At 38.6% G+C, this 72,089-nt stretch overlaps 1 protein-coding gene across 3 annotated transcripts; it reads right to left on the bottom strand.

Moving 5' to 3' along the window:
• Positions 1–34,308: 34,308 nt before the first annotated feature.
• LYPLAL1 (lysophospholipase like 1) lies at positions 34,309–60,599 on the bottom strand. 3 transcript variants are annotated; one of them, XM_062489310.1, is made up of 5 exons: positions 60,501–60,599; positions 56,316–56,432; positions 45,368–45,514; positions 35,165–35,280; positions 34,309–34,562 (listed from the first exon to the last, which is right to left on the bottom strand). In XM_062489310.1, the coding sequence occupies exons 1-5, from the start codon at positions 60,583–60,585 to the stop codon at positions 34,323–34,325; spliced, it is 705 nt and encodes a 234-aa protein (XP_062345294.1). In that variant the 5' UTR covers positions 60,586–60,599; the 3' UTR covers positions 34,309–34,322. The 3 variants fall into 3 exon arrangements, with proteins under 3 accessions (XP_062345294.1, XP_062345292.1, XP_062345295.1); XM_062489308.1 differs by having other exon boundaries at positions 45,368–45,537; positions 56,333–56,432; XM_062489311.1 differs by having other exon boundaries at positions 45,368–45,489; positions 56,333–56,432.
• Between the last annotated feature and the right edge of the window lie 11,490 nt (positions 60,600–72,089).

The raw sequence follows: 72,089 nt of genomic DNA, 5'->3' as shown, positions 1-72,089 counted from the left end.
TGCCAAAGGTTGGTCACCATGACATATAGAAAATGCTACAATTTGTTACAGAAATCATCCCACACAGGTTTATAAAAGTGATCCTTCCTATCTGGATTTATACAGAGATATATAAATAATTCTATTTTAAATGCTTTCACTTCTGTGGGTTTTTTCCTGTCAATACTAAAGATGTTGCAGTATTCCTTATGAGTCAAAAGTGCCTTGTTTCCTTTATATGGAAAATTCATTAAAAAAAAAGAGCTCTCACTACTGTAAAGATCAAGTGTCTATCTCTGGGAGATTGTTACATTCTTTTTTCAGGAGCCAGGGCTTAACAATGCTGTAGGAAAAAAAAAAAAAGAATCTATATGGCAAATCTTGTAGTACAAGTTTTTGTGGTTAACCAAGGAACATGTCATGAGTCAAGCCTTTGGAAACAGTTTAGTAATTAAAGACAAATGCTATGACATAACCATTTACACGCAGCAGAAAGATTTTTAGATTAAATCTGGCCTGACCCATTGCTCAGCAAGTGTTATCTGGGATATTTGAAAGTCATTCATTTATTTACATATTAATTTCACCCACATGTTTTATTAAAAACAAAAGCCTACATTTCTCAGAGGAGTGATCTCTAGTCCAGCCCTGGTTAATGAATTTGGTCAAGAAAGGTATGGACCTGTTCCAGTGGGAGCTATACGAAGATACTCATGAAGCAGCTGAGAAAGTTTTGTCTTTCCTCCCCTAAAATTTATGCTTTTTAAGTGCATTTATTTGAGGTAGATGCATGAGTCCCGTTTAGTGACGCTACCAATCATGCACTTGTGCTCCAGACATGGTAAATAGGCTGGTCCATAAAGCTAAGTTGTGGAGAAAACAGCTAATTTGGCTAAGGCAGCTGGGCCCTCCCTGAAGGGGAAAAAAGTGTTTGACTATAACCACCTGACACCCTCCTCTGTGCATGTCAAGATATTGCTGGATGCAAATACTGTTCCATGTAATCACTGAGTGTAAATCTACTTCCCTCTTGTTCAGCCAGAATCACCTTGCTACCAGTTCAGCTATCTGAATTCCTTCTGCTGGGGATGTGCTGAAAAGAAGAAAGCAGCTTTATATGGATGGGGTTTCGGAAAGAAATAATGCAACTTGCTGACAGGAAAGCACCAACAAGAGGAGAAGATCAAGGTGCAAAATGCTTCAGAGCTGGCATAGACAGAAGCAGAGAAGTAAAGCTGTAAGATTGATGACTAAAAAAATTTGAATAAAATAGAGAAAGGCTGTTACATTCTGGGCTGCCTTCCTCCCCTGCTCTGTTCTTCTCTTTTGTCAGTGAGATGAGCAGCGTGAGCTAATGGAAAAGAAGGGGCTGGAAAACAACACAACACAGGAGATGAAGGAGGACTAAATTTGATGTTTCTGCAGGGGAATAGGGAATTTTTCCAAACGAAAACAAATTGCCCAAAAAGCTTTTTGCTTTCCTATCCAAAAAGTGATCATGCTCCTCTCATGCAGGGCAGTGAATTCCTGAAGCAGTGCTGTAATCAGCTGTCAGGAAGGAAAGGTGAGGCCTTATTCTAAGTTGGTCCTCACACATAAAAGAAGCTTCTAATGACCTGTGAAGCTCCCTGCCCTCAGCCAGTGCCTACATCCACAGTACATAAGACAGGGCAGCACACTGCTGCTGGGCAGGTGCCTGTGTGCAGGCAGCCGGGGTGATGTCTCAGCAGGCCTTGGGGAGCACCAGCTGTCAGTGCTTGTCTGGGAAGAAAAACACTTTAGGAGACACAATCTGAGTAGGAAAAAAACCCAAAAAAAGCATTGTCTCGTGTACAGGTGAGTGCACAGCAGGACTTGTCCCTGCGATTGGAGCTAGCTGCTCGCTCCAGCTCGTGGAAAGCCTGGAGTGGAAAGCAGTGCCCAATGCTTCTGAGACCTGAGACCTTCTGATGCTGTGGAAGGTCTACATGGTCTAAGGAACATCTACAATGCAGTTGGCAGGGCTGAAGTCCCAGGTGAGGGCAGAGGAATGATTTCCCTTGAAGCCCCAACCCGTTTGGATCTCGTCGCCTTCAGAGCATGGCAATTGTTCCCCCTTAGCCCAGAAACAGGCATACTGGCCTGGCAGCAGCTCTGACTGGGAACACTGGGCTGGGCAGTGCCACAGCTCCAGCACTCCAAGGCTCACTTCAAGTTAAAAGAGGGGACCCACTTCTCAGAGCAGGTGCTTTTGCAGGACCACAGTGACACCGGCACACCTCTTCAAGCAGAAGTGCGCTTGACTCGAGAGTCACAGAATAGTTTGGGCTGGAAGGGACCTTAAAAATCATCTAGTTCCAAAAGTCAGGACATCTCAATGCAGCGTGTACACCCTTAAAGAGCTAGGGGCCCTAGGCCTAAAACTTCAAAAATGGGTATGAAAATGATCGCAGCATAAGACAATATCTTCTAACGTGTTTTCTACCTTTTCATGCATCTGCAGATCAAATAGAGGGGCAGGACAGTGGCTTGCTCTATTAGACGGTGCAAATTTTCTTTAATTTATTTGCTTAGGAGAGGTGAAATCTGATTCAAAGATGCTTTTGCCATTAGTAAGTGCTTGGCAATGGTATTTAAAACAGCTTTTTTCTATCTGTGGAAGCTTTTACCTTTGCTTAAGCCTCACAAATGCAAGATTTACAAGCTAATGAACACTAACTGACAATGCATAGACAATACCCCGTGCACTGGCTCTTTGGTGTAGATAACTAAGGCTTGTGAGTTTACTTTCAAACTCACTGCCTAAGCCTGGATATCTGCTGAGATACTTTATCCTTTTATGAGGGTGAATCCAGAGTGCACTGAGTAATGCATAATAAAATTAGTTTGAGAGGGGAAAAAAGAGAGCAAAAAGATAAGCACAGTAAAATAAGCTCAAATGACTTCACTGTTCAGTAATGACTCCTACCAAATAACTGCATTGTAGTTTTATCTTTCCAACCAAGACTGTGTTAATGCTCTAAAATTAAATCTCTTGTGAAAGTTATCTGGAATTTCTCAAACAAGTTTTAAAGGGGTTTATTTTTTCATCAGAGGTCATGCCTCAAGAATTTGTAGGAATTCCGCCTGGAAAGTAATAATCAGTGGAAACTGGCAGTCAAAGCTAATTTATATTACTCTTCCAGATAAAAATTCCTTCCGTCTTAGACCTGCATTTCAAAAAAGATGATTATCACTCTTGAGAGAATACATCAGTGAAAAAAAGAGAAGGAATGACTTAAGAGATGTCTCTCCTGCATCTGTAGATTTGGGATTTAGGGTGGCATTTTATAATCTTTTTCTCTGAAATGTGTGAAGGACAGACAAAAGGGCAGGAAAGGGAGAAGGAGAGGTGTGTATGAGGAGACACCAAAGCAAGCTTAAGAAATCAGCTGTCAGGAATTTCAGAACAAGTGACTTCAAAGCAGATTTTAAGACACTTCACCAAAATAGAGAAGCCAGTGCCTATTTTATTTTTTTGCTGCTTCTGGTGGCATACCATGTCTGTCATTACTGTACCTGCCTTTCAGGCAATGCTCAGTTTGATAGGTTAACTGCTGCTAGAGGAAACGTAAAACCATCTCTTTTTAACTTAAAAAAAGATTTCAGCTTTGCATGCTGGTGGGACACTTGTCACTCACCAGGTCTTGAACTCCTCCCTACACCACTGGCACAGAGCAGAAGCTGAAATGGAAAAGCTCCTGATGCACTTGGAGAGCGGATCCTGGACCTGTCTGACCCCATGAGTGAAAAAGATTCAAAGGAGTGTGCACTCACAAGGTCAGAAGAGCAGGAGTGGGGATGAAATCAAAATGAGGCCATCTTTGGCAATGACATCTTAGGGGTCTGTCACATGCCTTCTCATGTGCCTTTTCCATATGCTGGCCCTGCTGGCAGACACTGCTGCCTACAAAGTCCCAAATTGTCGTCAAAAGCAGCGTCAGTGCATTCTGCTGTTTGATGTTCATCATCTCCTGCAGGGCAGCACAGAGTGGTGGGCAGAGCAGTTTGTGCTTGGCTTGTCAGCAGCCTTGTAGCTGAAGCACTGATCAGCTGACAGCAGCACCAGCTCACAGGATCTGATTGCAGAAAAGCATTTCAAACAACCTCACACAAAGGCAGCATGAGGGTGTTTGTTAACGGGAACTTAGTCTGAGATGCTGCCAAATGCTACACAGCTCATATGCACATTACAAAACAACAGGGTTTTGCTGTTCTCCTGCACAGTCATGCTAGGTCAGATATATTCCTGTTCAATCTCAAAGCAGAATATTCATGAATATAGGAAGCCATCTATTTATTACAAATTTAATTTTTTTTTCTATTGTAATATTTCAACAAGTTTTTTTTTACTTTAAATCTGTCAGTGTCACACACATGTGCATGTGTGTGTATTTATATTTTCCACAGAATTCCAAATCATAATTTTGGTGTAAGGCCATCAATAACCCCATGAGCTTCAGAGGGTAGGTAATCCTTTAGGAGTGGAAACAGAAGACAGATTTGCTTCCAATGGTGAGCTCATTCCTAGGTCACCATTGAAAGCTGAGAGAGAAACATGCTCCAAAATAAACAATGGTTTGAACTCGAAAGCATTTTTTGTTTTAGGGTGCCCAGCTTTGCATGAAGGAATTCCTGTGAATTCTCCTTGACTGTTTTGAGGGCTGTTTTGATTTCTCAGGTCATCAACGTGCATTTCCAAAAAACACTGTGATGATGCACTGACTCTGTGATACACTTTGAAGAGAGTAATTTAAAAGAAATATGTAAACAGGTCCCTCACAGGCTTACAGTTGCAGCTACTTGGAGGAGTGGGGAACAGGGGCGTGGACACAAAACCAGTTAGGAACAATGCAAAGAAAGACCACTACACAGTGAATGAGACAAACCTCAGTGATAGTTCCAGGAAGTTTAATTTCTTCTAACCTAGAGTTTAGCAGCAGCTATTGGCTACCAGATAACCGTGTAGACTGCATTTGTAGACACCTGGAATCCTTTTCCAATAAATAAAATATTAAATAAGCTGTATTAAATGCAATCTAAGGTACGCACCATAGAACCGACTTATGAATATTCCAAATTGGTTGCCCTTAATAAAGGAAGAAAAAGCACCTGCTTGTGAAGGCCATGTATGCGAGGAGTACCAGGTTGTGCAGTGCCATGTGAGGACTTCTTGGATGGACTCCTTGCCACACCGAGTGATTTCTGTGGCAAAGGACATCCCAGACATTAAAAAATCAGGCAGTTTTCCAGTGACCTGGTTTTCATTCAGAGGGATATGTGCCTTTTGGAATTCCAGGTCAGTGACTGGTAGGATATGGGTTGTCTCTGATTTTAAGGCAGATAGTTGATTGGATATCTGCAGCAGGAAGCAGCAGGAGAAATCCCCACTGACAGAATGAAGTATTTGGTTTATAAAGAAGGGGAATAAACAGTTGGATGATGTCAGATATTCCCAGTGGAGGGGAACTCAAATACAGAAAATGGGTGGACTCATCTGCAGTGACCAAGCAAATCCATCCTTGGTAAGTGAGGTTATGCAGGAACCAGGATTCACCTCTCGACCAGCACACAGACAGTGATTGTGGCGGAATTACGGTCCTTTCTCTGAAGGGACAGGGGATGGGAAGGAGTCAACACACAAGTAACTGAGTTAGAGTTTTTTTATTTTTATTTTGGGTGTTTAAAAATTAGGGCACTTTGATGCTGTTGGGAAATAGGCAGTCTTTAATTTTTCTTTAGAGTTGGATTCCAAGTTATGGGCGAACTCCTTTCAGAAAAAAAACCAGATGTTCAGTATGATGATGTTCCACTAATTTGCCTTGGCTTTATTAAATCGGTCTTGATGATTTTTTTTTTTTCCTGGAGTTGATGTATTTCTTTCCTGCTTTTTTGAATGAAAATGTTTTATTATTTGATAAGCAAAACTGCTTTTCATTTCAAATATCACCTACTTTTAATAAACTAAAAAAAAACCCAATCTGAATTTGAAACAATGGAAAAAGAAGTCAATGAATACGAGAAGTTATTCATACATTTGTTTCAGAGACCTTAATCTCAAATTACCCTCCTGACTCATACTCAGCTTTGTCCTGCTTAGGCAAAAGAATGCTTGTGGGGTTGAAAGCTGGGTCTACTGGGGGCCTCCTTCCTCCCTCCTGAATGGAGGCACAGGAAACTTGTCTTAAATGTATTTCCTCCCATCCATCCATCTGCTTCAGAGACAAAAGGTGGCCTCCATCCAACTCATTCAGTGATCTGCTCTCAAAGGTCTTTTAAAATATGCTGTCAAATAAACAGATTATTTAACTCCTGCTAATCGAATCAAAAAAGCTGTAACTATCTTTAAAAGAAAAAAAAAACACTTTCTCACATAGTTATTTCTTCATTCCCAGCTCTCTAAATACACCTACCATTACTGTCTAGGACTTTGTAGCAATAATCTCCTACTGTCTTTGTAAGAATAATTGCCATGATAAAGATCATTTTAACAAAATAATACAGCTAGGGAGAAGAAGCAAATCATAAATGCATAAGCATTAAATTTAATAGGTAAGTCCTCACTGGAGATATTCAGGAACTGTCTGGACAAAACCCTGTGCAATGTGCTCTGGGATGACTCTGCTTGAACAGGGAGGTTGGACCAGTGACCCACCGTGGTCCATTCCAACCCGATCCATTCTGTGAAAAAATTGTTTAAGAATAACTAAGAATTGTTTACTTGCCCCCCCCCCCCCCCCCCCCCCCATATTAGAGGTCAGACAGTCATCACCCCAGAGAGATTACAGGGGACCTGCTGAGACCAGACAGACACTCCTCCTGCACAGGATGGCTTTCCTGGCCTGTCACTGCCCTGGGAGAGGCACACTGAACTGCTGGGAGGAGAATGGCTTGTCTGTGCAGTCACTGCTGGGAAGGGGAGATGTGTCACTGGTGTCACAGCAGTCTGCTGTTTCCTGGGTGACTTTGCCACCTTGTCCTTGGCCTTTTATTTTTCAGGGCTTCCTATGACACCAAGGATCTGCACATCACTGTTGGTCATGATTAGCTATTTTAAATGCCTCACTTTAGACTGCATTCAGCCTTCTTTGAAACATTCAGATCACAGGAGCAAAAACCTGTCATGGCAGGACTGAGGAGACACACTTTGAATTTCCCAGTATATGATAATTGGTTGGGTTTTGTACCAGTTGCTGTTCTGTGGGATTAAATGGAGACGCCAGACATGACTAATGATCTTTGTAAAGTTTTTTAGAGCTAGTGACTGTGGGCTTGAGACCTGAGCTTCAACCCAAGCTCTCATTTCTCATGCTGCTGTGCAGGTCTGGTCTGCACCCCTGTGGGAGCAGGAAGAGACAAGGCAGCCTCTCCGACTGGCAAATAAAAATGCAGTTTCAGGACATGCTTGAAACAGATTGTTACTGCCACAAGCTCTAGATGATCATAATGAGTATTTAAGAGGCTTGGTAAGTCTAACAAGCAGTACAGAAAACATCATGGTGAACATTCAAAAACCTGTTTCAAGTGTGTTTCTCTGTTTACAGAGAAGACAGCATGTGTGATTTTTTTTTTTTTTTTTTGCTTTCTATATCTTTCTTTCTTCCTTCTCTTCCCTGACTACTGTGAGAATACACTGAACTCTTACCTCTGTCTTCTTGTGCTGGCCTCCCACTCTCCAGAGTATCCAACTTTGACATTTGTACCTGCCTTTCAGCAGAAATCTGGACAGTCAGCTGAACAACCTATGTGCTGTGTTTATTTACCACCAGAGTGCTTTCCACTCAGGATCAGGGGAGAGATGTTCACCCTGGAACCTCTGGCAAATGACTTTATGAGTGATATAATCTAGTTACAGATCCTGATTTATGGAAGGGAACTGGGCTGTTTTAGGGATTCATTTGTACTTTCCTGAAAGTCGTAACATTTTCTTGATGGGGAATTGGAGAGGAAGAGAGGACTTTCTTCTCTTACATTAAGATTTTTTTTTGAAAGAGGGCAGGCAGGGTGAAGAGAAGTCACTACAGTTCAGTTTTGGGGTATTTTTCTGTCCTTTGTAAGTTTCCACCAGTCTGTTATTTTCACTCCTCATTTCTGCCTGATCCTGAATTGTTCCTGTCTGCACCAGAAGATGAATCAGGCTTTTCCTTTGTAATTAAATCTTAATAAAGAGTCATGGGTACATTGTCTCATACTGTCCAACATCACTCTGAATCAACTGGTGAAAACTTCAGTAAAAACACCTGAGACACCTCTAGGAAATTATGAGATGACAACCATAATAAGGTGATGATTATGTTCCAGTTCCATTCTGAATGCTAGTGATACATAGGGGGAGATAGGTCAGATCCTGTTGTAACAATTTCTGCAACCTCAAGTTATTTTCACTATTTGTTTCTGTCCAGGTTCAGGACCAAAGATGCTATTACATAATTTAAAATTAGTTTAAAGGTATTTTAGGCAGGGGAAACTACAAAAATATAGTCTCTTTTTAGCTCAATTATATCTATAGTCTTACAAAACCCATTCCTGGCTTAAGGGCATCTGACTTAAAATGACTTTTAAAGGGATGACAGACATAGTGACTACTTCAGGTTTGGGGTAAGAGATTAAAAGTGAGAATTTTTTTAATATTAAAAGGTCTTGTACATTCACATATTAAAAAAAACACTGTGAGAATTACTCATCACTAGCTCTGAGATCTACAATATCTGAATGAATTAATATTTTCTATATAAATGTAAAAATGTACTTAAAGTTCAACAGTTATTTTCTGAAGGACAGAATTTTTAATGTGCTATTAAAAGCAAAAAAATACAAACCCTCAAACCAAAATAGCAGAACCAAAGAGTTTGTTATTCCCCAACTCATTCTAATTCTATATTTCAAAGCTTCACCTTAGCTATTGTGCCATAGGAAAGTCAATATCTGGATTACAAAAGAGAAGGAAAATAAAGAATACTAAACACGGTATCTTGAATGAAATCTTGCTTCAGATAAGAATTGATTGTGTACTTTTTAAACATTTCTGTGTTGGAAGAAGTAAAATAATTACTGCAGAACTTAAGAATAAGTCATGTGATGTTTATTTTGGAAAAGAATCGTAATTAGATTTGAGCAATTAAATTGTGGTGGTAGCTCTGCCTAAAGGATAGTACATGAAGCTGTAACAAAACTCCTGGTTTAAAAACCTGATTCCTCCTGTGATCCATGGACAAGTTCCTTAATATTTTCATTCTCTAAGGAAATTTTGTAAAATGTCCCTTGATAATAGCAGCACTGGTAGCTGAGTTACTGGTATTTTCCAGGAGAAGATGCATCTGTATCATATTCTCCTTGTCTGCAAATTATTATCATCTACCTCATGCAAATGTTTTGAAACTCAGCAGATTAATGATGGTATAAAAAAATGAACCAAAACTATTTTGAGCAGAGGTCAGATGAAAGCTACCACACGTGAGACAGAAGGTGTTAATCATGGTTTATCATTATTACTTCATGATTCGCATCAAAGTTTTATGTATAGACCCCTCTCACAGCTGAGGACACTATGAAGAGTTCAAACTGAGAAAGTCTTATTAAAAACAGTTCAGGTATTGTCTTTAAATAAATGGAAAGCTCTGCAAGTGAGTGGTTGAAGCGAGACACTCAGCTTGCCTTGCAGACGAGGCAAACGCTCAGGAAATGACTAAAGTGAGACATTCATGCTCACAGCCACTGGCAACAGGGACAGAAGTCAGTGGGCAAAGCTTCTGGGATTTGGATGACTGGCTGTGGTCACTTCACGTTGTTTTCCATTACACTTACCACTTATTTTCAAAATATACCCCATGGCACGCAATAAATAAATAAATAAATGAAAAATTGGGTTCAAAGCCTTTACAATACATTCTAAGGCTTATACCAATCCCATGAAGTTAGGAATTCATTCGTATTAGTTGGGGACTGAATAACTTCAAGTGTCACTCTGTGTTTCTGTAATGTCTTCAGAAAGAACATGAAATTGCAGTTTCTGTAGGATGTGGATTTTTGTTTTTCATTAATTCATTGCTTGTCAATATTGTACTTGTTCACAGTAAGTGTTTCCTTTCACTCACTATCCTTAAAAGGTGCTGCTGAGAAGACAGAACAAACCAAAGAAAATGAATGGTATTTTTTTAACATTTTCCTTTGTAAGGAATTCATAGCTCTTCATTACCCGAACAGTCTCAGCCTTTACCTTTTCAGAGTTCTTGAGAGTACTCCATGAGGTGGTGTTTTACAATCTCTATCACCTAAATGGATTTTTCTTTTACCATGGGCACTTTGGAGTTAAACTCCTGCCAAGGCTGTCAGATTTGCATGAAAAAGATGTTGCTTTCCTTTCTCAATCAGATTTTGCAACAGCTCCAGCATTTATTTGCGGCATTAAATACCTGCTTGCAGCAAATGCACTCCCTTTGGAACAAAACACGTTCTGTGTGGAAGATGGCAATTTTCTGATCCTACAGAAAATGCACGCTACATTTTCAGGGAAATCCATAGTGTCTGTGGGAACTAGATTTTGAACATATTAGAAGAACATATTAGAATTAAATTTCAATGGTTTTTAGGTGCTTTGCTAAGGATGCAGACATGTTGGAGCAGGTTTTTCAAAAGTGTTTAGCCACAGAGGAACATTTCTCTGAAAGAAAAGTTTCATCATAATCACAATGTCTCTGTTAGTGATCAAACATAAAATTTAATCTACAAAATCTGTATCAACTGCTCTCCACATAAAATATCACAAAATATTTTGTAAGATGCGAAATATCCCATTCTCTTCCTCCACCAAAATTTCCTAGCTTCTGTGAACCACAGGGTGCAATTTTGGGCTGAAAAAGATTTCCATGTTTATTTTATATTGACTGGGTAAAAAATCTGTTTTTATGAAAAAAGGACAGTGACACTTAAAAACCTCAGCCTCACAGAAATCTTATGTGATTTCAGCCTCTAGGACCTAAGGGAATCAGAGAAGTGAGATGTGGTGTTTTCACATTTTTTAACTTCCAATCATTGCATTAAACATACGGTTGCCTGTCTTGAGACATCATGGATGCTTTAGAAATATTTAATCAGGGAAAAACGTTTATGGCAATAATCTAACTGGATCTATGACATGCTTTATTGCCTCGTCTTTGTCACTGTCTCACTCCTCCTTGGAGCTTAAGCAACACTTTGTAGTGCTTTGTCAAAATCCTGCCTGCACAAAGGCAGCTATGTCCTATTCACTGAGGGACTGCAGATCTGTTTTGTGTGAAGCTACTAATGAGCTAATGTGCTGTTGCTGCTTTGGAAAGCTGATATATGTGCCCTGACAGAGCCTTCAGCAGAACAGCCATGGGACTGAAGCTGCTTTATTGCCCTGACCAGAGGTTTTCCCAGGAAGGAGGCAGGCACACAATGGGGATGCTAATCTACTCTACTGCCGATCTCCCCTGAAAGACTTTCTTGCTACAGACAAAACTCAGTGCTTATTAATCCTTGCCTATGCCCGAATCATGTTTGGTTGCAGCTAAAACTGCTTTGAAGGGTGTAAATTAGCATTTTGCAGACAACTGAGTTTGTGATCCTGCTATTTATCCAACGAGAAAGCAGATTAGGATCATTAGAACACATCTACAATACTAGATGGAAAAGATCATCATTCACAATGCAAATACAATTTTAGTAATCATAGTGTAGAAAGTTTTCATTTCACACTCTGCAAAAAAAAAAAAGTAAGTCAGAAAAATATCTTTGACTCGTTTTTTTTATTAATATTTTAATTTCACCTTACTAAAAAGTGAGAGCACTTGGCCAAAAACACAGGCTCTTGGCAAGCTAACAAATATGTACAAGGAGCAGAAAAACTTAAGGGAAAAGAAGTACAGCTCTCCTGTCTTTTTTCTTCCTTCTTTCAACTAATAGTTTTGTTAACTGTAACCTTATTCATAGGTTTTGACTGAAAAAATATTTGAAGTGCAGTGATTTTGTTAATTTTATAATTTTTAAATCAAAGAATAAAGATACTTGTGAAAAGCAATGACAGCATTGAAGAATGCAGTAGGCATCACCACCCCTGTTATGACACTGCTGTTGTTATTCTACTCTCTGTAATACAGACCACAGACTGGGGAGGGACTCCTGGGCTTCTGGGCCACTCAATAACTACATTATATGAGCTCCTTTCGTAATTAACCATGCTCCCACTGAAAGTAGGTCAGTGTTTCACCCATTTCTCCTGACCAAAGACTGTTCCAGACCCTGTACTTAGGCTTCTTCCGAAAGCTGCATTTATTCATGAATTGTTCAGGCTCATTTGTTCATGGGCCAAGAATATCCTCTAAGTAATTCTTTCCTTTTCCCTTTATCCCCATGACTGGCTCACACAGATCAGTCATCTTTCTCGATTTTCTGTGCTGGATAAACCAGGGTTTACCCTCCCCTCCCCTCCCAGAACATGCATGCTGCAATTTAATTAATCTTTACAGAGCACAGAACACCAGAGCTCTGGAGTGCAATATTGATGCCAACTCACCAGAAACCTTCACAGTGGTGGTGGTGCTCCTTCTATTTCTGAAATCTTGTGAAGCAAATAAGGTGGGAAGCTTCCCAGAAAAGTTTATCATCAAGGATACAAATATTAACCAGCTCCCTACATTCTAGAGAATTTTAGAATTGTGAATCCCTACTTTCTTGAAAATACTTAGTATAGGATGAAAGGGACAGTCCTAATCAGACCTGTATTTAATTGAATAACTAGTCCCGTTATAGGCAATTTAATGCTTTTTTTTCAGTTTTACCTGTCATTTAGCTAGGGGGTCGGGAGTTGGAAGGCAGGTTTTGCTTCCTGAATCTGCAATTCTCCAACAGCAGCATGGTCTGAAACAAGTTCAGGGATCCATCTGAAGGTAGTTGCACAGAAATAGTCAAAAATCCCTCCTGCATCAGCTGTCCTCTTAGGTCAGCAGGTGAATTTAAGGACAGAAAATAAATTAAAAGGCAAATATATTCCAATAAAACATTAAAAAAAATAAAGGAAGGTATTAAATAAAAAATAAGAATCATAAAAAAATCCAAATTCAACTGAAAATGTTTTCTTTACATAAGAAGCAATGTGTGTTGCTTCATTCTTCAGCTAAGATTTTAAGACATTATTTTCCTCTAAAAGCTGAGATAGAATTTTAACTGAACCTTCTGATGAGTTAATTATGAAACATGGCTAGCAATGTAAAATGAAATGCAAAAATTGATTGTATTTCAAAAAGTGACAGAAATGGGCATTTCTCAAAGGAAATCTTGCATTTTACAATTTCTCATTGTGAAGTACTTGGATATTTTCTAAATCATTCCTACCCTCTTCAGCATCCGAAGTGTGTGTAAAATAACACAGCTGCTCACGTACCAAGAGGGCAGGAAAACGCAACCCATCTTCAAGGTCATGGAATGCACTAGCTGGCTTTGGGCACTGACTTTGCTGCCCTGTGAGGGCCTCTGCAGCTGGAGAAGTTTGAAAATGTGGTTACAAAGCCCCCGAGGCAGCTGCTTCTGCAGGCAGCCTGCACAGCTTGGGGGTTACCAGAGAACCTGGGGAAACCACTCCTGCTCTGATCAGTGAACTGCCTGCTCTGAGTCATGTGGATATGGCTTTTCTTCAAAGCCTTTAATTGAGAGAGCCAATTCTACCCTGTGATGAGAGAGCTAGCCAGCTTTCAATATTTAGTTCATTCTGGGATTTTAAAAATATTTGGAGGGGTCTCTGAATAGAAATTAGGTAGAATCTCATCTAGAAGACAATTTGTTCTCTCATTTCATTCTGAAAAAAAATTTGCATAATGTCTCTCAGTTAAATATTCACCCTCAAGTGCTGTAATAATTTGTTAACCATCTTCTAAAAAATGTGTGATAAAAACACCCCTTACCTGTTACAAGAAAAAAAAATAAACCAAAAAACAGCCCTAAGTTTTCTATTTGGCTCTCTGTTCATGAACACAGGTTTTATGAAAACTGCTTGGTCAGTATATAAGTTAGGTTTGATTAGGTGTCAATGAACAAATGGAAAATGAGCAGAATTTTACACATGTAGAAATAGAAAATGCTCACTGGCAAGACTTGTAGTTGCAGTTGTGACTATGCAAAAGAGGTTTAAATCATCTTTATTTCATTTGGTTTATCTTCATCTTCATTAATCTCCATCTCAGATGAGGCTTAAAAATAAACAGAATTATATTTCTTGATTATTTGTAATTTTTTTTTCTTTGTAAAGCATCTTGGCCTTTGTTGCCCTCTTTCCTGATTTACTGCAACAGAGCCTCAGGAGCCATGGATTTCTATTCTGTTTATACCTCCATTATATTCCAGGAGAGAGGCATTTCAACACAGAAAACTTTTCATAAGTTTCAAAAGTTCACATCTTCAACCAAGGTATTGAATTACCTGCTAAATATCCCTTTGTGGTCCTCAAGGAAAACACAAAGCACAGACTTTCAATCATAAAATGTAACACAAAGAAGGCTACCACAGATTAAAAATGGAAGAGAAATGAAAGTCAAAATCAGACATGGCTTAACTCATGTCTAAGGTTGCCTCTTGATGAAATGAGGTAAAAGTACACATGACAAATTAAAGTTAAGTCTTCCCTCACCGTTTTTAAAACACAGGTCCTGATCACTCCTGGAATGAGGGGAAAACAATGAGATGCAAATTCAGTCTGAGGACCATCACCATTGTACAGTGTATGGTGATGCTTCTGTGGTTGCCAATGCCTTCTTTTAAATGTCTGTGTTGCACCAGATCTTAATGATAGAAGGGAGTGTGACTGCTTTAACCAAACAAAAAAGGATCCTGTTCCACAGACCTTAACATTTTGAAGGGTTGTTATAAGTGGATGAGTGTGTTTTTGTTTTAAAATTTACTGTTCTAAAAAATTTTAAATTTTACTGTTCAACAGTAGTCAATAAATCAAAATTGGTTTTGGTCAAGAAATGAATCATAGAATGGTTTGGTTTTGAAGGGACCTTAAATATCATCTAGTTCCAACCCTCCTGCCATGGGCAGGGACTGCCTTCCACTAGACCAGGTTGCTTAAAACCACATCCAGCCTGGCCTTGAGCACTTGCAGAGATGAAAGAAAACACCCAGGTCTTAGAGTTACCCCACTAATGCTTACTGCTGGTAAAAGATTTCACCTCTGTAGATCTCTTTGGTAAAATGGCTATTGCAATTAATTAGATTTCATCCTAATTTCTTTCTTTGCTATAGAGCTCCTATACTTAAACAATGACTCTGTCTTATATTTCTAAGACCAATGACAAAGATAACAAACAATTGCTTCATGCTGACCCAAAGCAATTTAAAAAAGTGAGATTCCAGCAGTAAGCAAATTATGCAGCTAAAGAGAGCACACAAAATATTCAGTACAGATGGGTGCACTACATGGGAGAAAGGGAAATAATATGGAAAATTGAGGAATTCATAATCCCTGCTTTTCCATAACTCTCAAAAAAAAAAAAAAAAAAACAAAAAAACAAGTAATGTGCTTACTGTGATATTTTCTAGTTCTTATTTCAAATACTTTTTGCTCAACTTATCCTTAACTTGCACTACTTGTGTGTGTTTCAAAATCTTGCAGAATCAATGTGCTGGAAGGTTTATTCTGCATCATACCAAGTAGTTATGGAAGTATGGTAAGGTACAGTAGCAAATCTAATTAATGTTTGTGAACATCTGGCTTTCAAAGATACAAGCTTTCCAGGAGTCAGAAAGCAATGTGTGCAATCAGCTGGTTCCCAGGGCAACACAAGCTTATTTAGTTTAGAGAAAGTATTTCTGATATTTCAGAAAGACAAAATGAAAGTGACTGATTTCTATTACCAGTAGAGAGATCCACAGAGCCTGAAAATTCTCTGAGGTTCCCAGAATTTTCTTCCTTTGGAGAAAGTAATTGAAGCTGCAGGAAACATACAAATCAACAACTGCCTATCACACTCAGGATGAAGTAAAATAGACTGAATATTAACCTAAGAATTGCTCAGAACTTGTCAAAGAGATTAAGGAGCCAATGGACATTTAAGCATCTTCTGAAGCACTTCAGGGTATCCAAGCACCCATCAGAGGGCAGAGCTTATCAGTGCTTACTGCTGAGGATCCACTTCCAGAACTTATTTTCTGTTTTTTCTCTTGCTTTTTCCTCCCTGTTGTCAAGAATGACTACTCAAGCTCAGCTGCCATGGTTCTTCTTCACTGGCCTTTGCAGTAAGTCATCCTCTATTTCTTATTTTTCCACTCTGTCAAAGTTCCCCATTTTTATGTGTTCTCAGACTTCATGCTGTAACTGAGGGCTCCACTGTATGCAACACCTCAGCCTCTACAGCCGTATTATTTCCCTTTCATTCCACTCACTATTTCCATTTCACCTGTCTTCATTGCAAGAAAATTTGAAATCTGTTCCTTTTTTAAACCATAAACTTTGTCTTTCACTCATCGAAATAGCATTTGGCTGTATGCTACCAAAATTCATTCCTTTCTCAGTGACTGGAATACATACCACTAATTACTGGGAATAACCACAGCTAAAATGATTAACTAAAATCCCAGTCAGAGTTTGGGTCACCAGACAGTGAGATAACAAAAAGGCAATTCTTGTCTGGTGGAGCTTGAGTCGAAGAGTTTAGTGAATGACATAAGGTAGCGAAAACTGCAGAAAGTAGGTGGAAGCAGAAAAGTGATTAAGATTGTGATGCTGCATTAGAAACAGTAGTCCCAGAACTAACATTTCTGATGTGGAAGGACAAATCTTGCTCTTATAGCTATACCCTATGCCAAGACTGATGAACCAAGAAAAATTTGTGGGACATTCTATGGAAGAAGGTACTAAAGGGTCCCAGACTAAGCTGGGTGTATCAGTGGAGAAGCTGCAATGGCCACCAGAGCTGAAATGGGAAATGGTGACCTCAAACCACATAAAATAAGGAAGCCTAGACAAAGACCAAGTTTGTTCTGTTTGGTCTGGAATAAATGCAACAAAGGGGATTATTCCAAAGTATCTTGCTGCCATGAGGTAAATTACTTTAAAGCCACAAGGTCATGCTTTGGAGAGCATAAAGGCAATATAAAATAGGGAGAAAACTCTGCCAGCCTGTTCCACTGGTGTCTTAAACTGACAACAAGCAAGCTACAAATACACAGAAATCATAGGAATATCACGTTTTATAGATCACCTTTCGCTCTCTAAGGGAAATGTGAAAACACAATGAGGATCCCCATCATGAATGAAGGGTATTGAAGTGGCCTACATGTGCCCTGGAATTGCCAGATGACATCATAACATAGCTCAAGATGGATTTCACATTGATGTAGAGCACTGTTTAATTTCAAAAGTGTAGGTATCTAACAGCTCTAAGACTTGCTTCATGGACGTTAAAAGAAATGTTTACTTTTGCTAGCAATTACTTGGCTTTCCCAATTATCCAGAAAAAATTACCTCATTGTAGCACATAAATGTGCATTGGAGACTCTGTATGTAAGCTATAAAAAATATGGCTTTTAAAAATAGATATGCAACAGGACTGAGATACTTGAGCCCTAGGCACATGCAGAAGTGAGAATTAAAGGAACTTTTCTAGAGCTGTTACCAACCAAACCACACTGAACATTTACAAAAAAATAATAATATCTCCTAAAATTTTTATGATGCTATCTGGCTTATTTGCAAATAACCAACCAGGAGTAAGGAAAAAGACCAAGCTTTTGTACTGTGTGAAAAACATATCTTTACTTCCAACTTCCTCCTACAGTGCTTAGACAGCTCTCACTGTCTGCTTTGTGCTGGCACTTGGTTCTGCTTCACCTTGCCAGCACACAGATAAGGTCATGGGATGGGACTTCATCGGATAAAAAAAAAAAAATCTGATCTATTGCCTCTCTCAGGCTCTAAACTGAGCATTAATAAATAACCTGGGGCTTTCATTAATTCCATTTACCTTTAAAATTTTCTGCAGGTGACATTTAGTCATTCCTTGTTGCAGGTTTAGTAGGAAGACAGCAGCTGTAATGTTCTCCTGTGGAAAGGTATTTGATGTCTCATACACAGGTTGGAAGGTTGCAGGGCTTCTGTATTTACCATCAAGGCAAGCACTGTTTGAAAGTACTTTTTATTGGACAAGAGCCTTGTGATAGAAACTACTGTGAAACTAAGTAAATGCCTGCCTGAAATAAAATGAACTTACCTGTGTGAGCTGCCATAAAGTGAAGTTAACAGATATTTCCTAAAAATTTCTTTTTCCTTACTTGCAACATTCTATTCTCCTCCATTCAGCCATAGCCTGTCTTGTAAATCCTATGGATTTAATCTTTGCAAATTAGGAAAGTGTAGGCAAAAGGCTGAGAGACAGTCAGTGATGCCAGCTACAAACTACTTTACTACTTTTCATGGTCTTCAGCAGCCTGAAAGAGCCATGTAGGCAATAGGTGCATGCATGTGCAATACGTGTTTGTGAAAAAAAATGGGTTATGAATCAGCCTACTAAATATTTATAGGGTTCAGATCAGTCCTGTAGGTATTCGTTCTTGCATGAGACATTGCATATATTTTCCCAAATAAAATAATACAGTGGAGACTGAAGGGATAAACTCATGGGTGGCACTGAAAAGTATGATGCAAACATAAGCTTTCACTACTGTCACCTTCTAATGCTTCTCTGTAAAATATTAAAAGGAAAAATTATCATCAGAAGAGTTTTGCATCCAAGGTTTTGACAGAGCTGGTTAATATGCACAGTTGTCCCAATAAATCATTAAACATGTTTGCAGCAAATTCGTAAATCACTATGTGAGGCATTGAAATAACTGGCACTACTGTTTTGGCTCTGTTGCCAGTTTTACATAAGGGACTTATTTGCCAGTTTTTTTCCTCTAAGTCACTGTAATCACGTGCTGCAGTTGAATCTAAACTGAATGGCATGCACAATAAATGTGCTCCCTCACTGAGATCATGCAAGCGCTGTAAAATGTAAAAGAAAACAGTGGAAAGCACTGAAGTGGTTCACACTGTGACCTTTCATAAATCAAGAAGAGAAAAACAGCAGAGGAGCAAAATTTGTCAGATTTATCTCCTCCTTTTGGCTCAGTAACAGAGACTGTTTGCTTGTCTTGTGAGGACATCTATGGTACAGGAAGAAGCCTTACCTGAGCAGAAAAGAAATCCCAGCTCGAAGTCTTCTTTCATTGCCTCGCAGATGTAACCCTGCCGTGTACTTTGTTACAGAATCTTCCATCCAAAGTGATGACCCTTTATGCAAAAGGAGTCACTGGAGAGAGCTGACGCTGACTTGCAAAGTAAGCAACTTTCTTGGAGCCTAAAGGCTCATTCTGTACCTCAACAGCAATCCTGCCTGTCACAGCTCTGTTATTGCTTGATCTTATACCATCTAAAACCCACAAATCTTCAGAAAACGAAATAGCTACAAATGCCAGAAGGGACATTAGCATCTCTCAGTCTCTTCCAAATGTAAACAGCTGCAAATCAAAAGCTGAACTTACAAAGTGCCCTTATCAGTGTTTAAAAACAATCAGGATCCTATAGCATGAGGTTATCTGCTTTCGGTTGATTTTGATTCTTGTATTAACAGCAAGTACACAGAACAGGCCAGAGGAAAGTGAGTTGTATCAGCCCAGAGAAGACCTGGTTTCTGCTCCCAAATGTGTCTCCTGGCTTCCTGTATAAGATAGGCTCCCCCATGAGCACCATGGAACAACTATTACTGTAACCCTGGGTGTTCATTCATCTGGTCAAGTCTGACTTTTTCATAGGATGGGTGATCTCTTCGGGAAGTTTTAGAGTAAAACCAATGCAAAGTGACAAGGCTGATTGCTGTAGTGAGGAGGTATTAGAAAAAGCCCAGATCTCCACATTTCTTGCCCTCCACAACTGTCCTTCAGCTGAAGCAAACAAAAAAGTCACTATTAAGTGTAAACCACCTTAGTTTTTCATAATGCTATATAACCTTTTGAGAGTTCTATTTTCCAAAACATCCTATTTGACATCTCCATGCTCACAATTTTTAAAATCCAACATTATGTTGATGCATACATGAGTTAATATATATTTAATATACACACAGTTACACAAAAGCTTGCAGAATGCAGACTTTGTACTTTTCACTCCGTATTAAAAAACATTACAATCATTCCCTGCTTTCCAATGGAAATACACTCTTCTAAAATAAGGGTTTATTTCTGAAAAACAGGAGCTAAAAATATTAAGCTCTTCTGATTTAACTGTATTTCTCTATTTCAGACTATTCCTGATTTTATTTTCCAAAGGAAAACTAAACCACTAAAAGTAAATAGTTGGAAACCTGTTTTTCTCGTTTGGTCATATACATAAGTGCCTGTTTCTCATATCCTCAGTTCTGCTACTTCTTTTTCTTCCATACTGATGCTACCTTTGGTAAAATGAATTCAGATTCACAGAAAAAAAAATAGGCTGGAAGGGACCTTGGGAGGTCACCTGCTCCAACTTCCTTGGAGCAACATCTGCTACAAAGTGGGGTCTGGTCTGGTTGAGGTTCAAAAACCCCGAAGGAGGGACTGATTCTTCATGGTGCTTTGCCACTCTCATCATGAAGAATACATTCCTTGCAGCCAAACACAATTTCCTTTGTTAAAAATCGTGATCACTGCCTCTTGTCTGTCTGCTAAGGTGTTTTTCAGAGGGTCTGAAAAAGTCTCCAAAAACTCCCTTGGATAATGGAGGATGGTAACTCTTAACTAAGCAAACTCTGTTCCATCCGGAATTCCTAGAGTCTCTCATGCTCTAGCCCTCTAACCATTGTAGCAGCTCTCCTCTGGACTTGCTCCAGTTTCTCGCTTTTCTTACTGGGGTCTCAACACTACACAGTTTTTCAAATGCAGCTACTGAAATTCACCTACAAAGTCAGCTGGAATAGCTCAGCTCCTTAGTGAAGGCTAAAGAACTTTTCCTTCAGTAGATTATGGACCTGTCACACACTTCCATCCAGTAAAGACCTACAGGTACTGTAATTTCTGGCAAAACTTTTAGCCACATCTAGACAGGAGTGTTCATCTCCTGACCTGGATCCTTTTTAAAGGGTCTTTATCTATGACCTTAACACTAATTTTGAGGCACCTGTCACTTGTAGCTTGATTTAAATTCATCCCCATTACAGTCCAAGGAAGTTTACCTGCTGCCTAAGGAGAACTCCAGAAGTCCCAACTGCCCCAACAGCATGGGGAGTTGTTACATGGCTGAAGGCAAAAATGCCCATATAAAGAGGCTAAATACAAACCAGATAGGAATATATCATGTCCCTGAGATGTTCAAGCCAGAAAGCACCACAAATACATTAGGATGAAGTAAAAGCAATAATAATAAACAAAACTTTTCATCTTCAAGGAGGAACCCAAAAAAGAAAAGCAAGGCTACCTTATTTGCTTATGCCCTGGCTCAATAATTTGTAACAGGAATACCATGGGCCAAATGAGTGCTGTTGCAAATCTTGCCCTAAGGACTGAAGTAGCTAAACAGATCATTTGCAAATGGCTATAAATAACCCATATGTTGATCTTCAGCTTCCTGCAGCCTGCGCCAGTATGAGAAATGACTCCAGGAATAATTCCAGAAAATAGCCCTGTCCACTTGCTGACTTCCATTCTGCCTTTTGCTTTCATATCCACTTTCAGATAAAATTGCTCCTGTTGGAATACTCTAGCATATTGCAATGCTATGAAAAAATCACACTGCTGCTCTGTTTCTCCTGCCTTGGGAAAGAAAAACAATCCTGATATTCCAATCTTGAAGTGCTTTTTCATCCACTTGGTCAATGGGTTTGGATGGAGTCTGAAAGAACGCTTCTATTCTGCAGAACACTATTGTAAGAACCCTTATCACTTCACGTTTTGTGAATCCCATAATGCTCATTCCAACCCCATTTACTGCAAATTTCTTCCATAAATCTTCAGTGTAACTTTCCTCAATCCAGCATTACATTCCCCAACACCCTCTGCCCCACAAAACAACACTTTGAGCATCCCCATTGGTAAATCTACCGATTGAATGAAACCAATAGCAGTCAATAGGAAAAAGTCCAATGGCAACATAGGAAGTCAGGAAACACTGGGCAGATCCAGCACAAATTACTGGGGGGAAAAATCAAATGCCTGTATGGAAAGTGTTGTAATTTAGTTTTATTCCAGGTCTAAAAGTGGAAAAACTTAAAGCTTCATACTACTTTACAGCAGCACCGTTCAGTGTCTGCCAATGTTTCCATTATGAACTGCAATTTTCAGGGGTTTATAACTCAGACATAAAAATTTGCTTTGGTATGAAGCTAGAAATAAAAGCTCTCCACCCTAAAAAATAATTCTCCTCCCTGCCCCCCCCCCCCCCCACCTCAACCCCCCCCTTCTTTTTTTCTTTTAAGCAGAGAGTTACATTGAATTTGGTTATTTTTAAGGCAACTCACTTTAAAAAAAGGTAATTTTTTTGTTACTTTTTGTACTATCACAAACTATAGATAAGCATGGAGGATTTGGAGTTACACTATATGAGAAACCACATACAATTCACTATCATTATGCTGCAAGAGGGCAAAGCTCTTTCTGGTTTGCATTAAAAATGTGAACAGCATTCCTAAGAGGTGGGCAGTAGTTATTCTGTGTAACTTTGCTATTGCAAGATATCATCCAGAGGACTCTAACCAAGTTCAACATTGAACAATAAAAATTATATAGACCTACAAAACATGACATAAGGCAAGGCTGAAGAACTTAGATTTCATCTAATAACTGAATATCAAGGAATAAGTGACAAGCATTTCCCTAATATGAAAAAAAGAAAAAAAATATAAGGAGGATGGTGATCAGATGTTTTCTAGATTCACTTCAAAAAGTGTAGGGGAAAAAAAGGTTTATCTGCAAGAATGAATTTTTAAGTTACATGTTGGTAAATTCACATGGCAGTGAAGTCATGCAGTGGAATCACCCTCATATTGATCTGGTCATATTCCTTAGCAAATATTCCTCTTGAGGCTGGATAATCACTTTGAAGTTGGTAGTGAAATGTAGCACTCAAATACAGCACTCAGATATACACCCCAAAGCTGGTTTTATGACCAGCTTAAAAAATCCCCAAATTATCTTTTTTTACTAAAGATAATTTGTGTTTGGTTTTTTTTTTTTTTGTTTGTTTGTTTGGTTGGTTTTTTTTGGTTTTTTTCCTCTGCTTTGGATTTCTACAGTTTTTAGAGCATATTTTCAATTTTCATGCAATTCAGACTAAACACTTGAAATGCCAATAAGTAAAAATCCTCACTGAGTCAGGACTTTAAATGAGCTACAGCTATATGAAATACATCACAAAATCATGACATTTGCGATAATGACACAAGTTTTTAGCTCTGCATTTAGTCCATTACGCAGTTGGTTTACTTTCCACATTTTATTCGGGACAGAGCATCCAGACTGAACAGCTTCTTTTTTTTTACAGTGGGTCTTTTGTTTCACTTTGCTAAACTAGAATGCTTTCAAGTGACTTTTAACCAGCAGCTTTCCAACCTTTACCCAAAGAATAATACTCCATATATCCAAAGCAGCAGTTATCCACACCAATTTGAACTGAATTTGGGCATTGATTTTTTCAGTCTTTTGGGAAGGAATGAAGAGCTTCTTCTAAAATTATTAGCAAGAAATATTTGTGGGCTTCTAGTTTTTATCTGGTGTCTTATCACAAAAGCTGGGACTTTATGGTGATTTTACTACAGGGTAAAAACACTGATTTATAATTTAAAAGATTACAAAGCTTTGAAAAGCTTCTGACCATGTTTAAAATTTGGCTGAGGGATCAGCTGACAATGCACTTTATTTAATGTACATCACATAAATTTTAAATATTTCTGATTCTTTCCTAAAGAGAAGCTTATCTCCAAGTGGCGGCTGGGGAACAGATCATAACCTTCTGGCCCTCTCAAAAGCTTCTGTCATTTTCTACTGCCCCTCTTGCCCCTTAAGTATTACATCTTCTCTGAAATGTGGTTATGTCCTCCAGAGTCTTTCTCTGAAGGTTATTCACCATCTCTGCTGCCCTCCCTCACCCCCTCCAAGCATGTCTCATTGGATTGCATCATGCCTGGTATCTCTGATATCGGATTCCCAAATACTGACTGCCAACTTCAAACACTATTTTGGCTCCCCACATTTTTCATTGCCTTTGATCCTATTAAAAACAGAACAAAACAAAGCAAAACCAAACCAAACCAAACCAAACTAAACCAAACCAAACCAAACCAAACCAAACCAACAAAAACCCAAAACAGCCCACAAAACAAAACAGTAGTAGTAAATGTCATTTGTCTTCCAAGAAGGTCAAATCGATCAAATCCTCTGGGATCCTTTTTCTCATCCACACACATTGCTGTGACTGCTCATCTCTCAGTGCACCTGAGGTCTCAGGTTGCAACACCAGATCCAAACACACTCAAGACCTAGAGGTTTTGTGTCTGCATCTGGGCTGTGCAAGGAAAGCCCAGCTTATCTCTGACTGAACAGGCATGATCACAACCTACTTGCAGCCACCCAACTTCAAAGCATGTTGACAGGCTCACGTTAGTCTGATGCTGACCCCACATGTGATACCCTGGTCATCCATGTGCCAATCATGCCCCTGTAGACAGGAGAAACTTCTTGAACATTTGTCTCCTGCCTTTCCACTCTCAGTTCTACTCTGAGTCCAAAACACTGCTCACACAAAGCAGCCATGGAGACAACTGGGCTCCAAGCTAAAAACACTTTGGGAAGGGACTAGATAACTCTTCCCAGAGAAAACCAAAGGGAACCTAAAGGTGACCAAAGGGTGAGTATCTGAGTAATTCAGCTTAAGTGATTTTTGACAGTAGAGACTACACTGAAAAGTTTGGGTTTGCCTTGAAACATTTCAGTCAGCTGGTCCAAGACACAAGCCAAAGTTCTCTTGCAAAAATATGGGTTTAAGGTGCCAGACTTGGTACACTTGCCTGGGAAAAAAATGCACAAAGTCCATGTGCCAACAAACACGTGATGACTGAGTTTGGATTTACACAGTGAAGTCACAGAGCTGCACAGATTCCTGTTGTGGGTCCAGCTCTGGACAGTGCCCCACAGAGCACAGTGCTGCAGTACAGACACTGTTCCATGCTTCACACAGGACTCAATGCCCCCAGGCTGCCCCCACTCCTCATTATCCCCTTCCCACCAAGATTTTGACAAAACAAACAGCAGGCTGTAATAGCTGCACAAAACTCTAATTTTTCAGTCTAACACTTGAGGTTCCCTAGACCACATTGCACCTTCAGCTAAAGAATTTTCAAGAGAAGCAACAAAATGAAGCAATACTATTATAAGCAGACTTTGAGTGGGTTAAAAGTCATGCTGCTGACTGAGTAACTTTAATTATCTTCAGAGTCCTGCGACTTTCCTGAAATAATGCAAAATGTTATTATGAAATGGAATTTGTAGGCAGAAAGCAAGAAAAACAGACTTTCTAATTTACCAGACTTACAACTATGATTAGGACTATAATGGTGGGTCAGAATGTTCTCATTACATCAGTGGATCTATAATTGGCCCCTAACTCTGTTTTTGAGGGAGTAAGAACATTTTTCAGCTTGCCAGCAGTGGCTGTATGAATTTGAACACAAGTGCCCCCTCTTCAGCTGTCAGCATTATGCCACCATTTGACTGACCTTTTTTTGAGGTTTCTAAGAAAACAATAATAAAAAGCATACTACTGAACTTTTTGACATCATCTGTACTATTCAGGAGAAGCAGATTCTCAGATGACAAGCCCCCAGTAATTCCACTCATGTAAGGACATTGCCTGATGTATTTTGGCACCGTTCAACTGGTCCTAAATGAACTCCACCAATTTACAGAAGGAACTGGCACAGACAACTCTGCTCTACTCTGTATAGCATTAACAGGTCCTCTTAATTATTTATTGAAAGAACATTTTATTTTCCTGCTGCTCTCCAAAAACCAAGTCCCTCCAAGGTGGTCTCCATCCAGTACCTGGAGATGGATGTTAAGCTGTTTTTGAAAGCCTGAAAGTTCTGCACACCAACATCAGATAACCTGACCAGGTCTGGCCACCCAGCCAGAAGCTAAATGTGTTCAAAGCTCTGAGATTAAGTTGGGCACAAATCTAGGAACACAATTTGTGCCATTTAGTTGTCTCAGTAAGCCAAAACACAATTTTGACTACAAGAGACATCAGCATACACAGATGTACAAGGAAATCATTATAACACACTCACTTGTGGTTGTAGCACTGGAGAGAATTTGACAAAGTAAACCAAAGTCCATCCTTTCTAGCACCACTTCAGCATTTGATTAAGTACAAAGGGAAGGTTTTAAAGAAACTGCAGTGAGTTAATTTAAATGACTTGAGGTAATTGCAGTAATTTTTAAAATCTACTTCAATAGTGACTGCTATGGAGGAACACTGTATTAAGTTCTGACACGAGTTTCACTACAAGAAGGGATTGACACTGATTTCAAATACGACTACATCCAGCAAGCAAAGCAAGTATGCACAACAGCAAGATCATAGATGAGGATCTATGCTATTACTTCTGCTGAAAGCGCAATGTATCCTGTTGTGGCAGTCCATTAAAATCCTGTGGTTAACAATATGATGGCTGAAGTGGCTTTGTCAATACTGCTTCCTGTTAAAGAACACAGATTATCACAACTAAAAATAAAAGGCAATATTTTCTGAAAAAATATTTTTTCCAAAATACATATATTCCTAAAGTAATAATTTTGTTATTGTAAAGTGCCAAAGACCAGAATATTTTCCTGTATTACCTTGTCTTCCATTTATCTGCCCTTATATAAATTTTCCCTGGTAAAAGGAAAGAACTAGAAGAGAAATGAAGACAAGAATCCCCAAAGGAACCAAGGACCTTTGTGGCTTTTGAAGATAAAATAAAGCACTTTTCCAGGGTGAAAGGAAGGCTCTTGAGGGCACAGGAGGGGAGTAAGAGAAGAAAAACTTGAGTGAAGCAAATTTTAAGAAATCCCCAAAACTAACAAAACACAGATTGTTGCACAATTAATTGCATTTCAAACCTCATACAATAAGGGCAGCCAGCTTGCAAATCTGGAAGGGAATTCAGCCCATGTTATTGGTGGATGATTTCAACATAGCCCCAAGGGGAATGCATTTAAAGTTCCATATGTTTGCTTGGCACCAAACCCAATTCCGTGAAGCAACACTGCATTCAGCAACACAACAAATTTACTTACCATACATTTCATATGAGAACTAATTTGTTTGATAGCAATATTGCTGATGTTTATATTGGTTTACTGTAATGAAAACAGTATTTTCCAAACTATGAACAAATGCATACCAGTAGTTTTATAGTGGCTTAACCAAAGTACTGGTACTACTTCAAGAAGGGAATTTATACAATATGTATGTTTCTCAGTACTGCTCATGCTAAACATAGTAATGGGGTTCCACTGTGAAGATGGAACTTGCTTTTGTCACCAGGAGAGCAGATATAAGTCCCTTCATGGGCCATGGGGAGAGCTGCTGAGGCCAGCATGACTACAGGCAATTTCAGGCTTGACAGCATGCTAGGTCCAAAAATTACTTTAGGAAAACCAAATATTCAGAGCTGGTGGAGTGGAGCATGACACAAGGTTCTCCCTTGTCATGATATTACAGAAATTATGAAGGTAATCACTTAATTGCTGTTCCAACTGAATATTAAACCCCTAATTGCAGATATGAAACCAAGAGCCTTTATATAAAAATGAAATTCACACACCATCACTTATCTGGTCAAGAAAGCTGCCAAATATTTTCATATACACAAGAACATTGACAACCGAGCTGTGCTATAAAAACACTAAAACATCTTGAGGATTTCACTCAGCGATTCCATGCAGTCTGGCATTAATCAATTGGACATCTTTAGAAGAAAAATATATTCCTTAGTGAGGAAAAAATCCAGTTCTTCTAAGAAAGTCACCTTCAGTGCTTTACATGTTTATATTTTTTCTTAGAGAAGCATTGCTTAAAAAAAACCAAAAAAAACAACTGAGGAGCCAAGGATGATTTAATGATGCACTTACTGAAACCTCAGCAAATTGTCTTTTTTGTCAGCTTTCGAGATACAAAATCTGTCCTGGCACTTCTAATATTAATATCCATTCTTTTCACCAGCACAGTTCTGACTTCTGGTTATGATTCATGCTAAATTATAAATACAAACAGAAGCAAGGGCCACATTGTTTCCAAAAAAGCATATTAATATATTATTATAAATACAGGCAGCACTATCCTTCATTTGCCACCCTGTTCTTTTCCCAGGAAATTATGCTAAATTAGCATGTGGCACTCCAGACCACCTCTGTACATGCAGGAGGTAGCCATAGTATAAAAATCTCTGTGGTTCCAAGTGTAAATCTGATGTGATGTGTCATGAAATGAAATGTTTCTCCACAGGCTGACTGCCCAAAAGAAGAAGGAACCTACTTCTAAGCAAGCTTCCTCCCACTTCCCAAACCAGTGGGGAAGGGGGAAGTCACAGTCACCTGTAAGTCCTAACTGAAAAATACTCTGTTGCAAACCAAAGGAAGGTTTAATTCCATTTCTGAACCCTGAGTTCCTTGCTGAGCATTTATTTAGTCAATTCAGAGTGCAACCTGTTCAGTGGAAACATCGAAAAACCATTAATTTCTCTGAAAAAAGCAGGATTGAGACTTAAGTCAAAATGGGTCTATAGGTAAACCTGACTTAAATTATCGTGTATTTCAAAAAATCCTAGTGATGAAAAGGCCATAGCTCTTCCCCAGGTCATCAGTCAGCCATTACTGTTTCTGCAGTGCAAAGATAATGAAGGGAAGCTCTGTTTTAAGTGTAGATGATGTTTGTTGTCCAAATCATGCATCACATTAACCTAGAAATTATTCCAACTTCATAAAAAGGCAAACACAAAAGAGACACTCACCTCTGATATATAAACATACCTTATGTGGACTAGAGATTAGCAATGGAAGCTATGGAAGGGGGGCATGGTTGAGCACTCAACCATTCTGATTATTCTGGATGTATAACATCACTGCATTTATAATTTTGGCGTACTAGTGTGACTAAGATTCATAATTATTTAGGCTGCCCTTCACAACACCTTGGCTGCATTAAGAACTTCACCCCAAACCCTCCAAACTCAAACAAAACAAACTCCATCTTTGAATCCAGGCTTTCTACATAGATCCATCAGTGGGAACCATAGGCTCTAAGGCAGCAGAGGTTATTCACATGCTTGAGTATCAGTATTTGGCTGAAATGTGCCCCTAAGATCAACTATGACAGCAGGTAATGCTTGCAGTCTGATTAATTTCTGCATATTTTAAAGGTCAAGAAGTAGCAGAAGTCATATTTTTATAAATTTTCTACACTATACATGACATATTATCTTGATTACTTTCTTGATTCAAACTATGATCTGACATATTTGATGTTTATCCCTGTACATTCTTTGTGGTGACAAGCACCTTTAACCAACCAAGAGAGCACAAGCAAGCAATTAATTTTTCTATGTTTTTATTAGGAGTTGCAGACAATTAGATTATACTGCTTCATGTTGCAAAGTACTAGCCCTATGAAGTGGTGGAAAAGTTCTAAGTACACTTTCTGGTCTATTTTGACAATCTCCACAGTGTATTAAGACACAGGTTACAGAGCCTCATTGGCTTTGTTCTCTGGAATCATGACAAATGACAAATTCCTTGTCATTAGCAATTAATGGCCTAAGAGTAATGTTTAACGCTCACTACATAATTGTTTTTTAGCATTAAATCATGAGATACCAACTTTTCCTTGCATTTCTAAAGGATCCTGCATATTCACACACTGAACCCACAGAAGATTTCAGGTGCCTCCTCACCAAAGCAGTGCCTACAGCCCTCACACGCTTAACAGAAGAGTGCAATTTCTGTCCTTCAAGCTCACAAAACTTATCTTGATGACAGCAGGTTTGCTACAGTACTCAGGCTCAATGCTGTGCCATGGGGAATAAGAGGCCTTTCTGTATTCATGCCACTGGCTCTTCTAAATTATAATTTTTTAATCTAACTGTTCAGAAAACAGAACTCACCCAAGACACAGCTGAGTGCTAAGTCCCAGTGCAGTGGGCTGAGAAACATCTGAACAGACACGATATTGAAAATAGAACTGCTAGTTTCTCTTCTGAGTAGAGATATCAGGTTCACACAGTGGAAGAGGATTTGGAAAAGAAACCGAAGTAGGAAACGGAATTGGTAATTGTTATTTCCTTGCTCTAGAGCACCCTTAACCAGCTGCATCTCAAATGAAGGTTGAGTCAAGCTGGAAAACTTAAAAGAACAGGCTTCTCTTCTATGATCTCACAAATAATCTTCACAGCTGTTCTAGAACATGTATAAACTGCAAAGTAAGCTCATATCCACTTTCCTCCATCTATGTCTTAACAAATTTTGTTCTAACATTGTCCACTAGGTTCCCATTTCCTTGTTTCGCCATCTGGATCCCATCTTTATAAATACAAGTTACTTTCACCCACTTGGCTCATTTCATCTGCAGAGACTTGTTAAATAGCTTTAAAGATGATTTACTAAAAAAGCAGTGAAAGATCTAACATGAGAAGAGATTAACTTAAGTAGAGAATTTCTTGCTTTAATGTCAAAATTATGTTACCAATGACTTCTGGCTTCCCATATTGTTCAGCCAATTTCTGCCTTATTCATATTTTTTCTCCGGCTTCATATATCTGTACAATTACATGAATTACTCAGAGGGCACCCACATTCACAGCAATGATCTACTCACAAATTTCAAACATCTGAAATACAAATGTGTAGTGTCAGAAAAGTAGAAAGAAAAAAGGTCCAACACTAGGGCTTTGCTTCCGAAGCACTATGGAATACACTAACTGAGCCCAAGAGTTAAAGATTTTAAAGATTTTATTAAAAATAAAGATTATTAAAATTTTATTATTTTATTAAAAGTCTTCTTTTGCCTAGTGAATTTTGCATTTCACCAAAAGAGTACCAAGCCCCATGAAAACAGTATCAGTTATTCCAGTTAGACTTTAAAATGGTATTAAAAGTTTATACTTTAAAGCCAAACTCTTACCTAACTTTGAAAGAAAAAAGTACCCCAAAAGAGTTACAGTAAGAACACAAACCAGCATTGCCAACCAGCTCAAGTGGTACAGATCCAGGCTTGGCACTTAAACTTTGCAATCTCTTCCTCAAAATGCTACTCAGGACTGTATCTTTAAACAGGACAGAAACAGGACAAAGCTCATACACAAAAGGGGGGAAAAAAAAAAAAAAAAAAAGGAAAGCACCTCAAGTTGATTCCTCCCAAAAGCGAAGGGCATCTTTTGCCTTAACATTTTTGTATGATCAGTAGTGAAACATTAGGGATGAACCAGAAAGGTTGCATTCTGTATCAATCTCTTAAGTTGAATCTAAATTCAGATTAAGACATACCAGTTCAGGGCTCTGTATGCCCTGGCACCTGGTACAGGAAGTCTGTCCCAACCTCAGGCAACCATTTAGTCACAAGGGAAGTCTTTTTGATTCTTAAAGAGTCTAAGAAGCACTTTAAACTCTACCCAGAAATCAACAGGCAAGTCCTGGAGCTGTAGTGCCATAAGCATTGAAGAGATGCCCTTTTGTCAAAGAAACCCTTACCCTATTTCCAGTATCAAATTAAAAATTAAGTTTTTTAAGTGTAGTAAGAAAGGGCCAGGTTAAAAAAAGAGGCCAGTCGGTCAAAAAGCTGTCTGAATCATTTCTGAAACATACTGTCAAGCATTTGGCCTAATTTTTACTATTAAAGTTTTCATTTGACCAGAGATCTAAGAGCAGGCTCACTGTCTTCGAGGACTAATATTGCCTCTGGCTGCTTCTCAATACCAACCAGCAACCCAAAATTTTCTGGGCTAAACTTTAATCTGTTTGTCCAGTATGAGCTTGGCACCATGTGGGACATAAAGCCATACCACCCTCAGCCTAAAAGGACAGGCAAGTCCCACTGTCCTCACTTCCTGCAGACTGAATGAAAACTATTGAGTTCTCCAATATCCCAAGAGCAACCTCAAAACCTCAGATTTGGGACTCTGTTACAGCATATACCTAATGGATTTCCAGTCTTATGTCACAGTGCATCTCCTAATTAGTTGGCATTTCACTCACAAGCCAAAATGTAAGAAAATAGATGCAAACTGGGGACTTACTGTTTTCTAAGGATGTCATGACATTTGTAATTGCTTCTCAACCTATATCAAGGGAACTAAGCCAAACCCTGTATCCACTGTATTTGCAACTACTGACACTGCTAAAACAATCAAAAGAGCTGGGTTTGGCTTGGTGATATTTTCTATTCCCTTTATGATACTGCTTCAACTGTTTTGTGCTATTTTCTGACCCTGTAAAAAGCCACCTTGCCAGAAACCTGCCACTTTCCCATGTGAATGCACTTGTCACCAAAATGAATTGCCACCTTGCATTAGTGGTTCAAAGAGCCTCCTGATAGGAGCTCAGGAAGAACATAAATTGGGGCAAAAGTGATGCATTATCCCTAAAATGCTGCTACTTCACTTGTCAAGGATTGCAATTAGAGTTGGGCCAAGGCAATGTTAGCTCAGCTGCCTCTGAGCACACCTGTTTCAATTTAATTTGCAGTAATTAGGAAGCCTAGGGCACCAGGAAAAACTGCTGTTCACTCTGTTTCAAACAGCTGAGTTTTCATGTGCCATTTAAAATGCTGTTTTTCAGAACAGACTGCTGACTTGCTAATGCTAGGAAAATGAAATACAGCAAAGTATTTTTAGCAGCAGGAAGTTGTTACTTGCTACTGCCAATTACATGCCTTGTACTTGAACAGTGACATTCTTTTCCTCTTGCTTACTCTTCAAGATAGGTAAAAGCTGGCTGAGGTCTCAGGGCATGAAGATTTGAACAAAACTTAGTCCCTGGGAGCTGGCTGATATTTCTGGAGTCATAGTCAGTACTGGCAGCAATCTGCTGTGACAGAGCAGAAACAACAGTGTCCCAGATCCACTCCTCAAAAATGGGAAAAGGAGAGGATTAAGCAAGAGACTTGGATCTATTGGCTTTGGCAAAAGGCTGAAGAGCGTGTCATGCTAAAAAAATTACTAAAATTGGGGAGTAGAAAATGGGGCAGAGGGGGGAGAAATAAAAAAAAAAACATTTATGTAAGGATAGATATTTATACTCTGAGTTAATTTATCAAACTGACAGAGAGACAAATCATCCACCATTAAAATAATGGGATACAAGTTTTCTTTATATCACAATCCTTATTTACAACTTTTAAATATTCACAGAGGAGTCAAGTATCCTCATCTTTTAATTTAAAATGTGGTCTTGCAGGCCAAAAGAAAACTCTTGGCAAAAATAAGTTTCTACAGGAACAGGGCCCAAAGAATGACTTCTTTAAAAACAGGATAGATCTTAGCAATCATGATGGTACTCCATTTTTTTTTTTGTATAATCTACATTGCAAACCACAGAGGGCTCAATAAACTCACACAAAGCTAGATCTCTGAGTAACAAAACAATGAGAAAGGGCAATAACAAGTGTCTCTAGTATAGTTAGACACAGCTACTTAGGACTTTCTAAAATGTAACACAAATCTGATTTTTTTTTTCAGGTGACATACAGCTCTGCTTTGAGAGTTGCATGCAAATTTGCATTTTCAATTGCATTTTTGATTGCTTTTGCAATTTCGTTTCCACATGCTGAGAATCCAACTAAAGCCAATACAGTTCCTCTCACTAAACTAACTTGAACAGATGGATGCATTTCTACAAGTAAAACTGCATTATTTTAATAACTGGACGTTTTTTTCTGTAATGCCATTAGGAACAACCATGACACTGTATACTTTTCCATCTTAGAAAAACTCCCTGCCCTAATCCCCCACCCCCCAAAAATAAATTACCTAGGAGATTTACAGCAATGCTCCCTGAATATTGATTATTTAGGAATCGTTTTAATATGATCAGTCACTATTTTTTGTAGACTGATGCATGCTTTAAAACTGGACAAGAAAGAAGAAAAAGAAACCCATATAATAAACTGAGGTTTAATGGTCAGCACCATTCTTTCACCACTTACGTGAACTTTATGGAAAATAAAGGTGTCTGCCTGAAGCTGTGCTTAGATAAGGGATATGGGACACCCATATATATTCCACACATGATTTTAAAATTATGAAAAATCAGAAAGTATGAGGCTGGATCTTTGTTTATTCATTTGCCTTTGGTGCTTCAACAGGCAATTTCTTTACAATCCAGGATTTTAATTTTTCTATTTCAGTTCTGTTCAGCTCATGATTGAGGTTTGGAAAAGTATGAAGTGATGCTGATACTCCCAGAGACTTTAACATCTTGTTGGTCTCTTCTCCCCATGAGTACAGAACTAGTTCATCAGCAGTTCCATGGCACTGAAATAATTCTGGAAGAGCACTTTCATTTCTTTTCAAAGCCTAGATGTAAAGGAGACACTGTCAGACATACTGCCAAAAATTTTTAAAGAATATTTACAATTACATGGTGACAACTTTCTGCACTTACTGATCTACATTTTAAGGGTCATATTGGACTATCTTCATAGAAGTAAACAAGGAAATACTGGAAAAAACTGCCCTTCGAATTCCAGTACAATAACTCTTGACAAATGATAGGGTTTCCTGTAACATCCATACCCCTCTCCAAATAACATAAACAGAAAACATTCATGACAGCAAATGGATCTCATGAGTATTATAACGAATCACACATTTTCAAAGAATAGTTATACTTACACAGTCTTTAATAATTAAGGACAATTACTAAAGCATTTCATTTGTTAATCTCCTTCTACACTTCAATATTGCACTGTCTGTGCAAGAAAGCATAATAAAACATTATTTAAAGCCAGCTTTAAAGCCTTGCTTTCCTAATATTCTGATTATCTATTTCCCAGAAATGGCATAAGTTTAGACTATTAATCAAGTGCCTTGGATGTATAAACACGTATATTGAATTTGAATCACCATGTTTTCCATGTATCTAAGCAGGTTTTCTATAATATCTACTACACACTCACCTGGTAAACAGCAGAGTCTTTATTGAGAAAACTAGACAAGGCAAAGACTCCTGCCAGATCCTGATGAAACCTATATGCCAAATGCATTGCCATTCCACCTCCCATCGAAAAGCCTCCTAGGATGCAACAAAAGAAACAAAGATTAGATTTTTGTCCTTGTAAGCCAATGTAAAATTTATTATCTTCAGACTAGTTTCTTTTACACACAACACAACAAAAATCCCATCTTGAGTATCATAAAGGTTACAGTTATTTTAGAATCACAGAATCACTTGGGTTGGAAAAGATCTCTAAGACCATCAAGCCCAACCCATGACTTAACACCACCTTGTCAAGTAGACCACTGCACCAAGTTCCACATTCAGTCATTTCTCAAATGCCTGCAGGGACAGTGACTCCAGCACCTCCCTGGACAGCCTATTCCAGCCTTTAACAACCTTTCTGTGAAGAAATTCCTTCTGACGTCCAACCTGAACCTTATGTAGCATAGCTTGAGGTTTAAATCAAAGCATGACACAATTAAGACACTGGATAGCTAAAGCAGTGCTGAAGATTCATTACTGACAGAGGACAAAAAGGAAAGGCCAAAATGCCACTGCTTCAGAAGCCATTTGTGTATGGTCCCTACCAGGTGGCTGAGTACTGTGGCCATGCATAATCTGACATTAGTGAAGTAAAACTCTGTGAACAGGTAATTGTCACTGCTTTCATTACTTTTCAAGTAATTTCTCCCCTAGGCTAGCATTATTCACACATGAAAGCTCTCTATTGTACTCTCTCAATCTATTCATTGATTATATGAACATTCACATTAAACTACCATTGAGGATATTTTTGTTGTTATACCTTGGAATATACAATAAATAGGGAAAAAATGCAATGTACTCCCCCTGAGCTCCAACAGGATCTCTGAATCGCCTTCTGTGATCCATGTTTCTTCAACTACACTAATTCCTTACCCTCAGGGTAAGATAATTCCTCAGGGATGATTTTTATATGACAAACGCTTATTCATTAGGAAAGAAATCCAGACTGCCACATTACTTCACAAGGACACAGTACACAAGCCTTTATATTGACTGTATCCAGATAATGACTACAGTGAAGTTTCCTTTATTTTCTTTTGCACAATATGGTCACTTATTTAATCTCCTTTTGATCATTCTGAAGAATGCTGTCATCTCTAAACCCCAAAAGAAGCATTTGTACTCTAAGAGACCATTTTGCATTTGCTTACAAATAAACACAGACAATGCTCTGTCAACATATAAAATGAAGTCCATTTTAAGTATTTCAGATTACAGGAAGAAAAGCTGCATTGAAAAGTCATTACTAGTTTGTAAATGATTTAATCTTAAAATTTTGTACCCAGTTAGTCACAGTCTGGCACACTGTCTGCAATTACTCACCAGCAGTCTTTGACAATGCAGTCACCTTCTGTTTAGAAGAATATTAGGTAATGGTTCTTTCATGTGGCTCATACTACTACAAGAAAATGCAATACAAAGGACTAGCTCTTTGAATTTGATTCGCATTTGCACCTGAAGTTTGCCACCTGATACCACAACAATCTCCGAGTAAATGCTATATGGCAAATGCTTCATAAACAACAATTTGAATAAGCATTTATAAATGCAGACCGTTTTGTCAATTACAAGAACCATTTCAGTATATGTTTGACGTAACACATAAAAGACATTCTCAGTCAAGAACTTCTACAAGAATTCAAATTTTGGATGAAGGAAAAATAAGAGGCAGATACCACACAAAACAAACATATGTTTGTTGAAATGACAGAACATAAACAAAACACAAAAGTACAAGTACACAGATGATCTCAGCATGAAGAATACATAAACTGTACAGCATTGCTAAGCAGTTTGTATCAGGAGTGTTAGACAAAATCAAAATGACACAGCAACATTTCATCCTGAGATGGGCAGAACACTGCAAGGACTCCACCAATCTACTTCTCTACTTGAGACCAATCTACTTCCAAGACACAAAGACTGTGCACAGAAGTTCAGAGTTTGCAAGTAGCTTTTTAAATTTAAAAGTTCACTCCCTTTCAGTTTTCCCCTCATACCTATTTTAGTGAGAGCTGTGATTAATGCTTCACAACAGTTAAACAGGCTTAGCTGACAATGCTCAGGATGCCAGTTCAGGAAAGCACCTAACTCTTTGTGTTAACTTGACTGACTCACAAAGGAGATTTATGTGTAGACTAATAGGGGAGCACATGCAAAAGGCTCAATTACGTAAAATACTTCCAGTTGCAGAGAAAGTTCACTCAAGGATGCATTTATGACCTCAAATCTGCTTCCACGTAGTGCTGATTTTTAGGTAACCCCCCTCTGCAATAAGGAGAAAGCTGCTTGTGACTCACCTTGATAGCTGAGCAAAATCTGCTGAAATCACACAATTGTCACACTTCCAAATTAAGGAATTTGAATCAGAAGGAAACTCCCATGCAATACTTTATTAAAACTAAAACATTATTTTCTGGAATATAATCTGTAACTAAATTCAGGTAATCTCAGGGACAGGATGATGTAAAACAATGTGAACAGAAACTGAATTTCGCATATGGAATTTATTCCTGATTGAATAACACAGAAACCTTCACCACAGTTGCCATTTTTCAGTGATAAAACATCCCTTTCAGAGCTTGTAAATGGCCTTAAGGAGCCTTTTAAACAAGACTCCAGCTCACTTTTGCAAAACATCTTGATTTGTATTAATTTGCTTCCCATTTGTATTTGTCTGAAACAATAGTCTGGTCCATGATGATAGTTGAACATTATATGGGATTCAGGAAATGAAGTATCTACTTACTGTCGAACTTTAGCTTTATTTGTTTCTTTCTACTTTGTCTAACAATGTCTGTGTTTGCACCTCAGAAAAGACTAACTTTATTATCCAGCACAAAGGTTTATTTTGTATCTCCTGTCCTATACACGTAAAATAATGCTAAAACCTGCCTTCTCCCCCATGCATCACTTTAGTGGCTGCAATGAGCTATTCCTGAATTCAAAAAGTTCTTTAGGTGTCCAACATTCTTTACAGAAAAACCAGCTCTCTAGCACACACGTTTGACATTGCCAAGTGCATCCTAAATCATATAGATCTGACTGTAAAATGCCTCAGTCCATTTGTCATAATGATTATGGAATCAGGAAACAACAAATATCAATTTTTCACTCATTTCAGTAAAACTTTAAATATGTGCTCAAAGCTGCTTGCCATACTAGAAATCACTGCCATGGGGAAAAAATAGTTATGAATCATATCTAGAGCACAAATTTTGAAGGAAAAAAAAGCATCAGGAGAAGCTAAACCCCAGACTTTGATGATATTAGGATTTGGACTTGGGTGTAGGGGTGCAGTTTGGGGTGTTTGTTTCAAGCAGTATTTCTTCATTAGTTTCTCTGTAGTAGTTGTTCTTCATCTTTCCTGTATTTCTTCACACTTGTCAGTACAGTAACAAAGTGGCAAGAAATTAATCCTCCAGCACACAGTGCCTGTGCCAGCACAGCACAAGACAAACAATCTTCTGTTGTATAAGGCTACACCAGCACAGTTAGAAATTGTCCTGGCCTATTCTGTTGTTATTACAATACATTACATACTCTTGCCTCCTTTTCATTCCATTCTCACAGCATTTTTTATTCTGAATTTCTCCTTTTTTAGTATTTCAACTTAAGAGTTGCCTTAATCAGTTTGTTATCAGGAATTTCTCCCTAAAGCTACATTCCAGTTTACTTTCCCCTCTCCCTATAGACTTTTTGATTTACCTTCTATTAACAGTAACAGCACAACCTTGTTCTACACATCATCTGCAAAGAAGCTGACTTTCTGTTTTGACCTTCCATTTTCATCAATGAATGGAAGTATTATATACATTTAACAGTGGTCACAAATGAATATCAGTAAAGAGTACAAATGCCAGTAGCAAATTCCCTTCTCCACAGAACCCCCTGAACACTGCTCCTGTGTTAAGTGCTCAAACATGTACTTTGTCTCAAGTGACTTTCCTCACAGCAGTGATTTTCTCCTTTTAATCTCTTCATGAAACTTCATGAAACAAAATGCTTGCACACCAGCAGAACTGCAATGAATGGTTTCCACCTTTGATAGCCTTGTTATTCTGGCTGTTACTTAGTCTTTACAAGAGCAGCAAACTTGAGAGTCTTTACAAGAACAAAGGCATCTTCCATTGAGTGGCTCAGCCACTTGCTCTTGTTAGAAACATGAACCAATTTGCTCCCCAACTTTATCACCAGTCAAAAGATATTTTGAAAGCTCATTTAAGTGGTATGAATTTTACCATTTTCTTGTAAAAACAAGTGTACAGTTGTTTCTAACATATCAATTCACAGGAAAACCAGAACCAGCTATACTTTTATTTTCAACAGGCAATAGAGAAGAACCCAACATGTGTACCTAAGGGGTTGTAATTTTTAGCACTGGAAGTAAAATAAAATCCAGGAAAAGTCTCAAATCAATTTTTATTAAGATGTCACTCTGCCAATTAATGGCTTGCCTTATTTACCCAGTGTGTTTTCTTGGTTGTTTCTAGAGAGGATGACAGCACTGCCCTGCTGCAACACTTACCTCTCGTTTTAACAGTCAGCATAACTGCATAACATGGGAAAAAGGATGAGAACAACCTATCCTTTATGCTCACAGTACCTGTGACTCTAAAATGAATCACGGAAAGTGGAAAACAGCTCTCTAAAGCAAAGAGTAGTGAAGCACAGAAACAGGTTGCTGCTCTGCAGAGCTGTGAACCTTCTGTTAACCGAGATCTTTCAGAAGAAGTACCCTGTGGCATGTCCGCACAACTCTCAAGCAAAAAAAGCCCATCCATCCATTTAATTTTGCACTGAATTCAGGCATTTATTAAAGATGACTAAGGACATGCTTTTAACAGAGTTCCTAGTAAGTCTGAAAAGATCAGAACTTGATTCACTGTATAACTGTTTTCTTACTGAAGTGATGACAATATCATGATTTAATTATTTTTGAGTTCAGTGCTGCGAGTCTTATTTACTCCTAATCTACACTACCATTTGCCTGTCATTCACCCTACAGATAATGTGTCACCTTTCAGAGTCTTTAGATACATTAATATTGACACTATCAAATGCTGGGAAACTAAGTAACAAGTAATGGACTACTCTTGGTTAAAATTAGCATTGTAGCTCCTACTGAAAGACTTACAAAGGAAACAGAAAGATTAATTTGTTAATGTCTCTTTTTACTTCCTGATGCATGAGCTAGAATAGTAGGGATCCAAAAGAGAAACATGGTCAGTTCAGATACAAACAAAACCCCAAAACCAAGAGGAACATTTACCCCAAAGTATAAAAGCAAGGCAAATTTACACTGAAGCACTGAAAATTAATAAAATATTGCAGGTATTGTGGGGCAGATGGACTAACAGTAGTGCTCTGAGCCCAGCATCTCAGGTGCAACTTAGATAGACCACAAAGCCATGTAATGGGAGGTACAGAAAGAGAAATCTCATTTGAATTGCAGAGACAGACAGTATAAAGATCCATGAATTTACACCATAAGAACAAGGCAGTAAGTACCTCTTAATGAAAGACACTGTCCTCCTAATAAATACAGGAGACAGAAGATAGGATGAGTGACAGCAAAAGGCTTAGAAGCCAAAATCAGAAAATGCTAAGTTTCTTGGTGCAAAAGTTTGCTCAACGCTTTAACGATTTATTGTTGGAAGTTTTTATCTTCACATATTTATAGGATCCGCTCTCTGGGGTGTCAAAGCCAAGATATTCCACCCCCCCACCCCCCCCATCCCATTCTCACACACACTGAGAAAGAAGGAAATGCTAATATTTACAAGAAGCACAGAGCTTTCATGGTACTTCCAGCGTGGTTCAGTAGCTATGTAAGAAGTCTTAGCAATAAACAAAAAGTGGTTGTATGTGTCGTGTTATTGTTACAGCACAAGGGGTCAGGAATCATGCATGTGTTTTTTGGCATTTAGTCAAATCTACAGGACTGTTATGGAAAGTTTATTTTCACTGGCTGCTTACATGACTGATTACAGGTGGCAGAAACCAACGTGCTTGGATCAGCAGTTTTGCACTACACAAAAAGTGACCTGTGAAAGCAGGAAAGCAGTGCTAAATTAAGAACAAAAGAACAAAAAGACTGCCTTTCACCAAAGTGTACTTGACTACAGTGAGCCCTGTCAAAATGCACAAAAAAACAAGAGTGCCTTTTCTTTTGAGAACTTCTAACATATTCTTGAATAAGATTGTTGAAGTCTTAAACAGTTTTCACTGAGATGACTTATTTTACAGTGCATGATGGCTATGGAAGCAGTTAAAAAAACCCCAAAACAACAGAACAACCAACACAAGGAAACAAAAAAAACCCCACCGCCACCTGAAAAAGCAACTTCGCTCTAGACAGAAAAAGCAATATTGTCTCACATTTTAAACTGTGGCTTGTTTGGCCCATTTAACACTGAATTCAGGCTTTTCTAAAGAAGAAATACATCCTGTTTTTTAAGAAAGGATACTATCAAAGCTCCAAGTGCCAAAATTTGACTAAATTTATACCACTCTTTTATCTCCAAAGTCAATACAAACCTACCTACAGGACTATTTACAAGGCATGCTTTAGCCAGGAAGACCAGTAAGAGTAACTCAACAAGAATGTCTGGCTAAAAACTAAGTACCATTATCAAATTCTGGGGGTTATATAATTATTTTTTTGAATAATTACATGTTGCTGCTAGTCTCCCTTCCTTCCTCTTCCAAGGTCAGGGGAAATAAAGATTAATCAGAATTCTTTCAAAAGACTTGAGTTAAAAGGAAAACAACTCATGAAACTGTTAGGAGATAGGAATGGGTAGATGAGCCATGTCACACAATTATTAGGGGTGTTTTCAAAATAAGATTTCCTTTAGATTCAGTAAACTAAGTAATTTCTTTCTTTAGAAGTAGGTTCATAGAGCAGCTGCTAAAAGCCAGGCTGCACCAGCATTTTTCTTGAGAAAGAAAAGAGGAGTGATACTGTATAACCTGGACTCCATCCTCATCTTTAGAGTTATGACCTGCAAGCAGCCATTTGTGAATTTCAGAGGTATCGAAGCAAACAACACAGGCTATAATTTCTTTCAGAGAAAATGCTCTAACTGTCCCACTGTCCTGAGCCTTGTGGGAAGTCTGAATGGCTCAACAAGGGTAATCATCCCCCGGAACACCAGGGCTTCCAATTTTCCAAGTTTGAGAGCTCATTGCTGCTCCCTGTCTCTTCCCACTCGCTCACCTTTGCACAGTGCTCCCTGAGAGCTTGCCTTCTTCTCCCACACCTCTGAGCTGTCAGCAGCTGCCCACCTTCCTTCTTGCCTAACACCTTGCTCACCCTCATCCAACAATATCTGACACTCACCCTCAGCCTCAGTAATTTCTAGTCCTCTATTCCATATAAAACCATAACCTTCAATCTTGTTAAGTTCCTCATAGTAATTTTGTTTTCTTTCCAGTCATTAAAACTCCCACTTACTACGAAATGGTCACTCAACCCAATTCTCCTTCAACCCTTTAAGAAGGACTTTATTTCCTCTAAGTATCCTCATATGACTGCTCTGCTCTTTGGTTTCTATGGCCCTCCCCAGAAAGGCCCCCACTGTTCTTCAGAGACTCCCAAGTCCTCCAGTTGCTTCTGTCAACTATTTTGTCTGTTTCTCATAATAAGATATGTACCAGTATTCCCGTTATGGATCTCCAACATGACTCAACAGCACTGAAGGCACTATGAATTCATAGCAAAATTTCACCCTGGTTTCCCCTGCTATAAATGTCTTATTTCCCCCTTTACCTCACAAAGGCTACCTCCTCCAACTCCATGGTACCAGCAGTGACAAAACCACTATCTGCACACCACCTGTTACCTTAGGCCTCATCTTCTTGTACCAGATGGATATTCCTGACATTTTCAAAGAGAAATCTAAAAGGATCTGATAGAACTTAATTATCTGACATTCTAAGCAAGTAACCAAACCTTCCATTATCTCCTGTACACCAATCTCCTAAACTAAAAAAAAAACACTCAGGTCACACATTTCTCCTTTTTGAGTACACATTACAGCTTGGTATAGACATATAGAATTGGCCTTATATTTTCTTTTGATCACAAAATCTCAGAATGGTTTGGGTTGGAAAAGACTCTAAAGATCATTTGGTTCCAATCCCCTGCCATGGGCAGGAAGTCCTTCCACTAGACTAGGATCCTCAGGGCCCCATCCAACCTAGCCTTGAACATTTCCAGGGATGGATATCCCCAGCCTCTCTGGGCAATCTGTTCCAGTGTGTCACCACCCTCTAAGTAATGAATTTCTATCTAATATCTAATATCTAATATCTAATCTAAATCTACACTCTTTCAGTCTAATGCCATTTCCCCCTGTCCTATCATTACATGTCCTCCCCAGCTCTCTTGTGACCCCCCTTTAGGTATTGGAAGGTGCTGCAAGACCCCCCAGAGCCTTCTGCTCTCCAGGCTGAATGGTATAAATCTGCAGAGTGCCTTTACAAAAATCCTAATTTCCTGTAAGAAAGAATGCCAGAATATGGGCAATTATTTGCACAAAGTGCTATCTAAGATGATTAATGCCACTTTTCTGCATAGACACCTTAGAGGATCTCTAAGCTTCATTCTTCACTGCATCACACACTGGTTAATCATCAAAAACAGCACAGAAAAGGCACAAAGTTCCTGTGGAAGAACACTTAATCTTGTACAGCCACAAGTGATACAATTTTCCACTACCAAGTTTCTTATGCATCTGCATGACTCCCTTTCTGTACTTTGGACGAAATAACTCAGGGCTGTCTTATTTTGCTTCTTGCATAAATATTGGACTCAACCACAAGGATGTATGCTTGTAGTCTCTGTCAGGTGGGGAAACAGAGCTCTCAAGAGTGACAAAACAAGTACAGTTATTTCTGGTTTATATGTGAGGAATGCAAACACATGGAGATGGGGACTTCCAAAGAATCTACGGGATGAAACGCTCAGTGCATGCCAACTTCCTTACTCTGCTTATGACTTGGAAAACAACCTACATACTTTGCAGTCTGGATAGTTCTAATTTTGAAGGCTACAGAGGAAAGGAAAACAGCCTAGTAGCACACTGCATCCGTACACAGAGCATCTCCCAGCTCACTCAACAGCAAAGCACCTGCAGTTCTCCAGCTGCTCCCAAGCCAGCAGGTGTAACAACACAGGAAAGACAGATCAAAGGGAATTTGTTGACACCCATCCAAAACAATGCACTCTGCAGCCAGGGCAATGAGCCAGAAAGGGAAAGCAAGCAAAGGTCTTCACAGAGCAACATGGGGCTGGACCAGGAAAACACACCCCGCTGAATGGTAGTGGCTTGACCATGCAAGATTTTGACGGCATGACTCAGTTGGACATAAATTTATAAGATCCCACTTTAGGAGTTTTTTCCCCAACCTGAAATAGTTTGTGGTCTAGAGATAGGACAGGGAGCCAAGGACTTTAGAATGCTCATTCCCTGTCTGTCATAGGCTATTCAATCACCTTTAACTCCCATACCTCAATATCCCACCATCTATTTCACTGAAGTACGCTGGGCGTTATTGGAAATTTGTGGAAAGAGAAATAACGATAGACACATATGAACTATTACAGCTAATACTTCATTTGTTATCAAGCATTAACATTTAGTGCTATGTAACATGCACATTTTTCCTGCATGAATTAATTTAACCCAAAATGATTAGAGCAGTAAGGAAAAGTTCAGGATTATTTATATACTACATCTCCATTCTCCAAAATGCACGTCATTTCTGGAAAGTGTACTTTTTCCATCCTTGAAAAGGGCTTAAAGGAAATAGTAAAGCTATGTACTTCTCAAAGTAAATCACTGCCTGCTCTATTTTAAATAATGATTACAAATGACTGTTGACAATAAAAACAGTTTTACATTTTGAGGATGCTTACAGTTAGCCACATTCCCCACCTGATATGGGTTTAAATAAGGATTCAATATTGCTGAACACTGGCTACCAAAAAGGCTGTTCAGCAGTTTCAAGCCATGCTCATGATCCTTCAGGACAGAGTAAATTCAAAGAAGATGATCTCCAAACCATTAAGACCCCATTAGAATAAACACATTATAAGTAAATCTCTTACCTATGAGTATCCTGTTCTTGGCAATGCCGTTCTTAACCTCATCATTGATCAGGTCTGTAAGGCCCTGGCACATGGAATCAATGCTTTCAATGTGTTCAGGACAGTCATTACAGATCTTATACCTGTCAAACCACACATTGGAAAAGGCTCCTTTCATAGGGGTATATGGCCTGGAGTGGTAGAAGGAAAGAGAACAAATGATTAACCAAGCACAGGCTCAAAAGCTTTGAGTATATGTAATAAATTTAAAAAAAATTCATTATATCTCCAGCACAGGAGAGAATAAACCTCTCTGAGGTCTAACTCCATTTACATCCAGTCACATTACATTTCGTTGCATTGAAGTCATGGTCCTTCAAGAATGAAGCCAACATTTGGAAGTTATGCAAAACACAATTTTCAGCCAGTTCAATATTAAGGTTGGTTAGGTCAGCTAAGCATTTTAAATCTTAAACCTGTCAAGAGGTTCTTAATCCTAAACAAAGTTAGGGTTGAAATCCATGCTGGAACACGACAAACTGAAGTAACTTCTCAACAAGACAGCTTTGCAGGAATTCAATTGCCTAATTCTTGACAAAACTGGCAGGGGATGGGTGTTATGAACCTCTAGGTATTAAAAAATCCTGCCAATTTTTCTTTTTGTCAAATAAATACAGCCATCCTCATCTTATCAGGGCAGGTATCTCATAAACATAGCTGAAAGAAATGCCATGTGCTTACTGGACTGGTGCACAAATAAGACATTATACTCCCTACCATAATACAGTGGTGTTGCAATGTTATTTTAAGTGCATCAACAGGCTGTCCAAACCTTAAATAATCATGAAACCTTCAATTCAAAGAAGCCTTTTCTTTGGTTTTAAATAAAGATGATTAACAGAGCCCAGAAATCCCAAGAAAGGTGATCTAATTGCCTTGCAGTGGCTCTACAAAATATTACAGAACATACTGCTATAAGATCGATCATCTCAAACAAAACCCCTTGAAACCCTTATTTACTATGTTCATCCATGGCAAATTCTTAATTTTTACTTAAGTTTAGATTAGATTACTATCATCGTCCACAAAACAAACAGCTTTTGATACATTTCTGGATGGGGACACACTGAAAATGCTAAGTTGACTTCTGTTCTGTCTCTGGAATTTTTTCAATACTAGGACAAAACAAAACCACAACTAACCTGAGAAAGCCATTAATTCAGTTATTCTTAATGAAGGAGCAAATTCTGTCTTTGTTAACACCAGAGAGGCTTCACACATGTAAACAGATATTTCTAAACCAGTACTGCCACTAGGATGAGTGTTCAAGATAATACTATTTGCACTATTCGGTCATAAAAGTAAAAAATGAGAGAACATAAGTTTTCTTCTGCCTGCTGTCATGAACACCAAAAAAAAAGAGTCAATGGCTTTAAAATTTGGTAAGAAAAATATACTGAAACAGCAATAGACAGGTACAAACAGAAACACTACAGGTTCATCTTTTTCAGCAGAGCTTCATGGTACCTAAAATGTACTATTATTGAAAGTGCCATACAATACATGGTCAAGTGCCTTAAGTAACCCCTCATTTCCTCAATTCAAAACAAACTGTATACTTAAGCACCAGAATTTTAAAAATTGAGCTATTAGTTTTCAAGGTAGCCCTTGTCTATTAAAAAGTTTACTCCAAAATATAAGGAACTTCTGTGGAAATGTCTTGTATACCCAGCAAACTAAAACTATGTTTAAAAATGGTAATAAAAAGCTTTTTATTTTTTTACTGTCTTAAGAATTCGATCTCCAGGATTCTTCCCAAATGAACTGATCAACACCTAAGAAATTAAGATTACAAATACCTAATTCATGAAAGTTAGTTTCTAAGAGAAGACATTCCAGTCAAATCTAGCAAGAGCAGAATCAACTTCCAGTTTCTGGAAGTCACTTGGACATCACTTGTGTGATGTACAACAGACAGAATGCCTGGGCAAAGAGCATTTAATCCATGATTTCAGTTTCTCTCAAACACTTTTACATCAATCCTGGTTAAAATGCTTAGCAGCCAGAGTGCTTCATTTTCTAGTAATATCAGAGTACCTAATATTTGTGTAAGAAAAGATGTGAAAGGTTTTAGAATTACTACAGAAGATTGACCTGGATTTAGTATTACAGCAGTTTGATGTCCAGGATCTATATACGGAAAAAAGATACATAAATATACTGCATTACAGCAATTTACTTTTACATTCCATAAATATTAAAACATGTTTCCCCACAACCAAATGACAAGATTATAACATTTAAAACAGGTCCAAATTAATCATGAGATTATAATACTTGATCAGATGTTGAAACTCAGGACTTCTACCTGCTGTCTTTGCAAATCCTTCATAAGACAGATGAAAGACCAATGTCTTTCTAGCCCACAGGAAAAGACCCCCAGCAAACAGATACGTGGCTTTCAGATACCTCAAAAACATCCCTGCAAGCACTTTTGATTTCTCAGAAATGCATTAAAAATAACCCGTACATAAAGCTGAGAACTAAGATTCTTTTAATGGTTCACCCAACTGGTACATCTGTTTTAGTCATTCACCTTTTTCTTTAAATAATCCCTTTATTAGCTGGCACACTACAACTCAGACATTACCACGGTAAACAAATATGTTTGGCATGGAACCATATGTACAGCTCCAAGAATACAGCACCAAATTTTTCATACAATTAAACCACAAAAAAAAAAAATCCCTATGTTACAGTGACATGAGAAGCTGGACTGAAATATGCAAAAGCAAAAAAAATAGAGTGGAGTTGAAACTCCATCCAACAAGATCAGCATGGTCAGTTAAGGACAATGTCAGACCAAGCAATCAGCTTTAAGTTTGGAATTATTTTTTTTCTATCTTAAGTTTAATTAAAACTCATGCCATCTATGCATCACTTGCTTTATTCTCTTTTAAAAATGATACTAGAAATAAAGCTCTGTGTCTCTAATACTGAGTGCTGTTGAAAGTGGGAATGAAAATATAGAGTCTTTGAAGTTGTGTGGGCATTTTTTCTTACTTGGTTTTAGGGGGTGAGCATGAATATGTTTTGCTTGTTCTGCAGCACAAAAAAGATTCAAATCCATATAAGAAAACAAGAATCAAGAATCTTCTCTCTGGGTAGATCCAGTTTCCAAATTTGTACCCATTTTTAAGAGACAGTCGAAAGAAAGTTCAGTTTGTATGAATTTCTCTCATAACATTTAAAAGTTAGGAGAATGGACAGCAAAGGAGACATGGCTAATATCAAACATAATTTACAAAAGTGCAGGAATTGGGAGGATTAGAATCTTTAAAATGCTTCCCAACATCACCAAATCACTCTAAATCATGTTTTCTGATTATTTTATAGCTCCTATTTTAAGGGTGTCGTAGATCAATACACCTCTTGCATGAGAGCGCAGTCTCAAGATCTTACACAATACTTCAATATCTTAAAAGGGAAATATATCCTGTAATATCTTTGTAGGTAGTTATCATCCTTTCCATCTCAAAAGTAATTTTCACTGTTGATTTCACTGCAGTTTCAAAGCAATACATATCATTACAGATTTTACAAAATCAAGATAGATTAGCCTCTGCTGACCTGAATTCTGTAGTAATTAAGAAAACATAATGAAAGTAGGTAGCAGCAACACTATCTATTTTCACCTTTCTGAAGCATGAATATATCTTCTAGACCTTCTTACTCATGTTTAGAATTGTGCCAGCTAGTCTGAAATTATCTTAACAGAAGTGGAGAGCAACCCAATGATGCTACACAAGGTTCAAATTCAGTTCTCAAACCACGGCAAATTCCATCTCCAAAATGATGCTATTAGCATAGTGATTCACATAAAACTACAGGTGGTTTTGTTCATTACCCAATAAATCACTGTCCCGATCCAACATTTTAAGTTAGAAGACAAGCCAGCAGTTCTAGCTGCTATAAATAAGAGTAGAAGACAGCACACTGATAAATGGCAAATATTCTTCCCCCAACTCTTTCTCCTGATGCACAGTTGTATCACTGCCTTCGTGCTCAGCACTATGACCAGCCTGCACTAGCAAACACATAAACCCAGACCACTGGTGCAGTCTTACAGGCTTCCAGACAGAACTTCCCAAAATCTCAGACAGGACTGGAAATTTATAGTGAAGTTGGGCTTCAAGATTGAAATAAAGACAAAGAAAGATAAAAAAATTACTGAAATCCTCAATTTTTTTGTTTCTCAAACCCATCTCCTCTCAGTTAGGAGGTAGGGCCTCTCAAACTGTAATGTTATCTTTCAGAAGACTGTGCATCCCTCTGAAAAAATCTACGGGGCACACTATCACAGTAGTTCTGCATTGCTCTGGTGTGACTCCAGCTGAAGAACTACATCCAGCCCTGGAATCCTCAGAATAGGAAAGACATGGACCTATTGGAGCAGGTCCAGAGGAGGTCCACAAAAATGATCACATCACCTCTCCCCACAAAGAAAGGCTGAGAGAGTTGGCTTTGTTCAGCCTGGAGAAGATAAGGCTGCAGGGAGACCTTACTCAAGCCTTAAAGGGCCTATAAGAGAGATGGGAACACTTTTTAGTGGGACGTGTTGCAACAGGACAAGGGGGAATCATTTTCAATTTAAAGTCGTTTAATTTAGACAAGATGTAACACTGAACCCCTTACAATAAAGGGTGCTGAAACACCAAGATGGGTTGCACAGATGTGGTAGATGCCCCACCCCTGGAAACATTCAAGGACAGGTTGGATGGCATTCCAAGGACCATGATGTCCCTGCTCACTGTTGGGGCTTTAAACTAGATGACCTTGAAAGGTCCCTTCCAATCCAAAATATTGAGAGGTTCTAAAAGCAAGTTTTGACTCTCTTGAAGCTGATGGCAGGTTTTTTGAATGAAAGCAAGTTACTCCCTAATCTCAAATTCTCTCATAGCATAACATCTGCTTAATTTCAGTACTATATTTCAATAGAGAATTTAGGTCCAAAATATGCTTTTTCCCCATTGTCTGCTTGAAGCAGAAAGCAAAATTTAAAAGAAATGGGGAGGAAAGCAGAAAATCCAGCTAGTCAAATAAGAAGTATAAATTGGAAACTCTAGTCCAAGGTACATCTTGTGTTAAAACTGAGGGTCAACATATCTTAACAATGAACTTCGATGTATGGTAACAGAGCATATGATGTGTCCAAAATTCAAGCACCTTTAACTTATAACTATACTTTTAAAAAAATTACCAAAAGGAAGGTAAGAGTCGTCTCCATAAGGAGCAATTTTGGCCGTTCTCCAGAAAAGGCTGTGCCTGTTCACTCAACCACATGCAAATGGTTTTGATAGAGTTGTTCTGGATGCTCATTGTCTGAAATGAGAGCTGACTGAGCTGGTACAGAATGGTTACCTGAAGAAATACTATGCTGACAGCTTTTGTTACTTGAGACAAATCCTATTCATTCAAGACAAAGGGAGCTGCAATAGAGTCTGGCATAAAACTCAGTGGGAGAAATTAAGTTTGCGTCTGTTTCCTTGTTTCTGTTGGTTTGCTGGGTTGGTTTTGTTGTTTGGGGGATGTTTTTTTGGAGAGGGTGGTGTAAATTCTGGGGATTGGTACTAATCAGAGAACAGCAATTATTTTATGGTTGAAAAGACCATAAAAGACCTTTAATACACATTGCCAGTTCCTCAGCAACCAATAGTGGCTGCCTTATAAATTCACTGAAAGAAAGCAGCAAGAGGCAAACCAGGTTGCAATCTGCATCAGTTCTCCATTATGGGGTCTGAAAGGCACTCTGGGATTCAAAGTGGCATCTTTCACAATCTGGTGGCAAACAACACTGAGGATGGATGAATGACACTAGCTAAGCACAGAAACCCTTGAAAAGACAGTAAAGCAAGAGCACAGAATGGCACATAACTTAAAAATACACAACTGCTTGCTGGAAGGGTGATATAAAAACTGCTGTTTCCAATTCTTCTGTACTGGAAAAGGGTTGAGAGAAGAAAAAACAAGAGGAAGGATGCCTAAGAGCACAATGTAGTAAAAGGGATTAGAAGTCCAAGAGTATTTCCATCGTGTTATAATTTGTTTTCCCCAAGCATGACTACACTTATCTCTGACAAGTGTTTAGTGCATCCCATGTGCTATTTAGCATCTGATGTAAGCATTAGACATATGCAGTTTTCTTCACCTAAATCCAGAGTAGAAATAAAAGGAAAATACAAAGTTTATCCAAGCATACTTCAAGCATTATTATGCAGAACATGTTGAATTTCTGTTTAAAGGAGATGAAAGAACCACCCCATGATACCAACCCAAACGTTTCCCATTTCTCCCTCAAGCTCCCACCTTTAAAAAAGACTCCTTTGTGTTAAATTTATGAATGAGGTTAGGGCTTACAAAAGTCAAGGATTAATAACATTTGCTTGAGCCAAAAACAGTATGATAGGCACTGTGCATGCTCCCCTCCAATCCATCTCAAGTCCGAGCTGTAGTACCCCTGCTGCTTTTCCAATCCGAGGCCTCTCACAGGCAGAGGCTGCCAGTGGAGCTGAGTGGTGCCAAACTGTCTGGTGGTTTTGTGATAGAGCCAGATGGAGACTATGGTGAGATGAAACTCATTTCCACCCATGAGCTGAGCAAAGATGTGAATTTAGGTGAAAAGATGGAGTAGTGGGCCTTTTAGCCCTTACCAGAAAGATAAAGATAATGGAAATTAGAATAAAATGGGGCCCCCCATCCCAGACAACAAGTTCTGCAGAGACTTACATCCCACAGAAAGGTTTGTTGAGTGAAAGTCAAAAAAGGCCATAAAATAGCCGAAGTAGTATTTATAGTTGGTTTTCTGACTTGCAAAAGAGGACTGTCAGAATGGAATGCAAGACAATGCAAAGAATCTTTGGCCTAGATTTTTTTCAGGAATTATAGAAGGCAAGGTATATGTATTAAAACAAGCAGAGCCTAAATGGTTTTAAATTCACCACGTTAGCTCCTGCAATGCCAATTTAAACTATCGCTTTCTATTAAAAAAATAAAAGTTTAAATTGGGTGGTATTCAGTTCTGATTTAGAAACTCAATAGAAACCTAATGTTTAAGTCACAGTTGTAGCAGCTGAAACAGTATTTAAAGTTGTAGGCATCCTGACCCAAATAAAAAGGGAAAAGGAAACCCTTTCCTTCAAAACTATTAGTGTAGACGTGGCTTTAGGGATTGCATCAGCTACTAGGGCTCCAATTTGAGCTTGTTTTTTTTTTTTTTAAAGATATATATTAGCATTACAATGGAGAGAAAATAGAATTCTGTTGTGTTTAACAAGTTTAATCCATGTGCAGAAGCACCAATCTTGACAGAAAGCTAGACACAGTTAAAATGAGTTCTCTAGCTGTTTTTAAGTATTCTAGTGGACTATATTACAGAAAAAGAAACCCAAACCTCCAAGCAATGTGTAAAATTTTTAATTTGTAAAGCAAAATTTGCATACCCCAGGAAAATGCACTTAATGTCCAAACATATTCCAAATTCAGGTGTCAGTACTCCCACTATATCACATCAAGCCGTCAAATCCACATGTTTTTCCCATTTTATCTTAGCATGCTTTTTACCATATGCCGTTTACTTAGTATTTTTGCAAGTTTTTCTTTTTTTAACTGTAAAATTTCACTATCCACATTCTGTTATTTTTGCTCAGGAACAACCAAACATGAGACTGTGACATTGCACTTTCCACTGTGATGGGGGTAAGTGGGAGAAAATGCTGTAAACACTGCCTATCCAGGCGGCATCAGGTGATTGCTCTCTGTACAAACCCTGAATATCACAAAAATTATTAAAGAAAAGTAAATCTCTTTTATAAAAAGAAGTGACTTTTTACAGAGATCTATAGAGAAGAGTAAAAAACAGTTTTATAAAATGCAGTTGAGTAACATTCCATTGCTTTTACCCATAATCTTTTCTAGTGTTTGCCGAAATCAATGATAGTGAAGCCAAAGAACATATTTCAGAATTCTTCCTGATTATATGCTGGACTGTTTTTCCAAAATAATTTTCAAATATACTGACTCTTGAATCAAACCATGTCTGAACTCTGACACTGTACAAATTAAAATTATGCATGTTTCAGCACCTAGGATAAAATCTAAACAAAACATAAGTATAACCAAAATCCTTTTTTCACAAAAAAAAAAAAATAAATTCGAAGTTGTGTTTAAAAATGTGAATTCCATTGCTTTTCAAAACTCTTGAACAGAAAGAGTTGAGTTGTCATGTTGAACAGACATGAAGAATGTATAAGACCATATCTGTGGATCTATCACCAGAATAATTTCCATCAAAAATGTGAGGAGGTATTCCCCACCTGCAGTGTATCCTGCCAGAGCCCCCAGCTTTGCAGTTATATCATCAAACCTGCTTTTACTGGCATAATTACTTTGACAGAGAACATTCAATATGCATGTGCAATGTTATTCTGGAAAAGATAGGAGCTCAGAGCATGAAGTACATCCACATTAACAGTACTTTGCCAGAAGAGCACTTTAGCCAATCCTAGGAGGGTGCTGCCAAACTTCAAGCTTTTCTTTGATTTCATCATCAGCACAAGAACCTGCAGGCAAGTTTTGCACTGCTAGTGCAGTGGCAGGTTAGAGACCCACAGAGGCTCTCTCTCAGCAGCCTGACTTTCAGCCAGCACATTCCTCAGCCTCTACGTGGGCAAAGAACCTGGTTTCAGAATCTTCTCTGACCACCCAGCTATAGGTGTCATTAACAAGGACACTGAATTCCTCCCCTGCTGCCAAAAACATTTTGAATTCTTATCAAAGCATATATGTATATAAATAAACATATACATAAAATTGACATATATATTCAAGTTTAATTACTTTAATGTCTTGCCATTCAAGTTTGGAAGTTCTAGGCCTTGCTTTTATTTTCTGTGAAAGAAAGGAAGGCAACTGTTACAAAACCATTTAAAAAAAAAACATAGTGTGGCTTGTTTTTCAATACCAAAACAATATGAAATAGGTCTGTAAATGCTTCGTTATTTTGGTTTCAACCAATGACATGTATCACAAACTTCAGCATTGCTGCAAACAGTGGCAAACAGTGCTTAGGAGCATGTGTTTTATTTTACAGCGTCAGCTAGGGCTGTTTATCAGCAACAGAGCGCTGTACACAAGAGTGCTTTGCCAGTTAAAGACAAACAGTGTTGGTATTTTATATTCTTTGAATATGCAACTTTTCTGTTTTGCCAAAAGCCATTTCTGAATCAGCTCATGCATGACTCTACCTGCTCTAGATAAGAACAAGACTTAAAAAAGAATAAAAGAGAGTGAAATAAACTGTGTATTCACATATCTTAATAACAGCAGTATCTTCCCATCTGTTTACCAAAGTACTAAAATTCAAAGTCATAAGATAAAAACAAGTTCCTTCATTTAAGTTAGGAGCTCTTGCTGCTTAATAATTCATACATCGTATACATCTGTAGTTACCCAAAGAAACCAGAATAAATAAGGAAAGGACTGGCCCTCAGAAGTGCAGTGGGATGGAAAAGTGAAACACTGGCCCAGCAGATGTGGTCTGAGGTGCTCTGGCTGAATATAACACAGGGAGAAAAATAATTTCCCAGGGAAGCAACTCCTCCTGGATTTCCCCAGTATCTGCTGTGCTGATAGGGAAGCAGTGGAGCCCCTCAGCATGGTGTGTGCCAGTGATAACTCTAGCATCACTTTAGCCTGTCCTCAGTAAGTAACAAGTACATTATTTACAGAAAATAGGATCCACTCCCTGCTAACCCAGAACACACTGCTTTCAAAGGCCCCACTCAGGGGCTTGATTTTTCTGCAACACAGTGAGTACATTCACACTGCAATCTCTCAGCTGCTTTTCCTGCCTAAGTAGACCATACAAAACATGGCCAAGGAAAAGGGTGGGTTTTTTCATGTACTAGTGAGTGCCACGCAAAATTATACTTGTTTATACCCTTCAGGAATTTGTTTTCTGACTTTGAAACTTCTACACCTCAGAAGTCTGTGTCAAAATTTCCTTTTCTTTGCAGCATTCATCCGCACTTACGCACAAATTCAGAAAGAAACTCAATCCCATTACCTTCCAAGGAAACACTTTCCTAACTTAGAGCAACTGGCACCTTAAAAATTGCATTAAGAAAAATTAAACACCTCTGAAATTTAGTGCTATATATTTAATATATATTACATATATATGTAAATAACTATATATTCTATATTTAATATTATCTTTGCTAATCTTAGCTAAGTATGGGGGTAGGTGTCCAACTTTTAGCATCTAGGTTTGACCACATAAACTTTCAAACTCTTACAGGAAAAAAAAATTATCTATATTTTCATCTACCACTGGACACACAGTGTCATTTAATGTCATTAAAGTCATTTAAGACTTGAGCTTACAGCAAATGTTTAACTCAATTCTCTTTGAAATAGCTGGGACAGAATTCAAACAAGAAGTAATGTGAATTCTTGAATTCCCAGTCCTTTCTCCAGGAGCTGAGGATCTTTGACATTCTACTTGCCAAAAAGACCAACCACCCTCAGTACTGAAACCTGGCATTAAATACAACATAGTATTTTAATAGTTGGTATATGGGAGTTATTATAGGTAGGATTGTGATCTGAATCATGACTCTCTAATGCCACTACAACACACACTGCAGGATCATCTGCTATTTATGTGAAGGAAATGGAAAGTTACTATGAGGACAATACCCAAATTTTAACTAGAGGCTGTGACTTCTGGGAACCATTTAATCTTAACCACTTAAAATCACAGTTCCTGGACAACAATGCATGGTTGAGCTTTAGTTTTGTCAAAAAGCATATATATAAGAAAGGAAAAGGAATTGTTAAGACAATCTGTACCAACATCCAGAACCGTATTTTACAGCACTGGAAAAGAAGAATTTAATCCTACAGTTACAATATATTAAATGGTACCTGGCAGGAGCCGTTGGGTAAATTACTTTTATGTGCTGGAATGCCATGTCCTGATTCAAAATTAGTTTTATCCATGCTCTTGCTCCTTGGCCAGTATCACCTGTATCACACAGAAGAGTAAAAGAATTAGTTTGTGCACTTAGCAAGAAAATTACACAATGCCAAATATACTTCAGATTGACTTAATTTCAAATTATGACATTAATACACTAAAATGACACAAAAAAGAACTTCAGTCCCCTTTCCAATGGACTCAAAACTTCTTAGAAAAAGACTATTTAAGAGATCCCACAACTTAAGTTTAATTAATACTTTACTACATTCAATGACTTAAGTATCTCCTGAGCAGACACAAGGCCTTATCTCTTACTTATAGTTTACCATATTTGCTCTTAAGTGATAAACAAAAATCTTGATGAACATCTTAAAAAGTGAGGCAAAATAACTTTTGCTCCCTTTAGAAAATGAATAACTTTTACTAGAGCATTTTATGTTAACCCTTTTCAGAATCCAGTATAGAAGATCTTCACATAATTATGCTAACATTGCACATAGGCTTCAAGGGAAAAAGACAATTCGTAAAGAGACAGGTTCAGTTAAAATATCTAGCAGATATTTTAGACTCTTAAAAAAACCTTAATCACACAGTTCTGTTTGAAAACTAGTTGAGATCCACTCCCAATCTGCTTTTTTCCTAGTTTACCAATGCAGCCTATGGCCAGAATCCCTGCAGACTGAAGTGCTACGAACAGGATGAATTCTTCTGCAGTCAGCATTTGCTCCTTTTAAAGAAATATACATATATACACCAGACAGTGTCTCCAGCTTGTCTTTGTACCACTGGTATCTTCAGCCACAGCTTCACTGCCACCCCTCTGAAAAGCAGGGTCCTCGGTGCAAGACAATACTTCAAGCTAAAGGAAACCTTCCTACAGTTTACAGTAGGAAGGATGTTCAACCTAAAATATTGAGTGAGGGCTCAGCAAACTGGAATTTCACTACTGCCACTCACACCACAGGACTTCAGTCTTGCTTGAAGTTGATGTTCCCACATATTATCAACTCAAATTGCTAATATTCTCTATTATTTTCGCTCAAGTTGTTGGTTTGGCTTTAGAACTCACCCCATTCTTTTCAATGAAGTGGCCAATCCAAAAGAAAAAAATATCACTGTCTTTAGCCAGGCACATTACATGGGCTCATCTGAACAATGCCACATGAATACACCAATTCATTGTTAAAATTACTGTAATACTCCAATGGAGAAAATCTGCTCTTAAGCACTCTAGCAAAATTCAGTGGTTAATTAAGGTATCTTCAAAATTAAAACAGAAGCCAAGGACTCAAACCCAGCGATTTTTTTCCTGTTAAGCACAATTAGCATAACTAGAACTAACTGTTCTCTGACCTATACACTCCACGAGACAAATAAAAAGCAGGGTTGCAAAACACAAATCTTACCCTGTGCTAAGTTAAACAGTAAAATCAAAGTTACCTCCTTAACTGGATGCTTCAGAACACACTCCCACAGGCACTTTGCTTATGCAAGTACTGTGGTCTGAAGTCCAAACACACCTCTGATTCTTCACAGACACTCTTGCCATACAAGGGCTTCCTCAAGGCTGTTGTCAGCTCACTTATAAACAACTTATCTTAAGGAAGCTTGAACTAACTTTTTTTTTTCTCCTGTACATTGCTTTTTGTTTTCAGTTAGAAAGCCAAGGTCTAGGTGTTGCAAATACTTACTCAGAATGAATTCTCAGGTTAGTCAACTAGATCCCTTAGTGATTACACAATTGGGACTTAGGTCTTTACAAATTCCTCAATGATGTAGGATAAATCAGTATTCTATTATTTATTCTCACCTCTTACACCTTGCAAAGATCTGCAGAAACATTTACTGTTATTGAAGACAGTTTGTCCATGAAAAGGTCACAGAAATCTCAGTAAGAGAAAATTTAACTGTGACCTTCTGTAGGTCAAGAACCATCATAGTCCAAATGCTATTCCAACATGTGAGCACTTGTATGCTCAGATAATGTATTTTGATTTGCTAAGAACTGAACTTGGAGGAGAGGGAGGAAAAATGGAGACTGTGACATCAAACAAAATCCAACAAACTTCCTGAAATGCTAATCTTTCAGCATTATGTGTTTTGAACACTAAAAAAAAATAGAAAATATGGGTGATTCTGCTTTGAGTTAGTTTACAAACTGCAAAAGACTAATGACAGCTATATTATCTTCTTCTCCCTCCTCAAGTAAAATATTTCTTTCCTCCCAAATACAGTTTGCATTTCCAAGTTTTCTTTCTGAGCAAAGTTTAAATTTAACATATAACATGTAGACTGGACATTAGGAAAAATCTGTTCACCAAAAAGGCTTTCTAGCACTGGAACAGGCTGCTCAGGAAAGTCACTGAGTCACCATCCCTGGAGGTATTTAAAAGATGTGTAGATGTGGCACTTAAGGACAAGGTTTAGTGGTGGATTTGGCAGCGTTCCGTTAATGGTTGGACTCAATGTTCTAAAAGGCCTTTCCCAGCCTATGATTCTGTGCTTGTTACAACATGCAAAGTTGTAATCCCCAGCCTAAAAACCTATTACATGCTTGCTATGCCCATTTGCCTTCCCTGCCAAGCTACCAAATGGAACCTCTACCTAAATCTGTTGTTCAGTACCCGGACTGTTCTAATATTTTTCTATACCATTTTGTACTTACATTCTGCACTTGCAATAGTTTGCCTAGAGCAAGCATTATTAACAAAATGGAATCATGCCACTTGACTGCCACTTGCCATCACATGCACTGTACAAAGGTTTACAACTCAGGTTTACAGGCCCACAGCAACAGCACTGTGGCGACTTCTGTTTTAAATTCTATTCTGTGAAGCTGCTAGAAACCAAATAAAACCGCCCCATTACAAACACTAGGAACAAAATCATATTAAAAAAAAGAAAAATTGTACAGTACTTTAACCACATGTGGAATCAACCTCTAACCATAATCTTCCCTTACTCCTCCAACATTAGAGAAAATTATTTCCTCGGGCATTACAGCATTAGCATTAACAAGAGAGCTGAACACATAAACACTTTCACTTTGATTCTTTTGCTCACAGAATTTTTAAAAGCAAAATTAAACTAGATTATAAAAATGAAACTAATTCAGTATGGACACACATCTTCGTTAAACTAAACAGAAGCTAAAAGCAAAAGTAAGCAAAAGACAGGGAAAGTATTGAGCGTGCTGCCATATGCACGTGGGCAGCTCAGTAGCATTGATTCTCAAGACCTTGATCTAGTAACGACCTATTATTTTTTTTTTATGTCATGTGGACCTTGGCGTTGTTATTTAGCTCATCAGAAATAACTTTTAAGGAATTAAACCCAATAGAACAGACGCTCCCCTCCTGCCCTCAGACTAGTCACTGATGTAGGTAACTCTCAGCTGCAGAGGGTGCTCATGGTGCCAGTCTGGACATGGACAGGGCCCTTCTGAACAATAAGAAGCCAGTAAATGAACACTGGCTTTTAAAGGGTGCCAATATTACTCTAATGCCGATCCTAAACCAGCAAGAACCACTTTAACTGTGAAAGTCATCCTCTGAAAGTGGCTACCCTCTGAGAGGCGCAATCTGGGGAGTAAAAGGACTCGAGGAAACAGCATGAAGTGTAAGGTCGGGTAGCACAAAATGGCTTTTCACTCCGAGGGCGGCTGGGCACAGCAACAGGCTCCCGAGGGAAGTGGTCACAGCACCAGGCAGCCTGACATAGCCCAAGAAGCCTTTGGACGGTGCTCTCGGGCACACGGAGTGACTCTCGGGGTGTCTGGTCTGTGAAGATCCTGACGTGCCCCTTCCACCCGAGCACGTTCTGCGATCTCCTGGAAGGCGTGCGCTCTCACGGAAGCCGATCTGCTGCGAGCCGTCCCTGTGGGACCCTGTCCGGGTACGCGGCTTTGCCTCCCACCGCCTCCACCTGCCGGGCCCGAGCAGGGCCGAGCCGCGGGGACGGGGCCACCCCAAAGCCCTGCCCCAGGCCTGGCGGCCGCCTCGTCCCGCCCCTCCATTCCCGCAGCACCGGGGGACGACGGTGCCCGCTTCACCCGCTCCCCGGAGCGCCCCGTCCCCGCGGGCAGCGGGGAGAGAAGGGAGGGAAGGCAGGCACCTGAGCCGTGCAGGAAGATGAGGGAGGCGGTGTGCCTGCCCGCGGGGGACACCACGCTCCGCTGCAGCGCTCCGGGCGCCGCCATGGCCGGCGCTCTCCTCCTCCGGGACAGCCCCGCCGGTTCCGGGCCTGCAGTCGCCCTGTCTCCGCCCCCCGCGCCTGTGCCGAGGCACCCTCCGCTCTCCTGGCGCCGAGCTGGGTTAGCTCTGTGTCTGGAGGCTGCGCTCGGCTAGCAAGGCTTGTTTACAGGCAGCGCGGGGTCGCTGCGGACGCCGCCTTTAGCGGTGCCGAGCGACAGCGACCGGCCCGCCCCGTGGGTGTCACACGTGAGCGAGAGAAAAAAACCCCCGCGGGCGTGTGCCCCGGTGGACTCTCTCCTTTTACTCGAATGAAGCCGCTGGACTCTTCTGTCGCCTTTTTGGCCGTAGAGCTCTGGCGTTTGTGGTTTTTCCTGCCACCCGTGTGCGGGGAGGTGTCAGGCTGCGGCTCGGCAGGAGCAGGCTGCCGGGGCAAGGCCTGGCTGCAGCAGAGCCGAGGGGAGGTTCTGCTGGCACCGCTGGCTCCTTCGAGCCGCTTCGGAGAGTGAAGGACCTGCAAGGACCGCCATGGGAAAGCTCCCGCAGACATTTGTCGTGAATTCACGAGAAATTATGATCCCTCCAATGGTTATTTATTAACAGAAAAAGCAGCAAGCAAACAGGGCTGGGTGCTCCGGGGAGTCACCGCTCCGCCAGCGACGCGCGCCACATAGCATTAGTTCGGCTTTTTTTATACAGTCTGAGTTTTCGTTTTCCCGGTAACCCCCGCCTTCTTTCGTTCCCTTGATTTCACGTCGATGGTGTGATAATTGATAAAAGATTCGTGTTAATCATAAAAGTATTGGGGTTTGTACAGACCAGAATACTAAGTGAAGCATGGGCATTAGATAGAGGAAAATATATGATTGAATCATTCTGTTTAAATCCCCCTGTTATGAATATTATGTTTTCTAAATAAGTTTCATCTACTACCAGTTTGCAAAATCAGACTTTCCGATAGTCCGATAGATTTTGCAAAATCAGACTTCCTGCCTTCGTTTGATCAATTGCTGCCGATCTACAAAGACCAGACTTCCCAACTTTTGCCAGTTTTTATCTACCAAGACCAGGAGGTTACCTATGAGACTGACTATCGCCCAGAGACTTTATGGGTGTTTATTCGACCACCACTGCTTACCTGGTGAAGTTAAAAATTATGAAAGACCGTAGTATAAGAAGAGGCTGGAAACCCAGGTTTGACGGAGCGCGGCGTGGGCAGTGACCCTTGAGGTTCCCCAGCGCTGCTTGCTCTGTCTATATCAAATAAAGCAATCTCAATTTTGCTAAATATTGAGACCTTTAGTTCCTCATTTATAACAATGGTCATCTTCTGTGCAGGCATTGGCTGTTGCTACGGGGTCGTTTGCCCTATTTTGTTGGTCTCTTGGATGAAGGCTCATCTTCTTCTGCATTGTCCTTTTCATGACCCCTTTTTCTGCCTGGGTAGCTATTAGCCATTTATATAACTATAGTTATTTGCTTAATACAATTTCCACAACTTCCTTATTTTTTTGTTAGATGCAAGCAAATATGACCGCAAGTTCCTCATTTTCATGCAAACAGACAAAACCACAAAGCTTCTTTAAGCCTAAACAGAGATACAATTTCTCTTAGGTAAGCATAGTTGCAATACAATCTTTTTTTGTTTCATGTTTTATTTGACTTTCTTAAAATTAATTATTATAATCATCCCAGGCACTATTTCCTATTTACTTAATATACAGCATTCGCATGGTTTTACTTCTGATATCGCCTCATAACACGAATCACACATACATTTTCCACACATCTGAGACCTTGTCCCACCTTAATCCATGTCTAAGCACACCTATCCCAATGCTCTTGCTAGTCTCTACTGAACTGCCATAAGGGTATAAGGAGTAGGAGCTTACTTTTGCATTTTTAGGTAACCTATACTCATTCAAGGTCATAATTTTTTTATTTTTTTCCCCACTAGACCTGTGCAGATTAGCCACCTGCTTTAGCACTTTGAGGTCTGTGACAGTGGGACAAGGATGGCTGGCCATAAACTGCGCTGTTGCCATTTCAGTGGCCAGGTGCAGCATGACCCGGGCTGAGCAGCGAGCACACGGATTAGTTTTGCAGTTCATCACAACGCGTTTTGGCAAGCCATAGGGCAGCACCTGCTAGTTCTTAAAATTGTAATGAAACCCTAGCCTCTTGAGGTAGCACGTTATTACCTTCAGAATGGCCCTTGGGTTAAGTAGATGAAACATCAGTGTGTGTAGTATGAGGAGCATGCTGTGCTTGTATTTCTGTTCAAATTACTGTCATGACTACTCTATTCCTGTTTATTTAGGCCGTGAAATCTTAGGGCATTGGTTAAATGTAGACTAATGAACAGCATGTTATTTTGCCCCTCCAGAATGTGTGCAGCTGTATTTTTAATAAATCTGAAAGTGTTCTGCAGTGAGGTCCAGAAGTAAAGAGAAGGGAAAAAAATCTGAGAGTTGGGGAAATGAATAAATTGCATGGTGGGAAGGGATGAAAGGTGTATCTAAAATTTTCTATGGTGTCAGTTGTCCAGTTGTAGAATACAAAATCTCAGCAATGTAGTGTCAAAATGAAAAAGTCAGTATTGATGATGTTTAGTAACTAAGACACACCTTTCTTTTCCTTTGACTTCCACTATACAAAACCAATTGTGGTACTTGAGCCATTAAGGTTCATTTATTTTATTAGCTTAGAAGGAAAATTTAGTAGTTATTATTATATTATTACTATTATTATTATTATCATTTAATTATGCTTATTGCAATATTTTAATCACTCTTACCATCCTTCATGAGCAATGTCATTTTTGAGGGTTATTATATGTGAAGAGTTACTAAACAAAGGTACCTGAGTGATGTGTGGCTTTGGACACAATCTTCTGCACAGTTATGGCAATGAACCATGATCAAGTTTTTTTGAAGCTTATAAATTGTCATTCCCTGCCTCTGAGTTATAAGTTTGGAGGTACAAGATTTCTTTCTGCCAACAAATAAAGCTTGATGCCAGGAACAAAACAAAGAATAAAATACCACACCATGCTAAAACAGTACTCAAGATTTCGAGGATTTGGGGGTGGGGGGCATTTTTTATTGATGCTTTTTTGTTTGATTTTATTTTTTTTTGTTGTTGTTGTTTTGGTTTTTTTTGTTTTTTTTTTGAAAGATAGTCCAGGCAGAAGATTTTTTTTTCTGTCAGAAAACAAAGAAAAAGCTGACTTTATCTTTTCCTGAATAGAGGGGACTATAGGGTTGGTTTCATGGGAAAGACTGATATTTAAAAAAAAAAAAGATAAAACATACAGCTACATAGAAACTTATGAGAGAGTAGGAGCTCTGAACAAATCTAAGTGGAAAAGCATGTTGCAATTCAAATGACAACAAATATACTGTAATAACTTGTTATTTATACCTGAGGAAAATGTTTTCTTGGGTTGCTTCTGAAGTGTATTGATTATATTGCATATTAAAGATATTAAATTAAATGGTTTATGAAATTTAATTAATTTTTTAATAAAACCCCAACCCCACAGCAAAGAAACCCTTCTTACTGTAATGGGTCTGAATCTAGTTCTCAGAGGTGACCAGTAGATGATTCTGTTTTTTCTGGGAGTTTTCTGTTGTTAGAGGAATAAGAGTCCCCTTCTCTGCCAGTTTTGCCTCCTACCTAAAGGAAGGGAAGGAGGAAACATGCCTGGAGTAAGAACTAGAAAAGGGTTATAACTTTTCCTGGGCCAAAGCTGTAAAGCCAATGAGGCAGAGATGTAGCCAGTAGAAATCATGGCTCCTAAGACCTTGCCTTGTGAACTGAAAGGACTCTCCAGAATGAATTAATAGTATGTTAATAACTGTGGAAGATTATGGGCAATATGGAGATACCTTGCAGACTTTGTTAAACTGACATATGCTTAAGTTCTAATGCTTATGGTGTTTTACAAGTCTTTCGCTGCTCGCATGTGACATCTCCAAAAGGAATTTATTGCATTTCACAACGTTAATAAAATGTGATCCCACACCCTTAAGAACATATTCTGTTGCAATTGCTTCTCTTTTTATTTTTTTTCTGGTCTTAATGAAATAAACTGATTACATTGTGGCTTGAATGTGAAATAAATATGGAAATGTAAATATGTGGCTGTATTTAAGTTTTCCAAAGAAAGTAAATGTTGAGTGTGAACTTTGTTTTGTTCCTTAGAATAGGCCCTTGCTCTAAGTTCTCACTGATTGAGTTCTGTTCTCTCACACTGACTCTGCTCAGAAAAAAACAAAAATACTTTAATTTATTTGAAACCATTTTGATACTTTTTCTCATTTAAAATGGCTTTGCATTTTAAAATTGACTTTAGCTAAAAGCAGTATGTTGCAGAGTAATTTTTATGTTCAGCATGTGTCCACATATAACATCCAGAAACACTGCTACAGCTGTATATGCAGAGCTAAGGCTCCTGCACTTGATATTGAAAAATAGTTTTCAGGTATTGTAGAGTTACTGCTGGGTTGTTTTACTAGGTGAGTTAATCCACAGATGCTTTGCTAGTGATTGTAAAGAATTATGTCTGATTTCTAGTTTATTGTACTGTTGTATAATACTATTATATTACTATGTAATTATCATATATCCATCTATTATTATATATCTATCTATATCTATCGTTATTTTGACGGAAGCAGGGATTTTGGTGTGGAAACAAAAATATCAAGTGTTTGAAACTTTTCACATCCCCCCCTTTATTCCTTTCTCAGTCATGTGGCATTATCATGATCACCATATCAGGAGATGGCATAATTGAGTGAAGCTATCCTATACTTTTTTCCTCCATTATTGAGCATTAAAATTAAATGCTGAATTTGACTCTTTTGTACATTTCTTCCCTCTCCTACCCTTCTTCCAGGGCTCAAGGGTCTGTTCCCTATTTTTTGCACACCTTCATGCCATTTACTGTGTTTGATAAAAACAAGAAGCTGTCCTCTAGTTTGCAGGTGGTTTCATGTGTTGGACTCAGTGGAAGCACTTTGACATAGAATTTGTATTTTTAATTTTCTGCTTTCAGTATACATCTTGGCTTAGTTTATTCTAAGGAGTTCTTGTCAAGAGCTCTTTGCACAACTGCCACAGTAGAGGTAGGAAGTGCCACAGAAATTACTATTCAGGCCCACAGCCTAGTGGTTAATTTATCATGCAAAACTAGTCATACTCAAACCAAGACAAACAAAAAAATGTATTTCCATTCATACTTTTTAGTTGAACAGTTGAGTCTATCAATGATCAACTTCCAAAATATGTAGATTTTGAAAAGTTGTTTTCTGTCCAGTAAGAAGTATGTTTTGGGGATGCATTCTCCTGTTCCTTAGTAGGAAAAAAAAAAAACCCTGGCTGGGCTACATCAATAATATCGTGCATTATAGGTAGGATTTAGTGAGGAGTTGGGTAAGGGATATCAGTCTACAATAGAAAAGCAAGTGTGAGTACTGTCTGGCAACGTGGGATCTTGACCCAAGGTTTCTAGATACCAGAACAAGGTAAACAAATAATAAATAAACAGATCATGTTCTTCTTGGCCCAAGAGACAAATCTTGTGAGATAATTTTGCCAGCAGAAGCCAGATATTTACTTCCTGCCATCCAAACAGTTTAAAAACAAACAAGGGCTCTGTCCCAGAGATAACAGGAGGCAGTTCCCTTCTTCAGGAATCTAACCTGCACCTAGCCATCAAGCTGCCAAAACAAACTCAGGCTTGGCTATGTTTGTGGTGCTTGTGTGTTTCTTCTGCTTGTTCTTTACAGCCAGTTTGCTATTTCTGAGTCATTTGGATGTCCACTCAGCTGCTGCATCCACAGGCACCCTCCAGGCAAGCTCCTTGGCCCATCTTGTTTAGCTCAGAGCCTGCTGGAGGCTGGCCAGACCAGACCTCCACAAAGATTTCCTTGACCAGACCTCCAAAAAGAATTTCACAGACATGCTCAAAATCATATTAAGAGAGCTCTCAGCAAATGGCGAAGCTCCTTTCTCTTAATATGCGGACTAGTTGTGTCTGCCTTTTATTTAATATGTTGGTGTGACTGGTTTTACACGGGTTTGAAAGTTGCTAGCAGAGCTGCTTTATGAATCAAACAGTATTTCAAACACTCTCTTCCTGGGTGGTGAGCTCACCTGAACATGGGAGTTCTTCGGAAGAAGATTAAACCCTCTGGAAGGGTTTGGATCCATGAGGAATGAAAGATCCTTTATCAGTTTAATCTGTTTATGTGGCAAGTTGGTTACACCTCATAATTTTGTGTTGTGGTATTTCTCTCAAGTGTTCTTGTATATATGTTACTGAAGACAAATCAGGTTCTTGTTGCCTTAAAAGGACATAGGAACTATAAATGGAGAAAGAAGCTGTGAAAACATGAACCTTAAAATTCAGACATGCATGAAAAAAATACTCCCAAGACTGCTATTTTAAAACTCTTAGAATGTAGATTAAATATTTTAAGTTCTGATCTGCAAAACAGAAATTCTTGAAATTTATAGGAATATTCTGGTGAGGTTTCTGCCCTGGAGTTCATAAATGAATGTGCCCAGAGTGCTGCTGCCCCGTTCTGCTTTCATGTGTACGTGAATTGAGCATATTGAACATGCCACACTCTCAAATAACATAGCTGTGCTAGAAAGTCTCTCGTTTTCTCCATAGAAATGCAGTCAATCCAATTGAAGCATCTTGTGCCAATGTGGAATGCATTTGCCAGTATAAATTGGAGGTCTGAAAGACAGCTTTGCTTGTATAAATGTATTGGCAAGACTTAATACAGTCACAACAAAATCTACATATGATTTCTTAATGTTAAAATCTGGTTTTGGTTACATTACTGTCAGTCTAGAGTAACTCTCTGGTTGATCCAAAGGTAAGTTGAACTTAACAAAAGGGTCTTTTTGACTCACAGTTGTATGATGCCACTGGAATATGGAAAGGGCAGAAGGTGCTTTTTTAATATGCAAGTAGAAAATAATCGTATTCACACTGGTTTTTGGTTAATTTACCTTTTCTGAGCCTGAGCAGGTGAAATGTAGAAATTTATGTGAACACTGGAGACATGTAAAACTAGCCTCCCTGACAGAACTGTTTGTTGCTTTCTGCCTGCTTTCATGCAAGTGGGACTTTGTATGGCTTCCACATTTTTGCTGTTATTTGTCAAGATTGGGGCGTAGGTGCAAGCAATTTTTGTGCCAATTTACATGATGCCATAAAGCAGTGTTTTGCTTTTTTTCAACACTTATTACCTCAGCTCCTCAGCTGTGCAGCACCACACCCTGGGGTGAAACTTATAGAGGGATAATTCTGACAGGTTTATACATTGGCCTAAATTTGTGACATTTCATTTGGGAAAATTGATATTTTGTTCACATTTTCAGTACAGTGCTGTGACTATTTGACAAGTTCAACCACCAAGACCTTTGAAAGATTGGAAATGAAGGGGTGTCCTAAAGATACAGTTCCACTTTCAGACAGTGCATTAATGGAATCCTCATTTCTTTAAATTGAATGTGCTACATTTTAAATTACTTTTGTGTCACTGCAGCAAGTTCTTCAAAAAACAGTGTGCGGCTTGTTTATACACAAATATGTATATAATACTAAGGTAGAATGAAAAGTGCAATATTGTACTCCAGGTTTTTAAGGTAATGTTTATGGTGCCTTAGAGTAAAACTCTGGTGAGTCTTTTTCATCATAGATCAGAGGTGGCAGAAGGACATGCACTATGCATCAGTACATTTTTCCTACAGATGATTCTATGCTTGAAAATGAAAGCAAGGTGCCGAATTACTATGATATATACTTTTTTTTCTAATATTTTATTAATTTTGTAAAATTAATATCCCAAAAGAGTAGTTCTGTAACCTCTGTTAACAAGTTCTGTATGTATAGTTTTTTTCTGTGTGCTGAGGATAAAATCTGTGGCTGGTCCTTAAAGTTTTGTTTCACTGGACTTCAAGGACCCATGTATCTTTTTCTGAGTCTGTAGCATTCTCCCTTTTCTTTAGCCAGTAGAGGCAGTGAGTCTTTTCTGTGGTCTGTAAAGAATCCTGGTTTCAGCTATGGGTGTGAGCTCAGTTATATCTGCCTGAAATATGGACATCTCAAGATATGTGAGATTAAACACATCCTAAATTTAAGCGTTGGTTTTGTATTGTTGGATTCCTTGTCATGGGCATAGCATTTTTAGCAGGCCACTGAAAATTATGTCACTCAGAAATTTAATTGGGTCCCATTTTGGATCTGTAAATACTGTTGGTTGGAGTGTGGTGGCTGAGTGGCCACGAAATAGTTGAGAGCCAGTTCTGTCATATCTGAAATGTACCTACGTTTTTTAAGTCAGCACCCCCAAAGCTAGCAATAACAAGGACTTGTTTTGTTTCCTGTAGCAGAGGAACTATGGAATTGGAGTATGAAAAGTGTGAACAGGTCATTGTAGAAAGGTGAACAGGGTGTTGAATCTACTCTAAGCACACCTAGATGTAGGGCAGATTTTCCATTACGTATCTGAATGAATTCTCACACGTGAAATCTGTGAAATCAGCCACCTCTGTATAACTCTGTTCTGAGTCAATTAATACAGACAGAATTATGTAGAAAATTAAATAATTAGATTTTCAGACAATGGGAAACATTGTAGGTTATGTTTGCATGATATTATCAGTGTTTTCAGAAACAATTACAGAGACCTAGGCGTGCTATATGAACAAATCTGGCACAAAGTGTTCTGTGTTATATGGGTACAGATTGCTAAATGTTGTCTCAAAATGTGGACTGTATTAGATACCTGTGAGTTGCAATAAAATGTGATATATTCATGACATTAGAACCACATTGCATTATAGGAGCTGACTCAGAAGTAATGAAATGTTCCCATTAAGAAGTTCATTGTTTGTACTCCTGTGTTTTTCATTATGCAAAATTTAGCCAATATTTTCAAATTATTTGTGTATTCTTTCAGATTCAAAAGGAATTACTCAGTTGAAAAAATCCTGCTGTAAGTAGGTCCTGTCCAAGTGAAAGCCAGTATTATGTAAGAACAATTACTTTTCATTGTTCTTTGCCTAAACCATGGGATGTTGGGAAGTTCTGAGTGTTTGAATATGCTAATTATTTCTTCCCTTTGCTCTATGGTAGATGCTGTTTTGCTATACAAATTGGCTCAGGAATTTGCATGTTTTTGTGATGTGCTAGTTGCCATCTGCTTTGGAGATATTCCCATGCATTTTGTTGATGCAACAGCTATAGTGTTTTCAAATGTTGATGTTATGAAAATGTAATGTGATTGGGCTTGGACAGGTGCCTTGAACAGACCACCCATCCTATTTACTTTGCTGCCAGTCAGAGCAGGCGAACTGTTGGGTAACATGCTAAAGTGCCTTTAACTTCCCAGATAGATAGTCAATAATTTGTGATTACTATTCAAAGAGATTTTGATAGTCCTGAAAAACTCCTGCTTGACTAAATCTACCATTAAGATCCAAATTTTCAAAGCTTACTATTTAGTTTGATTTGATTCATCAGTTTCATAGCTATTTTAACAAAACTGTTCAATTCAGATGCCTTGTTTTTGGTGGTAGAGGAAAAAAATTGTGAAAAAGTAAGATGGAACAGTAAAATTATTAATCTTATTACTCTAAGTCAAATGCAGAGCAGGCAACTCTGTTTATGAAGTGACTAGATCTGGTGCAAAAGGTACATATATTCTGTATATGTATGTATGTATATATATATATATATATATATATATATATATATATACACACACACAAGAAAATTTGATGTGGGGACAGATGTATAGATATGATGTGGACACTGAAGCATAGATACTTCTATGTCACCAACATAGCTGAAAATCACTGGCATTAAATCCAGTAAGAATATTTTATCTCTGTCAGTTCTAAAAAAATAGCAAAGCCAGGGCTCAAGCCACTAATACAAACAACGTACACAATAATATACACTCATGCATACCTTAACCTATTTAATGTCTTGGTTTTGCCTCAATGGTAAACAGAAGCAAAAACTTTAAGTCTTAACTATTCAAGTATTAATGACTGGAGGTGACTGCTGGAAAATACCTGTAAAAATAGGGTAGAATACAGGTGGTTGAATGAGATTGAAATATAAGAGACCACAGTGAAACAGTGTGCTATTATTGCAGGCTGGAAAAACTATCTAATATTGGGTACAAAAAAAACGTATTTCATAACAGAAATGTTTCTTGTGGTAACTGATATCACTATCACATGGAATAATGGAATGGCAAATAGGGAAGAAAAAAAGATGAGTGAAAACTACCACAGCAGACAGACAGGATCTTGTTCTCTGAAAGGTTAGATTCAATTAAAAGTAGTTCACTTAAATTATGGCGCTGGAAGATTGGCATAAATTAGAAGAGGATTTATGCATGGTCACTCCTGCAAGAATATGGGACTTGGAGTTTAATTTTGAGGTGACCTTAGAAAAAGAGCATGCTTCTTATCACATAAATGCTCAGCTATCATTCTTGAAAAAAATTGTGCTGTAGAAGAGATTTTGTCTGTGAAGATTCTCATAAGGAACAAGTGAATCTTTAAAAAGGCTCAGAAGTGTAACAACATTTTGAACTCTATATTGGCTGGTGCTGTGCCAGACAGGAAGTGAAGACTTAGGTGTGGTTGTTTTTTTTCTGAAAAAGAGATAGTGTTGACAATTATTAATAGGAAAAATTAAGTCTCAAGAGAGGATGGCCTAATGGCAAAGCTATTAGCTACATCCAAAAAGATGGTCTCACATCCTTGCTGAAACATTCAAATTACATGAGAACACAGTGTGCTTTCCCAGATGGGTGAAAGAGAAACATAATCATCTCTGCCTTTAAAAATGATGACAGAAATAGCTGAGAAAATTATACTTCAATTATCTTGATTGATCTCATAATAAACTCTGCACACAATCTATCTGTATTTTCTAGGAAAAAGGTCAATAGGAAAAAGTAAGCCTTTTTTTTTTTTTTTAAGAAGAGGACCAACATGAACTTGGGGTGAAATTTTTTCACAAGTGTATCTATTTATTAGAGATACTGTGGAAGCAGATGTGGCTGCTATAACCTTTTGAGCTAACCAAAAGTTCAGTATAGGATCAAGTAAGAGATTTTTGTCATGGTCTTCTATTATAATGAATAAAATCAGTATTTTGTGGTGAAGAGTCTCACCCAAAATATTGCAGTAACACCTTGCACAAGCAAATCCTGATTTACGATTGCTCAAACGTTGGTTTGGATTTGTAAGGATTTGTTTTGTTTTGGTTGCTAATCATCATGTGGCTTTTATATTGCATCTTTTGCTATTCGAATACAAAGAATGAAAAAGTCCTGAGGTGCATAAGATGGTGCAAGCATTGATCTTGTGTAGGCAAGACTGGTGCAACTCAGATTCTGGTGTATTTTGTACACATATTATGTACACATAACACAGTGAGTATGAGTGCAAATTTTCCTTGTAC

The sequence above is a fragment of the Cinclus cinclus genome, chromosome 3 (genome assembly GCF_963662255.1).
Source record: "Cinclus cinclus chromosome 3, bCinCin1.1, whole genome shotgun sequence".
NCBI lineage: Eukaryota > Metazoa > Chordata > Aves > Passeriformes > Cinclidae > Cinclus > Cinclus cinclus.
This window is presented reverse-complemented; position numbering and strand designations above follow the sequence as displayed.

What these genes read in the sequence shown, in the direction of transcription:
- LYPLAL1 (XM_062489308.1), bottom strand. Translation starts at nt 60,585, where the DNA reads ATGGCGGCGCCCGGAGCGCTGCAGCGGAGCGTGGTGTCCCCCGCGGGC. An exon ending in CATCTTCCTGCACGGCTCAG is followed by an intron (nt 56,433 to 60,500) that starts GTGCCTGCCTTC and finishes TGTGTGATACAG; the next exon opens with GTGATACTGGCCAAGGAGCA. An exon ending in TACCCAACGGCTCCTGCCAG is followed by an intron (nt 45,538 to 56,332) that starts GTACCATTTAAT and finishes CTACCACTCCAG; the next exon opens with GCCATATACCCCTATGAAAG.